The following is a 72,089-nucleotide window of genomic DNA, read 5'->3' as shown; positions in this document are numbered from 1 at the left end:
AAACAAAACAAACTTATGAAAAAATACTATAAAAGTGCAAGTAATGAACCAAATCGTTTTTGAAAAATGGCATTGACATTGATATTTCAAAGACAAGATGATCCTTAATGGTCAAAACAATGTCAGAAATCAATTATACATGTCAGAATTAGTTGATTTAGACCTATTGCACCTGTTTTTACTCCTAACAATGGCAAGTTATGGCCACGGTCTTCGGAATAGCAAAATGACCTTGACCATGACCTTTTCGAGGTCCAAATCACCCTAAATGGTCAAAACAATGTCAGAAATGAATTCCCCACACCCAAATTAGTCCAAATAGAGGTATTACATGTGCATATATACCCAGAAACAGAAAAGTTGGATTTTCATCATAGCCGATGGCAGCCATATTTGATATGGCCATTGCGCCATTCGTGCCACTATGGCGAACGAGCACCTCAGTGATTTTTCATGTCTAGGGACCCACTGACTCAGTTCAGGTGAGAAACTCCCCTAACACCAAATTGCGAGCAGGACTTTAAGCCAGGTACAGGAGTAACCAGTGTTTCTCAAATGTGGGTAAGCGTGCTGCAGGGAGTACTCGAGAAATGACATAGTACCAGGCAACTGAGATGTTTGAATGTTGTTTGAATGCAACTTATTGATATGAAAACTGGACTGAAATGTTTGGCCACAGTACCCAGGGGGCAAACCAGCCTTTTTTTAGGAAACCTGCATTTGCCCCGACATAAAAAGTTGTCCACCAGAAATATTATCTATGACCCAGTAGGATCACAACCTATATGGACAACCCGGTCAATTTGTACAACAAAGTCCAATATGGCCGCCTCAATATTAGTTTTAATGGGGGGTGAATAGGGCAACATTTTAAACTGAGGGATATTTCCACGAAACTTCACAGGTTGATCAATGGTATACATATGAAATTCTTTTGTATTGCAAGTTTCCATGAAATCCAATATGGCCTTCACAATATGGCCGCCATAATGTAAGGACCCAGAAAATAGGTTTTGCCTCTAACTTCTGAACCAGATGAGCTAGAAACGCAAACTTGGTGTCTATTTCATGGTGTCTGACCATGGGAGACTCAATGGAATAGCTCATTTTATTATTGGGTGTGTCTGGACCTTTATTGTGCATATTTGCAAGATGGTGGATTCCCAAAATAGAGCTTTAACATAATTTCTACCATGATTGTTGACTGCTTTTGCAAATACAAGCAATATGAATCCATTTGCTAAGATTTATGGCACAGAAGGGACTTATACCTGTATTATTCTTGAGTTTGCATGTTGTCAAAATGGCTGTAAACGAGATATTATATTTCCTATCCGATTCTACTGTAGTTGTAGCAATGACTTCAGATAAAATCAGAGACCAAAACAATGTATCTTAGAGATTATTTTTTTATTAAAAATAAATAAAAAAAGAGAGAGATTATCTCAATGAAATGAATGCAACTGCCTTTTTGGGTCTTTCACACATAGACATGCACATGCTTTCCAACAACTTCAGCTTCAGGGAAATTATAATGAACACATGATTAAAACAGGCTGCATTATAATGCAAATAATTGCTAGTCACTATCACTGTCATGTGTACCTATCCTGCTGCATCTTGTCTCCAGTCCTTGGCAACGACACCCAAAGCAGCATGCAATTCCCTTCTTCGCACATTAACAGTTTTTCTGGCAGCCTTTGATACAGCTACATGATATTGCCTTGTCCATTGATATAGGCCAGGCTGGCTCTGTAGATGGACAGGGGACTGCCTTCCCATGGCGGCAGCATGATATAGGCATCTATATCATGCTGCCACCCACCTCCTAGACCTTCCAGAGCTGTGGGTGAGAACAGAGCAGGATGCATATCTTCCTATCCATCACATGGTCTCAGCCCTTGGACTCGCACAGTGTCGTGCCCTGCCCTTTATTCACAGCCTGAGTGGCAGAGATACCACCAGCTATCCCCTTTTCACTGGAAAGAAGGCATGGTTCAAGACCAGCATGGGTCTAGATCTCCCTGCACTTCAGGAGTTTGGTGAAAATTCCTCTTATTCCCTCTCAGAGGATGTCAAGAATCAGGCTAGAGACCTCACAATAGCTGTATATGCATCAAAAGCTGACCATTCGGAGGACTTTGACCTGGCAAAGCTGAGTGTACAAGTTCCTAAATAACCGATCAACCCTGTTGAAGCTGCTGCCACCTACAGAAAATGCCTTTGGCCTGCACCTGAAAAGAGCTGCTCTTGCAGCCATAATAGATAAAACTGCACACATCGCGAAGCCAGACATCCCTTGCTTCACTGAATATGGATGGTCTCTCAGTGATGGGAAGGCAGTCCCCTGTACATCTACAGAGCCAGCCTGGCCTATATCAATGGACAAGGCAATATCATGTAGCTGTATCAAAGGCTGCCAGAAAAACTGTTCATGTGCCATCCATCCATCCATCCATCTTCAACCGCTTATCCGGAATCGGGTCGCAGGGGTAACAGTTCCAACTGAGACTTCCAGATTTCCTTATCCTGCGCAACTTCCTCCACTCCCTCTGGGAGTATACCGAGGCGTTCCCAGGCCAGTCTGGAGATATAATCCTTCCATCTGGTCTTAGGTCTGCCACGGGGTCTCCTCCCAGTGGGACGTGCATCGAGGACCTTCCTAGGAAGGCGCTCGGGGGGCATCCGTACTAGATGCCCGAACCACCTAAGCTGACTCCTTTCCAAGTGAAGGAGCAGCGGTTCTACTCCAAGTCTCTCTCGGGTGATTGACCTTCATGTGCGCCATTTTGACAACATGCAAACTCAAGAATAATACAGGTATAAGTCCCTTCTGTGCCATAAATCTTAGCAAATGGATTCATATTGCTTGTATTTGCAAAAGCAGTCAACAATCATGGTAGAAATTATGTTAAAGCTCTATTTTGGGAGTCCACCATCTTGCAAATGTGCACAATAAAGGTCCAGACACACCCAATAATAAAATGAGCTATTCCATTGAGTCTCCCATGGTCAGACACCATGAAATAGACACCAAGTTTGCGTTTCTAGCTCATCTGGTTCAGAAGTTAGAGGCAAAACCTATTTTCTGGGTCCTTACATTATGGTGGCCATATTGTGGCGGCCATATTGGATTTCATGGAAACTTGCAATACAAAAAATGTTCATATGTATACCATTGATCAACCTGTGAAGTTTCGTGGAAATATCCCTCAGTTTAAAATGTTGCCCTATTCACCCCCCATTAAAACTAATAGGGGCTAATATTGAGGCGGCCATATTGGACTTTGTTGTACAAATTGACCGGGTTGTCCATATAGGTTGTGATCCTACTGGGTCATAGATAATATTTCTGGTGGACAACTTTTTATGTCGGGGCAAATGCAGCACACCTTCCTTTGCCCCCTGGGTACAGTGTTGAAAATAAATCTGCTCAGGAGGAAATGTTTCAAAGTTTCAAACTCTCACTCCCTTTCTTATTTGTGATGTTATATTCTTGAAAAGGGGGTCATCGTGGCATCATATACCACTAGTTGTGGTTTTAGTTGCAGTTATAAGCTAAATGTTGTTGGGTAAAGGGGGTACTTGGATTACAACATCTGGGAAAGGGGACACTCAAGCCAAGAGAGATTGAGAAACACTGGGCTAAAGACCACTCTCTCACATGGCATGTCTGTAGTCAGGCCAGGGGGGCTCACTGCATTAACCAATGAATGACCACTGAAGTGACCCTCAAAGGACAACTTTGTTTTTTTACAACAAGGGTTCATATTTTAGAATGTAATAAAAGAATATAAAAGATGTGTTTAAATTGTTTCATTTACTTCTTTCTATTGTTATAGAGATTCTTATTTCAGTGGTTGGGGGCAAGTGGCTAAATGTCATTTTACACAGAATACGACCATTCCCAAGATACAACGCAACCTTTCATGGTTGGATGTGACTTATGGGGGCTAGAAGTGTTACTGTAAATAGCAGTAAAGAAACTGCTGGCTTATGTCTAAAAATACATATTTAGCCACTTGTACGCATGCCCCACATTTTAGCACGGTAAACGCAATAAAACAATAGAACGAAGCAAATGAAAACATTCTAACACTCACTTTTTCTTTTCTCCAATTACAATCTAAAATATGAACCCTTGTTGTAAAAAACAAAGTTGTCCTGATCTTAAAATATAAACTTTGAGCACAACATAGATGTTATGCTCCATATTAGAAATGTTGTCCCTGATTATTCAGACGTTTGTCTGGCAGTAAGCACAGCTGCAAAAAAAACAACTTTTGCACTTAAATGGCAAACTCCACACTCTGCCCTTTAACCACTGGAAATTGAAGTTGTACAAATGGAGCTTCTACAGCTACATTAAATGGTGCTAATAATCAGAATTTTAGTATTTCAGCATGTACTAGTGATGCGTTTTTATGCGTTAAAACACATCACTAGTTCATGCTGAAATGTTAAAATATCTCAAAACACAGATTGAACACAAAAAGTAACTCAGGATTGTGTGGATTGTCTCCCAAACAACAATAAAATAAGATTGGGTTGTCCCAGGGGTGAAATGGCCCTTTAAGATTCCTTTCACTTGTTAAGAATGGCATGTTTGGTAGGTCATATGGGTCATTTAAAGTAGGCTTATGAAAAAGAATCCAACACAATATAAGGGGCCAAAATGCTTGGGGTACCAATGTAAAGATTGTCACTGTACATGACTGGTGCACTGCACATTTAGTGCAAGGTCATTCTTTATGGACAAACTACTGACTGCACATTAAGCCTGAACACATTATGACGCAATATTTTATGCTTTAACTATTGAAAAATAGCAGATATACAAGCTCACAGCGCGGCACCGAGTGCCGCGCTGCGAGCTTGTAGATCTGCTATTTTTGAAAAATTTGTGAAAATTTGAATCTTGACCCGATTCTATAAGTGTCTTTTGAATCCTTCTAAGATTTTTTTAAAAACCTATGTTTCTATGTCAGCAATCTGGCCAGCCATCGTCAAAGAAAATGTCCTTTTCACTCAACTGGAGCTCAGTTAGTCTGTTCTTGAGAGACTGCTATTAGTAGGGCAGGAGAGAGGGGTCTACCAGCACCCCAATGACATGTTTTCGAAACCTGTTTTTTTTGGACCGTTATGATGTCTAGTTATGATTTCTGCTTGTTGCCGTCGCCAACTAAAACCCCATGGGGTTCATTTTTAGCCTTTTCTCACAACTATTCCCGATCTGAACCATACAATGGTCATAACAGAAAATGCCATAACGCTTGATGTAAACAACCTACAGGGACAAATGAACACACTTTTCTATATGATTTTGACCCAGGGAATTCATTAAAGTGGTTATTTTTAACATGTATGCACATCTTGACCCTATTTCAGGACAGAAACGGTGAAAAATAACCCAAAAATGTTCAAAACACGTCTATACTTCTCTTTGTACAGATAAATTAAGGTGTATTCTTTTGATACCACAGGATTTTTAGGACCCTTATGATGTCTAGTTATGATTTCTGCTTGTTGCCGTGGTCAACTAATGTCCCATGGGGTTCATTTTTAACCTTTTCTCACATATCCCCAATTAGTGTGGGGATTTAGGGGAGCAAATGCTAATTTCGTGCAATTTTGACTTAAAGCGCGAAATTTTGCACAGATGTAGCCCAGGGCTTGCTCTAATGATTTAGCTAGGGCGCCCGAGTCTGCGACCTTCGGGGTCGCCACAGCGGTCAAATCAAGTTGGGCTTCCATTGACTTTCTATACAGGAGGAAAATACCCAGAAAAAGATTTTTTTTCTGGGTATTTAAGGAGGATCTGAGGGGTCTAACTAGGGGTTTGTCATGATGCTGAATCCATTGCAGGCATTTGTTTTGCACAAAAAACATTCTGTGGGCTAGAAATGGCCTCAGAAAACAATACACGTATGGGTGAGTATTCATGTTAGTCGGAGGCCTTAGGGTTTTTTTTTCTTGTGCTAATCAGTCTAAAAGTTCAAAATTTTGCACAGATGTAGCTCAGGGCATGTTCTAATGATTTAGCTAGGGCGCCCGAGTCTGCGACCTTCGGGGTCGCCACAGCACCCACACAACTCTGAAAAGTGATGACTCATCACTTTATCACTAAAGTCGATGGGAGCCCAACTTGATTTGGCCGCTGTGGCAACCCCGAATGTCGCAGACTCGGGCGCCCTAGTTAAATCATTAGAGCATGCCCTGAGCTACATCTGTGCAAAATCTTGAACTTTTAGACTGATTAGCACGAGAAAAAAAAACCCTAAGGCCTCCGACTAACATGAATACTCACCCATACGTGTATTGTTTTCTAAGGCCAGTTCTAGCCCACTGAATGTTTTTTGTGCAAAACAAATGCCTGCAATGGATTCAGCATCATGACAAACCCCTAGTTAGTCCCCTCAGATCCTCCTTAAATACCCAGAAAAAAAATCTTTTTCTGGGTATTTTCCTCCTGTATAGAAAGTCAATGGAAGCCCAACTTGATTTGACCGCTGTGGAGACCCCGAAGGTCGCAGACTCGGGCGCCCTAGCTAAATCATTAGATCAAGCCCTGGGCTACATCTGTGCAAAATTTCGCGCTTTAAGTCAAAATTGCACGAATTTAGCATTTGCTCCCCTAAATCCCCACACTAATTGGGGATATGTGAGAAAAGGTTAAAAATTAACCCCATGGGACATTAGTTGACCACGGCAACAAGCAGAAATCATAACTAGACATCATAAGGGTCCTAAAAAACCTGTGGTATCAAAAGAATACACCTTAATTCATCTGTGCAAAGAGAAGTATAGACGTGTTTTGAACATTTTTGGGTTATTCTTCGCCGTTTCTGTCCTGAAATAGGGTCAAGATGTGCTTAAATGTAAAAAATAACCACTTTAATGAATTCCCTGGGTCAAAATCATATAGAAAAGTGTGTTCATTTGTCCCTGTAGGTTGTTTACATCAAGCGTTATGGCATTTTCTGTTATGACCATTGTATGGTTCAGATTGGGAATAGTTGTGAGAAAAGGTTAAAAATGAACCCCATGGGGTATTAGTTGGCGACGGCAACAAGCAGAAATCATAACTAGACATCATAACGGTCCAAAAAAAACAGGTTTCGAAAACATGTCATTGGGGTGCTGGTAGACCCCTCTCTCCTGCCCTACTATATGTTAGTGGTTCTCGAACCTTTTCATGTGAAGGACCCCCAAAATGACATGTATTTGGCCACGGACCCCCATCTCAAAATATTCAGTTCCAGGGACCCCCCCAGAAGCAAAATTTGAGTTACAAATGTTCGCTTTGAAAAATACACATACAAGATTTGCACACATTTTCATGACTTAAAAAAAAAATAGCAGATCTACAAGCTTGCAGCGCGCGCTGCGAGCTTGTATATCTGCTATTTTTCACTGGTTAAAGCATTCAATAATTCTAGGCCTGAATGGGTAAAAAAAAAAAGAGAACACAACAAAAATCACTTAAACACTTCTTTATTGTTCACATGTGTTTCTAGACTCCTCTGGGTGTTTTGAAGTTCATTCCAATAGTTGGCTGGGTGACTTGAAGGTTGGAAAGGCCACCAAAGTCCTAGGATTAAAAAAAAAGTATTCTAGAGTTAACTTGCATAATACAGTACATCATAAGCTGTGGACAATTGACTAGCATTTGGACAAACTGATATTTAATGGTCTCATTTGCACATGCCGTCATGTGCCTGAAAGGGGAGTGACAGCACAACTTTTGATCACACAAATTAAATAATTGTTCGACTGATTAAATATTAAAATGGACAGAAATTACCGCAATTAAATACTGACGGCCAGAGAGAAGGGAAAAAAGAGATATGTCCATGGGTATACTGTTACTCTAAAAGTGTGAAAACTATTTCAACACGTCTTTAAGACAATACTTGCAGAGTTTTAAATAATATCCAAGAAATGCCTTTTCAACTGCACACACACACACACACACAGTGGAAAAGTAAATGCTTACGTAATATAATTCGAAAGAAACGAAACTTTCATATATTCTAGATTCATTAAGTGAAATAGTTCAAACCCTTTGTTTTAATCTTGATGATTACGGAATTTACGGCACACAGCTCATGGAAATGAAAAATACATATTTAAAATATTCGAATATTACATAAAATCACAAAAAGGATTTATAATACAGAAATGTGTCGACCATCTGAAATTATGTTAAGACTAACAAAGCCCAGGTTTGCTTTGATAGCAACCATGAGCTCATCTGTATTGTTGGGTCTGGTTTCTCTCATCTTCCTCTTGACAATACAACATAGGTTCTCTATGGGGTTCAGGTCATTCGACTGGTCAGTCAAGCATAGTAATACCATGGGGTTCAGGTCATTTGACTGGTCAGTCAAGCATAGTAATACCATGGGGTTCAGGTCATTTGACTGGTCAGTCAAGCACAGTAATACCATGGGGTTCAGGTCATTTGACTGGTCAGTCAAGCATAGTAATACCATGGGGTTCAGGTCATTTGACTGGTCAGTCAAGCATAGTAATACCATGGTCAGTACACAAGTTACTAGTCGTGTTGGCACTGTGGGCACTGCACTGCTGCTGGAAAAGGAAATCAGCAACTCCATGAAGCTTGTGAACAAACGGAAGTGCTCTAAATTCTTATAGTAGATGGCTGCATTGACCATGGACATAAATTAACATACTTTTCAGATGGTCCGTATTTATATACGATAAATCCTTCTTTGAGTGGTATGGAACTTTGCTTTTCATGAGCAGTATGTAAGGTTTGAAATATTTCACTTTATTCCTTTTTTGATGGACCTGTGTGTTGTGTATGCAATATTTATTTTCCCTCACTTTTGGCAAGGTTGTGCTCTCAATGATGGGAATCAACAATTTAATAACATGTCCTTTAAATTCCAGCAGACTGGACATACTGTATTACTTTTAACCTCTAAACTACCAAACAAATCATTCAGACGCAAACAAGCTTTGCTTGTTAGCTTGGCTAACCAGGTTTGGAACTCTTCTCTGGTCTGTAAAAATTAATAGTTTCTATGCATGGTGCGGATCATTAGATCACAAATGTTACCAGTGATAAAGCCAATCAAAAATAGTTCCACACTTACCAGCAACTTCAACATCTCCTTGGTGTCCGGATCGACCTCAATGAGCTCCTGGTCTAGAGCAGACACCTGGCAAAACAAGATAAGTAGTTTAGCTTGTTTCATAGCCCTCCCAATCTGCTACGTACAAACATGCTTCTTAATTCAGCAGATCAAAAGATGAAGCTATAAAAGTCTTTCTCCCTGTTAAGTCTTACCACATCTTAGATTAAGCTGCTGGTGCTACAACAAAATCGAAACATGAAAATAATGTGGTTACCAACTTTATTTTGCAGCCGTTTACCATCCAGGCCTAAGAAAATGTAGCACCTCTTCCAACATGATCACTGTGGTAAGTGGAGATGAGCAGGGTGGGCTGACAGAGTATATTTCTACAGACAGGTTGTGTCGGTTCAGTTCAAGTCCCATCAGTGCATTTGTAATCAACACTGTACGTGTACGGACTCCAGCTCCGGTAAGGCGTGCCACTAATTCAACTTCCGGGCACTTCACAGTTCCATGGACTGTTATTATGGACCCCCTGGCCACAGCTGCAGATCAAGACTAGTGTGACTACAGACAGGGCCTCTTTATGGAGCACGACTGTGGGATTGCAACTATATTATATATATACTGTAGTACTGTATATTATCTTACCATTGTTATACTATACCACAGTATAAAACTATCTAACATATTGATACTAAACGTATCTCCCTCTCTATCTCCCTCTCTGTCTCTCCACTCTCCTTCCCCCACCGATACGATGGAGGCAGATGGCCGCCCACCCTAGACTAGCCTCAGTCTGCCTGACATTCCTTCCAGTTACGTTTTTAATTGCCACCATCGCAACATTTCTTGCTCAGGGTGGGACAATGTGTATGTATGCAAGTGTCTTGAGTTGAGACAACTAGTTATGATTTGACACTTTAATAAAATGTAACTGATACAGACCTCTGGGACATAGTTATCCCTCCTCTCTCGCTCATCCTCTTGGAGCTTGATGGAGATGCCTCGCACCGGGCCCCTCTGGATGCGCTTCATCAGATGGGTGACGTAACTGAGAGACACAAACTACTACTTATTACACGGACATGGACATTTCCCCCAGCATTCACCTCTCCATCCTTCTGGGTTAGTTCCTTTCTTAAGTAACCCGTCTTTTCAACACTATTGTACCGTGGAACATCTGACGATTCTCTCTATGTACTGCAACAATAGACAATATAATAGTAGACCTACACTAAGTGTTGACACAAACCTCTGGTTTAATCAGTGACAGCAAATCAAAAAGATCCTACAGCCATGCTGTATTCGAAAAAACAGACAAAGCACATATTTACCCGAAACAAAAAAAAAGCACATATTTACCCGGCAATCTTGTTGCGCAGAGGTTTGCTGGGGATGATGGCGATCTCCTCACACACCCTCTTGTTGGTGTGGAAGTCATTTCCCAGGCGGGTGTAGTACTTCTCTATGATGACCCTGGCAGCCTTCTTAATGGTCTTGGTCCTGACACGACCCTGAGGGCAACGGCAAATGCAACATTAGCCGATATCTAGGGCTGTCACAATTATTATTACATAATCGTCTAATCGTGATTATTTTTCATTATCGGCATAATCGTTTCCATGTTGAAAAATGTTCATATATATTTTAGTGGAAATAGCAGATCTACAAGCTCACAGACGCATTGTGAGCTTGTAGATCGGCTATTTCCACTATCGATGTTCTTTTTTAAGTGTTAAGTTGTCAAATATCAAATTTCTTTGTATATTTAGGTTATGTGTCATATCTACAATGTCCAACTTAAAAGCCTAAAAGCCAAACAGAAATATAATTGTCAACGACAAAAATACAATTAAATCGTTAATCGCAATTATTTGAGTGACAATTAATTAATCGTCACGTAAAATGTCATAATCGTGACAGCCCTACCGATATCATACCAGATTAATGCACTTGAAAAATGACACATTTGCTCAGATCTAATCTAAGGGGGTCTTTAGATCTAATCTAAGGGGGTCTTTCCAGGCCTTATTTCCTATGAACATTAACAAGCAGAGCATGCATAATACATACATACAACCCCAAAGTGGTTCTCAAATAATTTAATTTAAAATGACCCGCATAACTCTAAAGCAAGAGTCCTCCTCAGACGTACAGGGGGGCCTCCAAACCTACGTGAGTGATACGATACAGTATATGTTCTTACTTTAACCACTTGGAACCCTAGTATCCCTATTCTGAGGGTAACATTGGCCGAAGATAGCAAATGTACAAGCTCACAACGCCTCGCAGGCAAAGAGGTTTGACATAGAGGGAATAAGAGTAGACCAAATGTCTGAAAAAATACATTAACATGAATCCACCATGATAGTGCTGTCAACAAATCTATGAAGCTACTATGAAATCTATGAAATAGTTTAATCAGCAACACAATTCTATACAACATGTAGTGTGGGGTCCCTGCTTCATCTCACCCAGCTAAGGGGTCCTTGGGCTGAAAAATGTTTAAGCCCCCTACTCAAGATTTACAGTTATGTGAGGGTCCATTTGGAATCCCCTCGAGGAATCTTGAGGGTACCAGGACCCCACTTTGAGGACCACTGCTGGGGGAACCCTAGTACCAAACTGCAGTGCACAAGTGCAATAACTCAATTGGTTCTCCAAGTGTGGTCCAGGGACCTCCAGGAGTCCTTGAGGGCGTTCCAGGGGGTCCCCAGCTACCGGTAAATGATAATTAGGAACCAAATGGATCCTTAATGGTCTGTAACTCAAAGAGAGTACAAACGGAACCAAATGGACCCGGTCAATTTTCTTTTAGTCAAATACCTTCTGAATTCCAGAATTTCTACATTGCAGTAGGCCTATTGATATTTGTACTTTTAAAATGAGTTTTACACCACAGCATCAAGGACAAGCAGCCTCGGATCAAGACGGTCATTGCTCTATCACAGTCATGTTGTTGTATCAAGGCTACATGCTAACCAAGAGGCTAAGTAACGTTAGTGAACGTCTTGCAGACAGTTTACAAGGTACATAATTCATCAGACAGATCAATAACATATTCCATAAAGCCCACACAGGTTGGTGGTCATCTTGTTAAACACACACAGACAGTAAATCGTCAGTAGTACGGGTTCATGGCTTTTCGACGCTTGAATGTGTCGCGACGCCTCGGTGTTACCAGTGTTCACCGGTTCAAGTTAAATGTGAATAAATATGTACATTCGGCTCGCATAAAACGCGTGTTTAACAAAGCATTCGGATAAGCAACGCGTTCTGTGTGCACGCCGATGCTTGTAGACGTTGGATGAGCGGCCAGAACATGAAGATTGAGACGGATTGAGAGGTGATAATATTTCTGGGGTACCCACCATGTTGGCTTGGACTGGTGGAAGAGAGCACAGGAAGTTGTTCACGGAAGTTTATAGCGAACGAACCGACAGGCGACGAGGCGTCGCCGAATGTAACATCGCCCACTAGCGGTGGAGGTCGGCAACTGCCCTACAGCATTGATTGATTGATTGAAGACTTTATTAGAAGTTTGCATAGGAAAAGGTACAGTTTCATGACGGAACAGTTCACTGGTACAAGGTCTACTAAAAGGAGATCCATGAAAAGACTAAGCTTATTTCCACAGGAAACATTTTAAGTAGGCTATCTCATATAACATTGAATGACAGACAAATAGAATACAGTACTATGCAGTAGATATGTAAAGAAAAGAAAATTAAAGAACAAAAAAAAGAAAACAGTAATTCTAAACAAACAGTAGGCCTAAGTATATACAAAGAAGGGGCAGGGGAGGGTAGGGTTGGGCTAGGTTTGTTTTTTTACCAGTTGTGAACGGCAGCTGCCTAGTGTTTTTTCAGGGAAATTTTAAAGGATGCTTATGGCCTTCGGTAAGGCTTTCCACATTTTGGTGGTAGGCCTATAGCTGAAGAACAAGTTTGACCCTTTGTTGGTTTTGACTGGGTTGATCGTGATCTGTGGCGCTGCCTCTGGTGTTGTAATTATGGACATCCTTAACGTTTATAAAGTATTTTGCCAGGCACATGGGTATCTTGGTGGTGTAGTGTATCTTGTACACCAGGCCCATTGCAAGTTGCTGTACTCTGTCATCTACTCTGAGCCACCCTACTCTTAACTGGTGAGTAGCGGTGAGGTGAGTCTGATAGGGAAGGTTAAGCAGGACCCTAATTAGTTCAGTGGTTCTCAACCTGTGGGTCAGGACCCCCAGGGCCCAGGGGGGTCCCCAAATTATTTTGAGGGGTCTCCAGATGATTAACTTTGTGTGCAAACATTTTTTCCCCCTCACTCAACAGTAAACAAACCAACATAAAGTTTAAGTGTAGCTATAGAGGATATTTGCACATTTCTAAAGTGACAATTTAAGGACTTTTAAGACCCTTAATACCTGTAAAATGAAAAATTCAACATTGGCCAAATTGTCAAATATTAGAAGCAGAAATTGTGAAAATAGCAGATCTACATGCTCACAACGCCTCGCAATAGAACCAAGTTATACAAAATGTAATGCCTCAACTTTTAGTGCTTGTCAGGGTGGTGGGGTCCCCAGTTAGAATATGATTATTTTGGGGGTCACGGCCTGAAAAGGTTGAGAACCACTGGCCTAGAGAGCCTGCGGTGGTGGAAAAAAAAGTGCTCACATATTTTACTTAAAAAGTAAAAGTATCAATACTGCATTGTAGAACTACTTTTACAACTAAGTAAAAGTCCGGGAATTCAAAATGCACTTTTACAATATTGGCTTCAAAATGTACTTAAAGTACCAAGAGTAAAAGTGGGCTGCATTATACAGAATATCCCATTTCAAGTTTTCAAATGTAACAATCATTTGAAAATAGAAGATCTACGAGCTGTACATACTTTATTAGAAGTTTGCATAGGAAAAGGTACAGTTTCATGACGGAACAGTTCACTGGTACAAGGTCTACTAAAAGGAGATCCATGAAAAGACTAAGCTTATTTCCACAGGAAACATTTTAAGTAGGCTATCTCATATAACATTGAATGACAGACAAATAGAATACAGTACTATGCAGTAGATATGTAAAGAAAAGAAAATTAAAGAACAAAAAAAAGAAAACAGTAATTCTAAACAAACAGTAGGCCTAAGTATATACAAAGAAGGGGCAGGGGAGGGTAGGGTTGGGCTAGGTTTGTTTTTTTACCAGTTGTGAACGGCAGCTGCCTAGTGTTTTTTCAGGGAAATTTTAAAGGATGCTTATGGCCTTCGGTAAGGCTTTCCACATTTTGGTGGTAGGCCTATAGCTGAAGAACAAGTTTGACCCTTTGTTGGTTTTGACTGGGTTGATCGTGATCTGTGGCGCTGCCTCTGGTGTTGTAATTATGGACATCCTTAACGTTTATAAAGTATTTTGCCAGGCACATGGGTATCTTGGTGGTGTAGTGTATCTTGTACACCAGGCCCATTGCAAGTTGCTGTACTCTGTCATCTACTCTGAGCCACCCTACTCTTAACTGGTGAGTAGCGGTGAGGTGAGTCTGATAGGGAAGGTTAAGCAGGACCCTAATTAGTTCAGTGGTTCTCAACCTGTGGGTCAGGACCCCCAGGGCCCAGGGGGGTCCCCAAATTATTTTGAGGGGTCTCCAGATGATTAACTTTGTGTGCAAACATTTTTTCCCCCTCACTCAACAGTAAACAAACCAACATAAAGTTTAAGTGTAGCTATAGAGGATATTTGCACATTTCTAAAGTGACAATTTAAGGACTTTTAAGACCCTTAATACCTGTAAAATGAAAAATTCAACATTGGCCAAATTGTCAAATATTAGAAGCAGAAATTGTGAAAATAGCAGATCTACATGCTCACAACGCCTCGCAATAGAACCAAGTTATACAAAATGTAATGCCTCAACTTTTAGTGCTTGTCAGGGTGGTGGGGTCCCCAGTTAGAATATGATTATTTTGGGGGTCACGGCCTGAAAAGGTTGAGAACCACTGGCCTAGAGAGCCTGCGGTGGTGGAAAAAAAAGTGCTCACATATTTTACTTAAAAAGTAAAAGTATCAATACTGCATTGTAGAACTACTTTTACAACTAAGTAAAAGTCCGGGAATTCAAAATGCACTTTTACAATATTGGCTTCAAAATGTACTTAAAGTACCAAGAGTAAAAGTGGGCTGCATTATACAGAATATCCCATTTCAAGTTTTCAAATGTAACAATCATTTGAAAATAGAAGATCTACGAGCTGTACATAGGACTCAAGTGGTTAATGTATGTTTTGTAATACTAATCAAAATCTACAAAGTAACTAAGTATCGAATAATTGTAGCGGAGTAAAGTACAATATTCCCCGCTGAGATGTAGTGGAGTGGAAGTAAAAGTATTGTAAATTGGAAATACTCCAGGAAAGGTCAAACACCTCAAAATTGGTTCAGTCTGGGTCTCATAGGAGAGCTGTCAAATCCTTCCTACCGGTGACATCATCGTTTGACAAAACAAATATATATATATATTTTTGAAAGAAATGTTTTTATTATCACGAGAACAATGGCTTCCACTTTAACATTGCAACTTTTTCAGGAATAGAAAGCCTGCAGTTTCTATTAGCTTGCATTTCCCATTGATGATGTCACCGGTAGGAAGGATTTGACCCACCCACAGCTCTCCTATGAGACCCAAACTGAGTAGAATTTTTTTTTGATATTTTATCATGAACATTAGTGAAGACCTATTATATGAAGATAGGTTGAAAAGTGGTGGAGTGCCCCTTTAAGTACTTGAGTAAATGTACTTACTTGGCTACTTTACACCACTGAGCTCAGCCTGGTAACCGTATGGTTATGGCTCCAGACAGAGGTGGTCAATAATGGCCCCTGTGCTGTGAATTTAAAACCATCAAACCAAGTCATTGAGTGGAGTGAAATGAAGAGAGATAATTATTGCGACCGAAGGTCAGTTTAGTATGTGAAATGGCGCATCATGTCTCTGTCCGTCTGTCTGTCTGGACGTGTACACCTTTTTACGATCTATGAGTTTGCCGCTCTGACATCACTGTGATGTCATGGGAACCACTCTTACAGCATACCTTTTATGCCCATGTATGGAGATCCCTGATGCCATCAATATTAAGCCCATATCTAACAGGACTTCATATAGGAATGCCCATATATGGAGGCCACATACCACACAAACAGAATCCATATATGGCCAAGACAGCCCCTATCGGTGTGGCTGGTTCTACAGACAGGGCTCTCCATGTATGGGCATAAAGGGATTGTATGTATTGTGTCAGATGTCATAGACGTCATAGGACTTTCACATAACGAATAACTGAGTAACCATGTTTGGGCTCGCAGCATGTCCATACACCGTACATGGATCTCCATATACATGTATGGGTACCAGGGGTCTCCACATATGGGTAACTGGTCCGATATACATCACTGGCCAGATGGCCAAGACATGGCTTGTCGCCCTGAGGCGTCTTACTATATTATAGACTTAATAGCTGACATGAAGGGAAATCAGTATTGCCACAATTCAAAGATTGAATGCCTACATAATCAAAAGATATTTGTATTTGCACAATTAAAATGGCAGGATCCAAATGTATTCATCATTAAGAGTTCACACACTTGAAATAAAAGCGTTCACTTGAAATGGCAAGAATTGATATTCAGTTGTAAGAACATATGCAGCTACATAAAATATTGCGTTACAAATACACCAGTATAAGAGAAATCAGATTCTTCAATCTGTTACTTTAGGTGAATGACTATTTATTATCCCATAAAAAAAAGTGCTTTGCAAAAACGGATCCAACATTAGAAACACTGCCTGTTTCAATAACATTTCTATCAATACAAAATAATGTATCTAAAACACACACACTCAAGAGAAGGTGAAGAGATTTGTTTTTTTATTTTACATAAAAAAGGGTGCAAACTGGAGTTTCCCTTTAGGTGAGGAGGGAATAAAAAGTGAATTTGTTAAGGATCACATGTGACATTTTTCATATGAATCCAAAGAGGAAAAAATAGGCATCTCAGATAAAAGGACCTTTACCTTTCCACAACTTAAAAACAACCAAAAATTAAAAAAAGCAAAAAACAAAAATACTGGCTCCATCATACTCGAAGCCCTTGACTAAGTTAACTCATTCAAATACATTTTTGGAAGCAACATTCATATTTCAACACAATATTTATTTACAGTTTAAGGATTTGTCTTAATCATAGCTCTGAGAAATGCTGAGGGGGAGGGATAAACTCTTGTAGCTGTACAGTTCTGTTGGCCACAATTTGAATGACAGAAAGAAATAATAATCAAAGGATAAATCCTTTATATGGGAGAAAAAAGGACTACAATGGTGAACCTCTGTACAATTTTACAATTTCAAATAATTTCATCACAATATTGCAGTAAAGTCACCCTAAAACCTTTCCTTAAAAAAATTAAATAAAAACTAAAATACAGTAAATCTAAGACAGAAGTACAGTACAGCAATAAGGAAAAGTGCCAGAGAACCCAAAGAAGACCCAAGCCATTAATCTCCTCCTTGTTTAATCATTTTGCTTTGATTCAAGCTTAATTTACACTCCAGTGCAACACCGTGTCACCAGACAAAGATATCTGATTTTCATAAGGACATTTTGCAGTTGAGCGACTTGCGTTATTTGACAATAACTAATTTTAATTGGTTCTTTTCATCAAGTGACACATTGTGCATAAAAGTCTAAATTAGCCATTACACTCTTGGATAACACAGGAAACTGGATTACAAAAGACCAAAAGTCAAACAAAAACAATGAGCACAGAGAAGACAGAATGTTTGACTCAAGTCAACTATATGAGAAATAAGAAACTGAAATGGAATATGCTGTGGCGGTCACTCAAGATGGTAAACGTTTTATTCATTTTTTTACATGAGGACTGGAAGCCCTTGCACTTTATTGATCTAACAGTATTCGCCCCACAGGTGACTAAAGCCATAATATTCACTACGGAGACTACGGTCATCTCCAGACAGGCCATGCAGATACACACTATGCCAAGTAATGGTATATCAGTCTGGATGAGGTTTAAAGAGGAAAAAGGAAATACACATCCATCAATTTCAACAATAGGCTCAACCGTGACATAGCGGATAAAGCAGACCAATGGCTATAGGTAAATGGCAAAAATGGCCAGTCACATAAATGAATATATATATTACAAAACCGAGGGAAGCCATTAGACAACTATTACGTTGCAATGTTCCTGCAACACATTCAACACTTTTCCATTTAAGAGCACAAACACTTCCCAGCACTGGACTGAACCATCCTATTCTAGGACTTTCAAAAATGACAGTGGACACAATAAAATGAAGTACAAGTCAGAATGAGGTGGTGAAAAACATTCAACTTCAGACTTTCCTGGCACAGGTAAAGGCATGGGCTAGTAGTCTTGGGAATGGCATAAGGGAATTCAAGGGAACATTGAAGGCTATTGTCTGGTTATCCATCTTACCACGCAAGAACACTTATTCTTAAGAAGCTGGTATGCAGCAGTAGGATTGCAGCTGAAGCCTTGTTGGGGAGGACCAGTAGGCAGCAGATGGCACCGTTTTCTGTGCAGACAATTTCTTGAACTGAATAATATATCACACCCATCACTTGTGAGAATTAATTTAAGTAGACAAGATAGGCCGAGCTAGTTCAACAGCCATTCAAATGTTGTAAATCATGACTGCATGTTTGAGGTACAGCATCTCTTCCTTTATGTCAAGATAACATTGATTTCTTTCATGTTCACACTGGCTATGCCGAAGAACAATCCTGAACACAGCTTTCCGGTGTTCTTGTGAACACTGGCTATGTACAGTTCAAGGGAGTGCATCTCTCCACTCCGACATGTCTCCATTCCGACACTAACCCTATCTCTAACCCTAACCCTAAACCTTAGGCCCATGGGAGTGTCGCCACTCCGACAAGAAGTAGTCAATTTCAGAGAGGCGACATGTCGGAATGGAGAGAGCCTCCCAGTTCAAGGTAACCAATAACACATACATGGTCTCATCACAACAGAAATAGGTTTGGCATAGGAAATGGGGGCTTTCACTCGCTTAATCTATTCTAGCCTCTACTGTTTATCAATAATTTAAAGTCTCAAATCAACAAGTAGTCTACTCGCCACTCCACCGAGCAAGTAGGCCTACTGAAAAACCCCAGCTCTTCAGGGCAGTTGGTCATTCTCATCACCTATAGCACAAGCATCCTGAAGCACAATCCTTGTGTCCAATACAGTCGAGAGGCACTAAGGCATCTTAAAGAAATGAATACCGGTCATTCAAAAAGCCTATTTTCCTATTATTTCCCTAAAATGCCATCTCTGGAATCACCATACTGATAAAAGACAAAAGCAAACAAAAACAAAGAAATCCAATAAGATCTTCATATTCAAGTACTTTCAATAAAACAATAACTTAAGACCCCAGAGAAACAGACTTGAGTAACCAGGGGGTAGAAAAACCAAAAGCTATACAGTGTTAATACACATAACAAGCAGGTTTATTTACTGGTTCACAGAGCCAGTTGGCATACATCTACAACATAAGTTTCTCTACTATATAAAGGTGGCTGAGCAGGTGCACAACGCTCCACTGAGAGTTGATTCAGAGGTTGAGTGATGCATGTAAGGGGGCACATGGCACAAAAGCATAACAAAAAAGAAAACAATAAAATCCCCAATTCTTTTTAGAAAATCCCATCACCCAGCATGAAGGCCTAACATAATGAATGACGAGGGGCAGAGATAAAGTAATGAGCACTCAAGTATTTAAGTGAAATCAAATGTAGTGCAGTCACGGTTTCTAGCTGTTTGTCTGCCTCGCTTTCCCTGTACAACCATGGCTATTTGGAATGAAAAAAACAAACATATCATTTGTAACTTCACATTAGCAAGAAAACAAAAAAATTAAATTACAAAAAAAAAGAAAAGAAAAAACATTTGCTCAAAACATTCAAATAAAATTAAGCCACCATGCATGGAATTACTTCAGGGGAGGCGTCAAGAGGACAGGAAAGGTGACAGTATCAAGGGTAATTATTTCAAGGCAGTCCTCCATAACGCTAACGTAAAAAGAAAAAACAAGAAATCAAATGTAATAATACACATACTGTATTCGTCCAGCTTCTGTGACCCAGGTTCAGGGTTCAGCTGATTTTTTTGAAACCTGGTGGAATGCATTGCAGCACTGCATTAAGCGACATTAACATGATCCTAGATTATTCCACCCAATGTTTCATTTGGCATCATTCTCTGGGGCCATGGAACTTCAGTGTTGGAAGTTGAGTAACTTAACTGCTCCAGTCTACACCAATGGGGAGTACACAGTGCCAAACACTGGGTGTCACTATGCAGATACTCATCCTGCCACCATGTCCTACTTGGCTATGTGATGCTGTGGTTGTGGGTTAAGGCATTGGACAGTAGTGTGAAGAGACTGGATCTCCAAAGCACATTGCACCATTGTCTCGTTGCTCCAAGGTAATAATTATGCTCCAGCTTCGACTGGTGCAGAATGTATAAAGTCTGTTAGTTGCTGTCACACGATTAAGGTCAAAAAACATCTTTCAGAGGAGCTCCGAGTCCACCTACAAGTTTGGTCAGTTTTATATTCTTCTTGGTTTAAACTGGTCTCACTTTTGCTTTAGACAGCTTGATGTGGTTTCCTTCCCATGGGCTTGATAAGATTCTTTAAATGTCCCAATGTTCATTTGCTTTTCTGTCCATACATTCAGTGTGTATGTTTTAAGAATTGGCAAGAAAAACAAAAGGATGAAAATCAAGAGATAAATAGCATAAATAGCATTTCCTTTAGCCAATCTACAAATGTCAAAAGTTGTTTGCTCAATGAAAATCCGCCAGGAACAAAAACTCCATGAGAGCCACAGACATAAGTGTATTTTTGACACAGTTATGGTTATGGGGAGTGCTGGCAGCTTGGACACAGAATGCCATGGTCTCAGCCCATGTCCCAGTGCTATGTCTGACGACCCCTTTGGAGGAAAACAAAAGTGCAGGGGTCATAATAGTGACATAATGATACTGTTTGCAACCTGACATGCTGCTCCCTGGACGTATGTTCATCAGTGTGTTTAAATGGATCAGGCAGTTACACTCTTGGGCTCCGCACATGTTCAGGTTTACATTCACTTCAACACCAGAAACGAGGTGGGGAGCGTTGTTGCCAAAACAAGTCAGCAAAGTAGACCAGAGGCAAACTGCACTCCATTGGGGCTTGACACGGGGACAGAGAGATTGCGTTGCTGACTGTGATCAGAAGTTAAACGTGGTTTGCAACAGGTGTAGCTCAAGTTCTTTCCAGAGGGAAAAAATATATATTTTGTGATTCCAAGGATAATTGAAAATAAACAGAGAAGGCAAAGAAAAAGTGCAAATGCTTGGTTAAGTATGACAAAAATACAAATCTTCCTTTTCCTCAGCTAAAAGCCAAGATGTAGGATCCCGATCAGGCCTGTTTGCCTGCTAAATATTCCAAGCATCATGGAGGGAAGAAAAAAAGAAAAAAGAAGAAAAAAGATTTAATGAGACTCCCATGAAAACTCACAGGATTCTAATCAAACGACACATAATACCACATAATTATGCATCTTGTGTACATCCCAATAATCATTTCCATAGGTCCTCCCATCATCCAGGCATCTCCCTTTTCTTCTGGATTGGACCTTATTGATTTCTGTAATCACACAATTCAACTGAGCAAAGACACTTTTTAATGTTTCAGGCTGTGAAGGATCATTTGTGTCGCGGCGTGTTCTTCTTCCGTTTCCGCTTGAAGAAGCAGCAGCACCTGCAGAGAGTGAGAGAAAGGAGTGAGCTAGCATACAGACACCTGCAGAGAGTGAGAGAAAGAGGTGAGCTAGCATACAGACAGAAAAACTAATCAAAAGTAAGTTGCTATTATTAAACAGTTTTTTCTCACAGCCTTCCAAATTTAAGTTTGACAGATATCTGTAAGAATCACAGTAACCTCAGCTGCTGTTAGCAAAGCCACCATTCAGCACCAAGAACCCAGAGATGGCTCTCATCGCCATTCACCTGTACTTAATTGTGTTCCAATTTATCTGCTTCTATTTATGAGCCATCATCAGTTGTTCCAATTCTGGTTCCTTAATGATTCCCTCTTAATGAATGATTCCCTCATAACGGTCAGATTCCTAACGTTTTCCAATCACGATTCCTATGGACCCTTATAGGTTGGTACGGGTCCATTTTGTTCCATTTTTACACTCTCACGAGTTATGGTGCTCCTTGAAATTAAAAGGTTTTGAGCAACAGCAGCATTGTAATCGTCTAGCAGACGTGAAGTCCACATAAACAGCTCTGACAGTTTAATAGCACCACTTCCAGAAACGGGTCCAAATGTGGTGGAACCGATTACGGTTCCTCAGTGTTGGAACCGGATCCCAACCCTAATCATATGCACGTCCTAGTCAAAGCATGTGCCAGGTGCTTGGCACATCGGCGAAGAAAACTACCCTGTGCCCGTAGTACCCCGTACACTGGATAGTTGCTCTGCTCCGTTCCAAGTATTTCATTACAGATTTTCCGATAATAACTAGTAAGCCATTTCAATGTTGTAGCCGTTAAGGACTTTGAAAGCAGTTATGCTTGTATGGACAAAACCTGAGTGGAGCAGACAAAAGAGCACAGGACATGGTGAGCCTAATTAGTCACTCTAAACATACAGGATAAAACAGGGAAACAGCTATAGACCAAGACATAGGACAGTGATTGGCTATGTTTAAATTACATTATTAATAGAGACTAATGGTGAACCATGCAACAGAACACATACACAATTGTAAGTCACTGACTGAATCAAAATGTCCATATTGCTGCTTAAAAAAAATCACATAGAAAAAAGGTTCCCCCCCTTCTGTGTTGCCTAGAACTGGAGGATTGATTTGGGGGTTTGTATTGTAAAGTACAACGGTGTGATGTCATCAAGTTGTACTTTACAATACAATCCTCCAGTTCTAGGCAACACAGAAGGGGGGGAAACTTTTTTTTCTATTTCCACACAACTCCTCTAAGGTATATTAATGACATAGTTCAATATTGAAAATGGGTGGTCGTCCCCCTTAAGTCTGCTGGTTTTAAGTGGGCACTATGGTACTATAGTGAGTGTCCGTTGTTTAATACTGTATTTAAGTGCACTAGTCTGGCGCCCAGCCTAGGCCTGTCCAGGGGCGTCAATTGGGTATGCAGCTGCCATACCCTGGGTCCAGTGGTGAAAATAAAAGTTCTGGTTCTGGCTATTATGTTGTTAAATTACAGTCAAATTACTACAAATGCAAAATTTAACAAAATGGTCACTTTAACAAGGTATATAGGGCCAATTATAATTATATTCTCCACACTTGTATTCTCCCCATCTTGACAAAATGGTATATTCCCAGGTTCCGCAGGTCAGCTGCACAGGTGCAATTCATTATTGTTAATTGTGGCACGTTTACTAACATGCCAAGTTTAGCTGCACTTGTTCCAGGCCATATCCAGCCCAAGAAACCGTAGAAACGTGGGGAAAAATAGAATGTACTTCTTAAAATAAATGTAGGCCTATCATGCCTGTTGCTAAGGTATGGCAACATGACTGGTGTCTTGCATGCGCGCGAAGGCGCGCATGCAAGACACCAGTCATGTTGCCATACCTTAGCTTTTTCTGAACTGACGCCACTGCCCCATGAGTCTGATGTGGACCAGCAGAGAGGGACTCACCAAAGGTTGAGCATTTTCACGCAGCTACAGAAAAGAGAGGGGAAAGAGCGTGAAAGAGAAAAGATAGATTAATACAGCAAGACCAAGACGATGGGACTGAGCTCATGCCACACATACATGCAAACATCATGGACACACTAGAGGGCATTCACCCAATATTAGAATATCAAAGTCACTATTCGACGTTGTTCACTGAAGTCGAATATTCGCTTATTTTTATTATTTTATTGTTTTCTCTTTAAAAAAAAAATATATAGTTTATAAAGCTTGGCGAGATAGGAAGTTATAAGAATGAGTTGTCAATGCCCCTTGTGGATGAATTTGTTAATGCTCTATACCAGGGCTTCTCAAACCTTTTTAGGCTGTGACCCCCAAAATAAACATATATGAACTGGGGACCCCCACCCTGACAAGCACTTGGAATTGTAGGTAATCCATTTAATGTGACTCGGTTGCGCGGCGTTGTGAGCATGTAGATCTGCTATGTTCACAATGACCGCCTCTTTGCTTACTTAATATTTGACAGTCCTGTCCAATATTCGACTAGTCGAATACTTTGAGGTTGAATAATGAGAATACTAAAAATCACTATTCATGAATGCCCTAGGACACACACACACACACACACACACACACACACACACACACACACACACACACACACACACACACACACACACACACACACACACACACACACACACACACACACACACACACACACACACACACACACACACACACACACACACACACACACAGGGAAACAGGTGACAGAGAAGGTCTGCTAAAAGGAAAGACTGGATCAACAGTGGTGTAGGTATTTGTACTTTCCTGGAGTATTTCCTATTTCCAATACTTTCATTTCTATTCGCTACAAATATTATATTACTCCACTTCATGTATTTGACAACTTTATTTACTAGTTACTTTGTAGATTTAGATTACTAAACATCCGTTAGCCACTTCAGCCCTAAATATGTTTTGGCCAGCTTGTAGATCTGCTATTTTCAAAGATTTTTATACATTTGAAAACTTGTGAAATGGGGCATTCTGCATAATGAGTACTTTCTACTTTTGTACTTTAAGTACATTTTGATACCTATACTTTAGTACTTTTACTCAAGTAAATGTTGAATTCTGGACGTATTTGTAACAGTACTTCCATATTGCAGTATTGATACTTTTACTTAAGTAAAAAACACGAGTACTTTTTCTACCACTGTGGAAAGCTAGTTAAAGTAGCTACTCTACTTCCTGACTCCATACATAGGATCCATTCACAGTTCATGGAGGTCAAAGTCAAGATAACCAATACCTCAAATAAATCAGAGAGAATATAATACATAGGGCTAATGTGCAATGTGCTTAAAGCTTACGTTGTTTAATGGTTTATCTAGATGCAAAGTAGCTTCACAGTAGATCTAGATTCAGCCCAATGTCTTAAAAATAATTGACACAAATAATTTAAAGGGAATATTTTTTTTTTATCTGCGAATGTAGATAGAAGATAAGATGAATGAAAAACACTTTCTCCATAGAAACCTTTCCCCTCTCTATAATATCCAAAACATTAATTTAAAAGGTTTTGGTAACAAGATTAGCATTTTCTGTTACATGCACTTATTTCAACCATGAACTTGTTTGACAAGGTATCAAAGAGCCTGGCAGACAGACAGTACAGGCACCAATCATCATATCAAACGCCCGTATGAATGGAGATAAATGGAAGCTTTTCTGTTATCTAAGCAGGACAAGAAATGGGAATAAATTAAAGTGAATTAATCTCATGATGGACAAGCAATGAGGCAGAAAATATACTGTATGATATATACTCGCAAATACATTACCAAGGACATTGGGGTAGGTCCAAACAGATCTGTCAGTTATATAGATTAAATGTGCAGTATTTTGACCAAAAAAAAAAAGAAAAAAAAAGAAAAGAAAAGAAAAGGAAAAAAAGCTCTATTCAAGCTCTAACAATTTCATGGCTACTCTATCCTGATTGGGTGAAATTGACAACCCACCTGCACATTCAAACTCTGTAGCACTCACTTGCACTACCTTCAAACATTTCTGTGAAAAATTACGTTGCATTACCAAACTATTTTCCACTAGAACTGCCTTAAGAAAGAACCAAGCCAAAGTGTTCAAATGTAACACTGAATAAATATACAGGAAGATGAAACAATTTACTGAAACATTTAAAAAACTCAATCGATGGTTTAGTTTCTAAAATAACATCTGATAAGACAAAGACAGACACTGGTTAGTCCTAATTGTGTGGCAGCAAACAGCCTCTATAAGCAAGTATTAGAACTACATGCTATTATCATTTAACCACTTGAACCCCAGCATACATACAGTATACTGGGGGAACATTAGCCACAATGTGATGCGTTGTGAGCTTATTTTTGTCTAAGAGGTGTAGACTGTAGAGCAGGGTTCCCCGATTAGTTTTCCCCAAGGCAAGGGCCGAATCATGTCTAGGGTACCAAGCTGAGGGTCACAGCATTTCAGGGGGCGACAGTGGCGTTCCCGCTACTCCAGCGACAGTTCAGATATCGTTGTTGTCGGGTGAAAATCTTGTATGTCCAAAACAAATGTATCATTTTAAAAATGATTTAAACTAGTGAAAACAGCCAATCTACAAGCACACAACGCCTCGCGGTACGAGGCGTTGTGTGCTTGTAGATCTGCTGTTTTCACTAGTTTTGTGCGACGGCCTTGTACGATGAAGCAGGGCTTTACTTTGCGAAAGAACTTACAAATTTGGAGATAACGAGGTTTCCACCAGACAACGACGATATACTAGTGTTTTTGCTGCTCTTATACCACCATTATTACTGGGGTTGGTGGGGGCCAGACAGTAGCCCCCCGCGGGCCGCAAATAGCCCGCGGGCCGCCTATTGGGGAACCCTGCTGTAGAGGGTAAAAAGCGAGTACAGCAAGAAGTACAGAGCCAAGCTTACTAAGTCTAAAGGGTTTAAGAGGTTAATCAACCTTACAATTCAGTTAAGACATTGCTGCAGGAACAGATTCCAGTCTTGATCAAAGGGCATAGCTCTATCAGAGGGTAGAAAGTGGGCTTAGAGTTGAGGGAAAGGGAAAAAGCACCATGTAGACCGAGAGTGTGACTTACTTTGCTTCATCAACCACTTCAACTTCTGCCTGAGCTGTGATTGGTGCGTTGGAATGGGCAGCCAATGGATCGTCTGCATTCAGCTCCCCATTCGTGGAGCTGACCACCTTGGTGTGACACAGTAAAACATTCTGTAAGACAGTCCTGCCCAGTATCTAAACAGTTTATTTATTGGACATTTAAGGTTGGCCCATCACCTTTCAACACAAGTTACTAATTCAGTGTCTATAATCAAAACAACAAATTTTACACAATAATATAAAATTGGTGGCATATAAATAAAAGGATTGCCGCTTTGTTCCAACTCCAGAATGTACCAATTTAATGCTGAAGTTCCATGGACATTCTACATGGCTTCAGATGGAGTTTCTCTGGCCATTTATTAGCAAGTGCTTATTGAATTGCATCAAATCTCTCTCAAAACCAGAGATTATGTGCAGTGAAGTATGTGTCAATGAAGCATCCTTTTAGAGGTTATGGGCCCCAAATGATTTCCTGAATGAAATATCCAGGATCCTAAAAGGTCACAGTGCCCAGATGTCTCTGTTTGAGTGTCTATATCTGCGGTGGTTTGTGTTATTGTGTACGGAACTGCATATGCTTTTTATATACCTTTCTTGTTTTATTGTATTGTATTACTGATGATGAACTGGAAATAGAGTTTGGAGGGTGGAGGACCTAGTCTTTTCTTTCAGCCTGAATGAGATGAGAGAATCATCCGTGCTTTAGTTATGGTCCGTAGAAAAAGGCTTGTTTTGACCAAGAAACGCAATCTGTGAGGAGAATCCCGTACTGCTGTAATGAATCTGAAATAAGGAACTGACGTAACCAGTTAATCTTTTCCTACAGAATGCTTTATAAGACTTTGCAACGAGAGGCAGCCAACACAACTCAGTACTAGACCACCTGGGAGGGAAGTATGTAGAGTAGAGGAGGGCTGTCAAAAAAAGCTGACTTGATGAGGGCCAGACCAGGCGCGGAGAGCCGGACACGCGCGGAGATCCGGACACGCGCGGAGATCCGGACACGCGCGGAGAGCCGGACACGCGCGGAGAGCCGGACACGCGCGGAGAGCCGGACATAGGGGTGGGCGATACTGGAGAAAATCATTATCACGATACTCTTCATGCAGTATCACGATACACGATATTATCACGATACTGTTTTATGCGAGTTTTTAGATTTATTATGATTATTAATAACACTTATACAAACACACAGATATTCTATTGATAATCTATTCATTTTTATGCTGCAGATAGAAAGATAGATATAGCCTAATCTAGGATTTTCATAGCATATTTTGATCAAACAATTAACATTTTTTTACCTCAAAATATTTACTAGTTGTGATGATGGTTCAGGTCATTCAAATGGGTCCAAGAAATGTTTTATGGGTTCCCATAAAATGTTTTTGAGTGTTGTGAGCTTGTAGATCGGCTATTTTCAAAACAATTTGGCTAATGTTTTCATTGTCTAGTTTGATGATTATTTTGATGCAGTAATGGGATTTTCTTCTTTCTTGAGGTAGGCTATTAAAAAGGTCTTCAAGAAGTCCTTATAAGGTTCAGGACACCTCACCTCTATTTATTTTATTTATCAGATATGAAAAGAAATCTTGTGATGCCTTACCAACAGAAACTGGGGGGAAAACAAATTACCTTATGACCACAGCAGTCAGGAAGTGTGTTATGATACAAGTTAAAGGGATATTCCACTTTCAAAAAAACTTTTGGTCATTGTATGGTCTAATCAGGCTTGTATGAACACCCTGAACAGTTTTTAATTTGCTTCATTCAGTATTTAGATATTTGATGTAAATGTTACCAGCTCCAACACGCCCAGGCCCTTTCCACATACACACCCATTGTAACTTCAAACTCCATTTTAACCATGATAGATTCATTAAAAACACCCATTATTTTTTCTGGTGACTCATTTTACCTTCCTAATACGTGAGTTTTTTCAATAACCTTTTTCTTTTATTTTTAATAATTCTTTGGGAAAATGGAAAACATTAAATACAATAATATTTTATTGAAAATAAATGAAAAAAGTTATTGAAAAAACACGGTCTGCTCACGTATTAGGAGGGTATTGTGAGTCACCAGAAAAAATAATGTGTGTTTTTAATGAATCTATCATGGTTAAAATGGAGTTTGAAGTTACAATGGGTGTGTATGTGGAGAGGGCCTGGGCGTGTTGGAGCTGGTAACATTTACATCAAATATCTAAATACTGAATGAAGCAAATTAAAAACTGTTCAGGGTGTTCATACAAGCCTGATTAGACCATACAATGACCAAAAGTTTTTTGAAAGTGTAATATCCCTTTAAGCTTTCTTTTTACAGAAGTATACTCTGTATTTTACAATGCAGATATCATCCTATTCGATATTTTAGCTTAACAAAAATATCATAGTTTTATAACTAAGCCAATTATGAAATAGACGCGAAATAGACGTGACGATTTCACCGCGATTCGCGACGACACACGCATGCATCAGCGGTGAAAACATAACAAACAAAGGACTTTACAAATAGCTACTTGTTTGTAGTTAATAAAAAAGCTCGGATTTACAAGGCGATCTCATCTAAATCACCTCTGTGGAGTGGAGACGGCCAGCACAGTGAGCACAGCTTTGCAGTGAGTGAAATGACTGATAACGGGATGGATAAAGTAGTTTGTTTGCGTCCTGTTAGTTCAATGCAATCCATTATTAAAAAATATGCTTCACTGAAAGCAGGGCAAGCTGCTGCATCACTGCTTTACAAAGTCCTCCTGTGAAAGTGAAACTAAAATCGCGGGCCAGTGGTGCAGCTTGTTCTTGTGTGCGTGTAGTGCATGCGTGCTACCCAGGGGAGGAGGGGCCGCAAGGGGACAGATCCGCCGCGACACGTTGTAGATCTGTTCTTTTTGGCGAATTACACCACCATACTATAGAAGTATAAATTAAGCAATCAAGCTGCGACTCATGGAACGTGCACTCGCTGTATATCCAGAGCCTTTTCTAAATGACTGTATCACGAGAGAAACGATATTCTGAAATGGCCTATCGTGGCAAAGCTGTATCGTCGAGACGATAATTATCGTCATATCGCACACCCCTAGCCGGACACGCGCGGAGAGCCGGACACGCGCGCGTGCTTGCGCTTGTTCACTTGCACACACCTGTGACTGGCCTGGTTTTTCTGTCACAACTACTCAGCACAGATGTACAGTATGTGACTTTACAAATTGTTTATGTATTAAGAAGAAAAGCTGCTCCAATTATTGACTTTATTTGCATTACAGTCGAAGGCTACAAGAACTTTGGTATGAGGTGAAAAAAAAAAAAACAATGCAATTTGCCCTACACTGTAGAATGCAGAGCAAAGTCATTCAAAAACATCTGAGTGTCACCAGTTCGATTCCCGAACCGGACGACCTTTGCTGCATGTCACTCCCCCCATTTCCTGTCAGTCTACTGTCCTATCAATAAAGGCATAAAAAAAAAGAAAAGAAAAATCTTTAAAAACATCTCATCTAATAGAATCCAAGGTGTTGAACTAGATTATACTGATGTGTGGAGGCCACTGTTATATTGCAGCAGTGCTCCAATCACATTATTTGATGCAATTCAATGATATTTATTTAGTAAAGCACTTGCCAATACGGTGAGAGAAAACCCATCTGAAGCCATGTAGAATGTCCAAGGAACTTCAGCATTAAATTGGTAAATTCTTGAGTTGGAACAAAGCGGCAAACCTTGATATATTTTATTTATTTGCCAATAATCTTATATCATCAAGCACAATTTTAGTAGTGCACACAGGGAGGTGAGAGCAGTCCAAGACAAGGTTTATTGAGTCATCAGAGTTCCACAGCAGATTATACTAAAGTAGAATTAGTAAACTGTTTCATAATAACTTTATCAGCTGATTCATGGTATATATTTAGATCGATGTACGGTTCTGTGAATCAATGTAGTAGAAATGTTAAAGTTGAAACTGGTTTGCAGTTTACACTCCACAAATGTATATCCACAACACAACGTTCTAATCTATCACCCTTCAGTGTGTTTTGTTATGGCTTTCACCATTTACTGTAGGTTTTCTAATTAAAGACATGTTATATTCAATTGCTTCATAGCTTTTAAGCATTACATTGAATTTTAAAAGCTCAGGACCAGTTTAACCTTACTAGTATGCAAACAAACTTTGACTGAAGACTTCAGAAGAGCATGCATTATGCCAGCGAAGCAAGGCCACCCTCCCATGCAAAGTGCTTTTTTGTTCAAAATCTTGCGTGCATTTAAAAAAAAATTATTAGGTTGAACTGGTCTTTAAGCTCTTAATCGTTGCAATAGTCTAAAAAGCAAAAAAAAGTGCCATGAAAAGTGGAACCTGTGATTATGACACCAAAAACAGTTCAACTGTACAGGTTATTAACCCATTTAGGCCTAGAATTATTGACTGCTTTAACCAGTGAAAAATAGCAGATATACAAGCTCACAGCGCTGCACCGAGTGCCGCGCTGCGAGCTTGTAGATCTGCTATTTTTGAAAAATCGTGAAAATCTTAATTTTGACCCGATTCTATAAGTGTCTTTTGAATCCTTCTAAATCTTTTTGAAAAACCCATGTTTCAATGTCAGCAATCCGGCCAGCCATCGTCAAAGAAAACGTCCTTTTCACATAACTGGAGCTCAGTTAGTCTGTTCTTGAGAGACCGCTATTCTCAAACCTTTTCATGTGAAGGACCCCCAAAATCATATGGACCCCCATCTCAAAATATTTTGTTCCAGGGACCACCCAGAAGCAAAATTTGAGTTACAAACGTTCGCTTTGAAAATACATACATTCAAAGATTTGCACACATTTTCACAACTTTTTCAAAAATAGCAGATTGGGTCACATATTCAGCATCTGGGAAGTGTGAACAACATGACATGCATGTGATGATGGCACCTTGTTGCCCAGAGAGAACCCCTATCCTTGCTGTTGGGAAACGGGTGGGTGTGGGGGACGATGGAGTCAGATCTGTCTCATGCACCACAAAAGCTCTAAAGATCCTGTAAATATCCAATCTAAACAACATGTAGAGCATGTTTTGAGTGTTCTTCTATACATATTTCATGATGCAAACTATATTTTTAAAGGCTGCCCACCCTGGAGCCTGGGTCTGCCTGACGTTAAGGGGAAGTCTTTTGTCGCCGCCGTCGTACGATTGCTTGCTCAGGGTGGGAGACGTGGAGTCTCTGCTCTACACGTTAAGTGTCTTGAGACAACGTGTTGTGATTTGACACTTTAATAAAATGCAATTGAATATACTGCAGAAAGATACCGTGGTAAACTTGTCTTTTCTGTGAACTGGAGTATTATTTAGATGTGTTGATAGAACAGGAGTGACTCCATGGAGAAGGGGGTAGCAGTGGATCAGATGAGTGGTGGCTGTATACCTGCACTGAGCCCCCATGCCTGTCCGCTGCCAGGTGGGAGGTCAGATAGGAGGAGTTTGCCTGGCGACTCGGCTGCACCTCCCATGCTCCCCGTCGGTCGGAGGCTGCCGTCTGTTCAGGGGATGTAGATGAGGGGGGTGGGGGGGTTTGGAAGTGGTGAGGGAGGTAGGTGGGGGGGTGGGTGGGGGGGGGGGGGGGGGGGTGCAATTGGGACAGGGAGGGTGGGTGATGGAATTGGAGGGAGGTGATGAGATGGGCGCTTGGGTGAGCAAGCCAAGATGTCATGCAAAGCCGTCGCACGTGAATAAATAAATAAAAATGTGTCCAAAAGTAAAGCAAGGCCCAAGCCGAGAAGATGGACGAATAACTACTGAGCCTGAGTCCAACTGAATGTTATGTTTATCGTTTTAGCCTTTAGCTTTAATGGACCTTTCACCACCATTACTTCACAATGGTGTGAGGTCACATTCTCTTCTACGTTTAGATATCAAATTTAAACATGTAGAGCATGTTTGAGTGTTTTTCTATCCATATTATTTGTTGAGGGTTTTTTGACCGCACCCCCTTTTCTGAAACATGGTGAGCCTTAATGATCGCACCTGATTTCTCATTGGCTGGTGCTGTGAGGGGCGGTCTCTGTGAGGATTGCTCTCTCTGGTGATGGCGGATGCTCCTGAGTCTATATGGACAGAGCCTACTGGCGTGGGCTGTGGACAGAGAACACAGTCTATATGGACAGACCCTACTGGTGTGGGCTGTGGACAGAGAACACAGTCTATATGGACAGAGAACACAGTCTATATGGACAGAGAACACAGTCTATATGGACAGACCCTACTGGTGTGGGCTGTGGACAGAGAACACAGTCTATATGGACAGAGCCTACTGGGCTGTGGACAGAGAACACAGTCTATATGGACAGAGCCTACTGGTGTGGGCTGTGGATGGAAAACGGTACCAACTGATCATTGAAAACTGACACGTTTCTGCTAAAAACATTACTCCTATTCGTTAATGTCTCAATAACTGTGGGCTCACTAAGGCAAGCCCGAAAATTTCACTTTGCTAGAGTGGAGCCAGACGTAGACATGCGATTGTTGACACACATCCATAAACTCACTACGCCCACAACGGTTTAGACTACAGATGTATGTTTACAATATAACGTTGACACAGGTCTCCACTGATCCTCTTATGTCATTCTATACTTTTCAAGTTGTGACCATCTGTTCAGAACCACGTTCTTCAACACTGATCAATTCCCACTATCTAACTGTGTAAGATTAGGTAACTCTTTATGCAGAGTACTGTACATTAAAAAAGTATTTCTCGTGTTATACAACAGCAACCAGTGTTACCTTAGTAAAACTACCTATTAGACCCTAGCAATCACTTTTTTACCTCAGCATCCAAATTTTAACACCAACGATACGTAAAACTATCAACACCAAGAATACTTAGTACTAGAACAGATAACAGTGTTGGTACATAACACTACGAATACTCAACATTATCAATACTTAACACTGCCAACATTCTAAAACTTCTACATAATGCCTTCCAAGACAGCGAGCAAACACTGTTTCACCAGGAACAGTATTTTATAGTTAATATATAACAATCTGTTATGCATCTTACTATTTGCCTGCCGACCCAGTCGTAAGTGTAATCAAACGTATATCCTTTCCGCTCAAACAGCTCGGTGAACAGAGTCCTCAGGTATTCGTAGTCTGGCTTCTCAAAGAAATCCAACCGCCTGACGTAGCGCAGGTACGTGGCCATCTCCTCTGAAACGGCAAGAGAATAATGTTCAAAGTATATTCTCAACTCTGGACAACATTTATGAAGTGTATTAACCCATTTAGGCCTAGAATTATTGAACGCTTTAACCAGTGAAAAATAGCAGATATACAAGCTCACAGCGTGGCACCGAGTGCCGCGCTGCAAGCTTGTAGATCTGCTATTTTTTGAAAAAGTTGTGAAAATGTGTGCAAATCTTTTAATATATGTTTTTTCAAAGCGAACGTTTGTAACTCAAATTTTGCTTCTGGGGGCAGCAAGAGCCGCTGATACAAACGACCTACGGCCTGGTCGCGACTTAGGCCACGACTTGGAGGTCGTAGGTCCCGGTTCTGGAGGTTTTGCGCGATCTCGGTCGTAATTCAGCGACCTGGGAAGTCCGCGATCGAAACTCTACGCTTGCTAAGGGAAGGGACGCGAGTTTAGAAACTCTACGCTTGCTAAGGGAAGGGACGCGAGTTTAGAAACTCTACGCTTGCTAAGGGAAGGGACGCGAGTTTAGAAACTCTACGCTTGCTAAGGGAAGGGACGCGAGTTTAGAAACTCTACGCTTGCTAAGGGAAGGAGCGCCGCGATCGAAACTCTACGCTTGCTAAGGGAAGGGACGCGAGTTTAGAAACTCTACGCTTGCTAAGGGAAGGAGCGCTCGTTTTCAACAGCGTCGGCAGGTTAGCTACTCAGTGTCGGCAGGTTAGGGTTAGGGTTAGGGTTAGGGTTAGGGTTAGGGTTAGAGTTGGGGTTAGGGTTAAGGTTAGGGTTAGAGTTAGAGTTGGGGTTAGGGTTAAGGATAGGTTTTGGTGCACCTCGCGCGGTCCAAGTGACTACAATGGAGCGCTTCCTACCTCCGGTTCAGCCAATCACAAGCTTCAAAAGGTTGAATAGCGCTGCTGCTCTAGAATATTCTGCAAAAAGACGGCCCGGGGACGACCGAGGTGGCGCAACCACGGCCGGGGGTCGCGAAACTAGACCGGCCGCGACCTAACAAGTATGTACCGCGAACTACGACCTCCAGAACCGGGACCTACGACCTCCAGGTCGTGGCCTAGGTCGCGACCAGGCCGTAGGTCGTTCGTATCAGCGGCTGTCTCTCTCTGGGGGGTCCCGGGAACTAGATATTTTGAGATGCGGGTCCGTAGTTATGGTACCTGGGAAGTTCTCACAAAGGACCTCAACAGGAGTGTTTCTTTTTGTGTCTCCTATTTTCTGGTATCGTTCTTTCAACGTGTCGGCCTGGAGAGGAAGATAGAAATAATGATGTAACGAGACTTAGAAATACAATAGATATATTTACATCAAAATGACATGGTGCTGTTCTTCTAAGACTTAGAAATACAATAGATATATTTACATCAAAATGACATGGTGCTGTTCTTCTAAGACTTAGAAATACAATAGATATATTTACATCAAAATGACATGGTGCTGTTCTTCTAAGACTTAGAAATACAATAGATATATTTACATCAAAATGACATGGTGCTGTTCTTCTAAGACTTAGAAATACAATAGATATATTTACATCAAAATGACATGGTGCTGTTCTTCTAAGACTTAGAAATACAATAGATATATTTACATCAAAATGACATGGTGCTGTTCTTCTAAGACTTAGAAATACAATAGATATATTTACATCAAAATGACATGGTGCTGTTCTTCTAAGACTTAGAAATACAATAGATATATTTACATCAAAATGACATGGTGCTGTTCTTCTAAGACTTAGAAATACAATAGATATATTTACATCAAAATGACATGGTGCTGTTCTTCTAAGACTTAGAAATACAATAGATATATTTACATCAAAATGACAGGTGCTGTTCTTCTAAGTGATACATTTTAGGCATCCAGCAGACGCTCTAATCTACAGCGATTTACAATAAGCAAAGACAACACAAGGCAATACATCAAATAGTGATCTAGGCTTATAGGTAAACCAGGAACCCATCACCACCAGTCTACAGTAGAATAACCAAAACAATCTAGAATCTGTACAGTGAAACTATGGGGCTTTTAAGCCGTGACATCATTTTGTAGTCAGACCTCCAAGCAGATTTATTGTCAATGTGTGTCCCTCGCTATTTCAACAGATCCGAGACAAAAATAACAATTCTACCACTTTCCTGTCAACAAGTAAGAGAAGACAAATTAGTTAATAGTAAAAATAGTCAAAAAGATTCACAGGCGCTGGGGCCTTTTGGCCCCAAAAGTTCTCCTCTGCCTACAAAATGATGTCAGACGTACTGTAAGAGCCCCATACACACTATAAGATGATGCCTGTATACATACAGTAACATGCTACCGGTATCTAAATGACATTCTAGCCTTTTGCATATGCCTGCAAGGTTGTGGAGGCCAGGGCAAGTTCTACGGGCTATGGTGGAGTCTGAAGAAGATTGGGAGTGAGTCTGCAGTTCTAATTTCAATGGGGAGTTTATTCCACAGTTTGGGACACAGAAGGGAGAAATGTCTGGGCCGTATGGAGCGTTGTCCCGGATGTTTTAGGGAAGGTTCAGACAGCTTCCCTGTGTTAGTTGATCTTAGTGAGCGGGAGGGGAGGGGTGGTAGGGTTGGATCTGGCTTTGAAGATATGGGGGTGCAATACCTTTAGTTGCTTTGTAGGCCAACATCAGTGTTTTGAACTCTGTGTGGGCATTAACTGGGAGGGAGCGGAGAAGGAGGGAGACATGTGATTTTTTTTGGCTGGCTGAAGACCAAGCATGCTGCGGCATTCTGGAATCATTTGGAGAGGCTTAAGTGCACATGCTGGGAGGCCAGTAAGGAGAATTATAGTAGTCAGGTTTTGCTATGACTGCTATCTGGATGAGGAGCTGGGCTGACTCCTGGGTGAGGAAGGGTCTGATCCCTCCAATGTTAGAGTGTGAAAGTACAGTACAGGATTGAGTGACAACTGCAATGTGTGCCTTGCAAACAATACAATAACATTTTCATGTAGACATCGACCCTTCCAAGCCTTGCAGCTCAGTGGCCTTGTGGTTAGTGTCCGCACTGGGAGGTTGGGGTTCGATCCCCAACCCAGTGCCTCCCTGCTTGGCACTCAGCATCAAGAGTCCCTGCGACCCCAGGGAGTGTACAACAAGCAGCCTCAGCTACAGAAACAGGAGACAGGCTCCTGCCCTATGGCCTTCATGGCTTGGCAAGGCTTACTTAAGCCCCACCCCATAACAGAGATTGTCCAATGCCAAGTTGCCAACTTAGTAACCGTTGCTACTTGCTAACAGCCATTGACTAGGACAAGCTCCCCATCATGCCATATAAGTCTAGTTAGTCTACGTCCATAATCTACATGATAATCAGCAGCATTACTAAAAGAAATGTGAATACCATAATAACACTATAGTGCAGGGGTCTTCAACGTGTTCAGGCCAAGGACCCCTTAGTTGAGAGAGAGATGAAGCAGGGACCCCCACAACCTGTTCATAGATTCCATATAGTTTCATCGTTTGACAGCACAATCATTAGTGTATTTTGGATTCATGTCAATTTGTGTTTTCAAATATTTAACCAATTGACCCGTCAATACTTAATAAACTTGACCTTTCACTCTGTACTTAGTCTGCTCTTTTTCCCCTCTACACCAAAGCTCTTAGCCAAAAATAGCCGATCTACAAGCTCACAGTAGATCTGCTATTTTTGGCTAAAGTTCTCAGAATATGGACACTACAGTTCAAGTGGTTAATATAAAAAAGAAGAAAGGAAAAGTTTCTATCACAAAAAGATTTGGACCCCCTGCAGTAACTCTGGGGACCCCTGTTGAAGACCCCTGTTATAGTGAAATGCTGCTGCACAATCTGCATGTTTGTGTAAGATTGCTTAACATTTATGATTCATTGCACTTCTACATAACTGTAATCAATATCTAAACAGAATGCATACCTTTAGTCCTTGCCAAGGCAGACTACCACGGAGGAAATACATGAACATGTGACCTAAGGCCTCGAGGTCATCTCGCCTGCTTTGCTCTATAAAAGAGAGAAAAGATTACAATAACATTAAAAAACTAAAAGAAAGTGCTGTATGGATTACATTAAAAAAAAACAATTTTCTTTCATGACTGTTATCATTAAACAGGTAGCCTGGCCTATGTATGGTTGTATAGTCCAACTCTATAGTTGAACTTATTTTAAGACAGTGAACATTAAATGTTCCACAAATAGCTCAAATATGGTCACATCTGCTCAAGTAAGCTAGCCCGTTAACTGTTGGGTGTCTGACTGGTCTCAATAATGCCTCCCCCTGGCCAGCCGGGGCGCCTGATGGAGGGGAAAGGAACAGGTTGGAATAACGTGTTCCTTCCACGCGCTACGCCCAAACCAGGGAAATATCCACTGTCAGGTGAAAAGAAGCAACTTGGACTCCTCATGCATAGAAGGAAGCATGAGGTCAGTCCGTTGTCTCCCCAGGCGCGGCAGAGGGAGAGCAGAGCCCAGGATTACATAGGCAATTGGCACTGGGTGGAAAAAATGGGTTACAAAATTATGGGATAAAAATGTATAGTTAAAAAACTGTTGGGTGTCTGCTATAAAGTTTCTTGAGACTACTTGTTGCGATTTGACAATTTAATAAAATGTAATGGGCATTAGGAATTTCCCTAATGCCCATAATATGGTCTCCAGCCATGGTAAAGATGGTGGTAAAGATTGATTGATTGATTGATTGAAGACTTTATTAGAAGTTTGCATAGGAAAAGGTACAGTTTCATGACGGTACAGTTCACTGGTACAAGGTCTACTAAAAGGAGATCCATGAAAAGACTAAGCTTATTTCCACAGGAAACCATTTAAGTATCTCATATAACATTGAATGACAGACAAATAGAACACAGTACTATGCAGTAGATATGTAAAGAAAAAACAAAAAAGAAAACAGTAATTAAAAACAAACAGTAAGTATATACAAAGAAGGGGCAGGGGAGGGTAGGGTTGGGCTACTGTAGGTTAGTTTTTTTACCAGTTGCGTCCATTTTACCAGATGCCAGTCAGTGTTATGAGTTATGACGCTACAGTCTCAGAGGCACTAGCATGGTAAAGGGCTTTGGATACATGGTGCATGTAAATGCATGTAAATGCACCATGTACCAATGCACCAATTCTTTTACCTCTACTCCACTATATCTCAAAGGCAAATATTGCACTTTGCTCAACTACAATTTTTTTGAAAACTTCAGTTACTAGTTACTTTGTAGATTTTGATTATTATTACAAACCATACATTACCCACTTCAGCCAATTCGTTTCGGCCATTTGAACATATCTGATCTACAAGCTCACAATGAGTCTCGAATCTCGATACATGAGCTGGTAGATCTGCTATTTTCAAAAGATCTTTTGTACGTTTTCTGTATTTGAATACTTGTGAAACAGGGTTTTTTGAGTAATGAGCGCTCCATTTTGATAATACTTTTGTACTTTTACTCATGTAAATGTTTACTACAAGACTTTTAACAGAGAATTTCTACATTGCAGCACTGGTCATTTTTTTGGTTTTTGTCACATTCCTAAGCCTATAATTTGATGTGATTTGTGTCTCCATAGGGAACAAAGCAGGCTCTTTCTAACTTAAAGGGGTTAACCATCCCTTTAAGTTAGAAATATGAGTACTTTTTTCCACCACTGCAATTTAGGCAAGGAGAACAATCCTGGTGTGGAGCTTAAATGCACATTGCCTTTAGTTCTTACCTTTGCCCAGATGTGTATTGATGGACATGTATCAGGCCTTTAGTTCTTACCTTTGCTAGGGCTGTCACAATTATTACATAATCGTCAAATTGTGATTATTTGACATAATCGCGATTCTTTTTCATAATCGTCATAATCATTTCCATGTTGAAAAACGTTCATGTATTTAAAAAAAAGAGAGTCAAAAATAGATCGCGACGCGTTGTGAGCTTGTAGATCGGCTATTTCCACTATTTTTGACTCTTTTTTAAGTGTAAAGTTGTCAAATATGTCAGTAATTTCTTTGGATATTTAGGCTATGTGTCATATCTACCATGTGCAACTTAAAAGCCTAAAAGCCAAACAGAAACGTAATTGTCATTGACAAAAACACAATTAAATCGTTAATCGCAATTATTTGAGGGACAAATAATCGTCATGTAAAATGTCATAATTGTGACAGCCCCAACCTTTGCCCAGGTGTGTATTGATGGACGTGTACCTTACCTTTGCCCAGATGTGTATTCAGGGGCGTCACACCAAATTCTGGGCCCTGGGTACAAGGATTCACTGTGGGCCCCCCATGAATGTTAACTATTGAAAAATAGCAGATATACAAGCTCACAGCTTGTAGATCTGCTATTTTTGAAAATTGTGAAAATGTGTGCAAGAAAACTGTTTCCATGTCAGTGATGCTCAAACCTTTTCATGTGAAGGACCCCCCAAAATGATATGAATTTGGCCACGGATCCCATCTCAAAATATTTGGTTCCAGGGACCCCCCCGGAAGCAAAATTTGAGTTACAAATGTTCGCTTAAAAAAATACATATTCAAAGATTTGCACACATTTTCACGACTTTTCAAAAATAGCAGATCTACAAGCTCACAGCGCGGTGTGAGCTTGTATATCTGCTATTTTTCAATAGATAAAGTTATTAGGGCCCCTCCACCTTGGGCCCTGGTAACTCAGTCCCACTTTCCTACCCCTTGTGACGCCCCTGTGCGTATTGATAGACATGTATCTTACCTTTGCCCAGATGTGTATTGATGGACATGTCTTTAGTTCTTACCTTTGCCCAGGTGTGTATTGATGGACATGTACCGGGCGGTGCCGGTCAGACTCTTGTGTTCGCGGTATGGAATGTGTTTCTTGGTCTCCGGGTCGATGTACTCCTTGGCCAGGCCAAAGTCAATGATGTGGATAATGTGTTCCTTTTTGTTCCCTTGCCGTCCAATGAGAAAGTTCTCAGGTTTTACGTCTCTATAAATGAGGTTTTTAGAGTGCACATATTCCATCCTGGAGATCTGCAGTGGGACAAACGATACAGGAAGAGTCAGCAAATGGAAAGTAGTATATATGCTGCAGCACAAAGCACATAATACTAGAAATTAGGCTTTTTAGACAAGAAATCTATAAGTAATTAAACCCATAAATTAAACATTTGTGCAACGGTTGCTTTCAATATTCAACCAGTAAGACTCCCTAATCGGGAGATAAGCGACCATCAGGTCACAGCGTGATTTTAGGGCAAAATCTAGGAGCAGTGTGCAAAAATGTGCCTGAAGGTGGCGCTATATGGGACAGATCCATGTTGATGACATGAGTGTAGACATACTGTGTAGCGATTTGCGTGATTTTAGGGCAAAATCTGTAGGAGCAGTGTCCAAAAATGCGTTTTAAAAAATCGGCCTGAAGGTGGCGCTAAATGGGAGAGATCCATGTTGATGACATGAGTGTAGAGCAAGTGTGTACCGATTTGCGTGATTTTAGGTCAAAATTTGTAGGAGCAGTGCAAAAAATGTGTTTTGCAAGAATGGGCCTCGCGGTGGCGCTAGAAGAGGGATATGTGAGAAATGATGGAGGTTGTGGTTGTGGTTTGGCAGGCAAGGAGTATGTGTGCAAGGCCAACGTGTGACAGACAGACTGACTGACTGACTGACGGACGGACGGACGGACTCACACAGCTGGTCGAGGTTTTGACAGTAACTGCGACCTGGCGGTCGCAATAAAAAACATACATCACACATTTCATATACGTCACTACATTATATTCGGGGATCGCTTGAACAGAATGATACAGTAGTAGAATCTTGATACCCTGCAGAAGCTGTTCTAACTTTTTGCATACCAGTTAACAAGCATGTGGTCAACATCTGTTTGTTTCTCTGGTTGTAAAAAAAGAGAGAAAAAAGAAAAGAAATCCAGTGACTGATTTACTCAGCTAATGGAGATGTGTACACAATACACATACGGGATGGGACGATAATAGTCAATTCGTTTTACGCGATAAAAAAAAAAAGCTCACAATAATCGTATTTAATTTATCATGAAATTGTCCTTAGTCATACACAAGGACGAATTAGCTTATGTTCAGCTGTAAATTCAGTACCACTTAAACCCTCCTAGACCTGATAAAACAGACCTACTGTATAAAGAGCGCAATTTGTTGCGATCTTATTTCGCTCTACACAAATTGTTTTGCCATAAATAAAGCAGATCTAGTTCACAACGTGTTGCTTGTAGATCACGTTGCAACACGTTGTCAGCTTGTAGATCTGCTATTTTTGGCAAACGTCCCTCCCCCAGGATAGGGTTGCTGGGGGTTCAAGTGTTAAAAAAAATTTGTCATTTTAGATTTTAAGCATTTTTGTTTATCGCTCTAATATCTGAATTGCGGGAATGCCACAATAATCGAGACGTGCAAGTTTCATGTGGACCCATCCTCTAAACGTGTCCTGCTGGGTGGAACCTCTTTGCTGTGAACTCACCAACTGAATGGCTATCATAAGGACAGTGTGAACTCACCAACTGAATGGCTATCATGAGGACAGTGTGAACTCACCAACTGAATGGCTATCATAAGGACAGTGTGAACTCACCAACTAAATGGCTATCATGAGGACAGTGTGAACTCACCAACTGAATGGCTATCATAAGGACAGTGTGAACTCACCAACTGAATGGCTATCATGAGGACAGTGTGAACTCACCAACTGAATGGCTATCATGAGGACAGTGTGAACTCACCAACTGAATGGCTATCATAAGGACAGTGTGAACTTACCAACTGAATGGCTATCATGAGGACAGTGTGAACTCACCAACTAAATGGCTATCATAAGGACAGTGTGAACTCACCAACTAAATGGCTATCATGAGGACAGTGTGAACTCACCAACTGAATGGCTATCATGAGGACAGTGTGAACTCACCAACTGAATGGCTATCATAAGGACAGTGTGAACTTACCAACTGAATGGCTATCATGAGGACAGTGTGAACTCACCAACTAAATGGCTATCATGAGGACAGTGTGAACTCACCAACTAAATGGCTATCATAAGGACAGTGTGAACTCACCAACTAAATGGCTATCATGAGGACAGTGTGAACTCACCAACTGAATGGCTATCATAAGGACAGTGTGAACTCACCAACTAAATGGCTATCATAAGGACAGTGTGAACTCACCAACTAAATGGCTATCATAAGGACAGTGTGAACTCACCAACTAAATGGCTATCATAAGGACAGTGTGAACTCACCAACTAAATGGCTATCATGAGGACAGTGTGAACTCACCAACTGAATGGCTATCATGAGGACAGTGTGAACTCACCAACTGAATGGCTATCATAAGGACAGTGTGAACTTACCAACTGAATGGCTATCATGAGGACAGTGTGAACTCACCAACTAAATGGCTATCATGAGGACAGTGTGAACTCACCAACTAAATGGCTATCATAAGGACAGTGTGAACTCACCAACTAAATGGCTATCATGAGGACAGTGTGAACTCACCAACTGAATGGCTATCATGAGGACAGTGTGAACTCACCAACTGAATGGCTATCATAAGGACAGTGTGAACTCACCAACTGAATGGCTATCATAAGGACAGTGTGAACTCACCAACTGAATGGCTATCATAAGGACAGTGTGAACTCACCAACTGAATGGCTATCATGAGGACAGTGTGAACTCACCAACTGAATGGCTATCATGAGGACAGTGTGAACTCACCAACTGAATGGCTATCATGAGGACAGTGTGAACTCACCAACTGAATGGCTATCATGAGGACAGTGTGAACTCACCAACTAAATGGCTATCATAAGGACAGTGTGAACTCACCAACTGAATGGCTATCATAAGGACAGTGTGAACTCACCAACTGAATGGCTATCATAAGGACAGTGTGAACTCACCAACTAAATGGCTATCATAAGGACAGTGTGAACTCACCAACTGAATGGCTATCATAAGGACAGTGTGAACTCACCAACTGAATGGCTATCATAAGGACAGTGTGAACTCACCAACTGAATGGCTATCATGAGGACAGTGTGAACTCACCAACTAAATGGCTATCATAAGGACAGTGTGAACTCACCAACTAAATGGCTATCATAAGGACAGTGTGAACTCACCAACTGAATGGCTATCATGAGGACAGTGTGAACTCACCAACTAAATGGCTATCATAAGGACAGTGTGAACTCACCAACTGAATGGCTATCATAAGGACAGTGTGAACTCACCAACTAAATGGCTATCATAAGGACAGTGTGAACTCACCAACTGAATGGCTATCATAAGGACAGTGTGAACTCACCAACTGAATGGCTATCATGAGGACAGTGTGAACTTACCAACTGAATGGCTATCATGAGGACAGTGTGAACTCACCAACTGAATGGCTATCATAAGGACAGTGTGAACTCACCAACTAAATGGCTATCATGAGGACAGTGTGAACTCACCAACTGAATGGCTATCATAAGGACAGTGTGAACTCACCAACTAAATGGCTATCATGAGGACAGTGTGAACTCACCAACTGAATGGCTATCATAAGGACAGTGTGAACTCACCAACTGAATGGCTATCATGAGGACAGTGTGAACTCACCAACTAAATGGCTATCATGAGGACAGTGTGAACTTACCAACTGAATGGCTATCATGAGGACAGTGTGAACTCACCAACTGAATGGCTATCATGAGGACAGTGTGAACTCACCAACTGAATGGCTATCATGAGGACAGTGTGAACTCACCAACTGAATGGCTATCATGAGGACAGTGTGAACTCACCAACTAAATGGCTATCATGAGGACAGTGTGAACTCACCAACTGAATGGCTATCATGAGGACAGTGTGAACTCACCAACTAAATGGCTATCATAAGGACAGTGTGAACTCACCAACTAAATGGCTATCATGAGGACAGTGTGAACTCACCAACTAAATGGCTATCATAAGGACAGTGTGAACTCACCAACTGAATGGCTATCATGAGGACAGTGTGAACTCACCAACTAAATGGCTATCATGAGGACAGTGTGAACTCACCAACTGAATGGCTATCATAAGGACAGTGTGAACTTACCAACTGAATGGCTATCATAAGGACAGTGTGAACTCACCAACTGAATGGCTATCATAAGGACAGTGTGAACTCACCAACTGAATGGCTATCATAAGGACAGTGTGAACTCACCAACTGAATGGCTATCATGAGGACAGTGTGAACTCACCAACTAAATGGCTATCATGAGGACAGTGTGAACTCACCAACTGAATGGCTATCATAAGGACAGTGTGAACTCACCAACTGAATGGCTATCATAAGGACAGTGTGAACTCACCAACTAAATGGCTATCATGAGGACAGTGTGAACTCACCAACTAAATGGCTATCATAAGGACAGTGTGAACTCACCAACTGAATGGCTATCATGAGGACAGTGTGAACTCACCAACTGAATGGCTATCATGAGGACAGTGTGAACTCACCAACTGAATGGCTATCATGAGGACAGTGTGAACTCACCAACTAAATGGCTATCATGAGGACAGTCTTGTGAACTCACCAACTGAATGGCTATCATGAGGACAGTCTTGTGAACTCACCAACTGAATGGCTATCATAAGGACAGTGTGAACTCACCAACTGAATGGCTATCATGAGGACAGTGTGAACTCACCAACTGAATGGCTATCATAAGGACAGTGTGAACTCACCAACTAAATGGCTATCATAAGGACAGTGTGAACTCACCAACTAAATGGCTATCATAAGGACAGTGTGAACTTACCAACTGAATGGCTATCATAAGGACAGTGTGAACTCACCAACTAAATGGCTATCATAAGGACAGTGTGAACTTACCAACTGAATGGCTATCATAAGGACAGTGTGAACTCACCAACTAAATGGCTATCATGAGGACAGTGTGAACTTACCAACTGAATGGCTATCATAAGGACAGTGTGAACTCACCAACTGAATGGCTATCATAAGGACAGTGTGAACTCACCAACTAAATGGCTATCATAAGGACAGTGTGAACTCACCAACTGAATGGCTATCATGAGGACAGTGTGAACTCACCAACTGAATGGCTATCATGAGGACAGTGTGAACTCGCCAACTAAATGGCTATCATAAGGACAGTGTGAACTCACCAACTGAATGGCTATCATAAGGACAGTGTGAACTCACCAACTGAATGGCTATCATGAGGACAGTGTGAACTCACCAACTGAATGGCTATCATGAGGACAGTGTGAACTCACCAACTAAATGGCTATCATGAGGACAGTGTGAACTTACCAACTGAATGGCTATCATGAGGACAGTGTGAACTCACCAACTGAATGGCTATCATGAGGACAGTGTGAACTCACCAACTGAATGGCTATCATGAGGACAGTGTGAACTCACCAACTGAATGGCTATCATGAGGACAGTGTGAACTCACCAACTAAATGGCTATCATGAGGACAGTGTGAACTCACCAACTGAATGGCTATCATGAGGACAGTGTGAACTCACCAACTAAATGGCTATCATAAGGACAGTGTGAACTCACCAACTAAATGGCTATCATGAGGACAGTGTGAACTCACCAACTAAATGGCTATCATAAGGACAGTGTGAACTCACCAACTGAATGGCTATCATGAGGACAGTGTGAACTCACCAACTAAATGGCTATCATGAGGACAGTGTGAACTCACCAACTGAATGGCTATCATAAGGACAGTGTGAACTTACCAACTGAATGGCTATCATAAGGACAGTGTGAACTCACCAACTGAATGGCTATCATAAGGACAGTGTGAACTCACCAACTGAATGGCTATCATAAGGACAGTGTGAACTCACCAACTAAATGGCTATCATGAGGACAGTGTGAACTCACCAACTAAATGGCTATCATAAGGACAGTGTGAACTCACCAACTGAATGGCTATCATGAGGACAGTGTGAACTCACCAACTGAATGGCTATCATGAGGACAGTGTGAACTCACCAACTAAATGGCTATCATGAGGACAGTCTTGTGAACTCACCAACTGAATGGCTATCATGAGGACAGTCTTGTGAACTCACCAACTGAATGGCTATCATAAGGACAGTGTGAACTCACCAACTAAATGGCTATCATAAGGACAGTGTGAACTCACCAACTGAATGGCTATCATAAGGACAGTGTGAACTCACCAACTGAATGGCTATCATGAGGACAGTGTGAACTCACCAACTGAATGGCTATCATGAGGACAGTGTGAACTCACCAACTAAATGGCTATCATAAGGACAGTGTGAACTCACCAACTGAATGGCTATCATAAGGACAGTGTGAACTCACCAACTAAATGGCTATCATAAGGACAGTGTGAACTCACCAACTGAATGGCTATCATAAGGACAGTGTGAACTTACCAACTGAATGGCTATCATAAGGACAGTGTGAACTCACCAACTAAATGGCTATCATGAGGACAGTGTGAACTTACCAACTGAATGGCTATCATAAGGACAGTGTGAACTCACCAACTGAATGGCTATCATAAGGACAGTGTGAACTCACCAACTAAATGGCTATCATAAGGACAGTGTGAACTCACCAACTGAATGGCTATCATGAGGACAGTGTGAACTCACCAACTGAATGGCTATCATGAGGACAGTGTGAACTCACCAACTAAATGGCTATCATAAGGACAGTGTGAACTCACCAACTGAATGGCTATCATAAGGACAGTGTGAACTCACCAACTGAATGGCTATCATAAGGACAGTGTGAACTCACCAACTAAATGGCTATCATAAGGACAGTGTGAACTCACCAACTGAATGGCTATCATGAGGACAGTGTGAACTTACCAACTGAATGGCTATCATAAGGACAGTGTGAACTCACCAACTGAATGGCTATCATAAGGACAGTGTGAACTCACCAACTGAATGGCTATCATGAGGACAGTGTGAACTCACCAACTGAATGGCTATCATGAGGACAGTGTGAACTCACCAACTAAATGGCTATCATAAGGACAGTGTGAACTCACCAACTGAATGGCTATCATAAGGACAGTGTGAACTCACCAACTAAATGGCTATCATAAGGACAGTGTGAACTCACCAACTGAATGGCTATCATGAGGACAGTGTGAACTTACCAACTGAATGGCTATCATAAGGACAGTGTGAACTCACCAACTGAATGGCTATCATAAGGACAGTGTGAACTCACCAACTAAATGGCTATCATGAGGACAGTGTGAACTCACCAACTAAATGGCTATCATAAGGACAGTGTGAACTCACCAACTGAATGGCTATCATAAGGACAGTGTGAACTTACCAACTGAATGGCTATCATAAGGACAGTGTGAACTCACCAACTGAATGGCTATCATGAGGACAGTGTGAACTTACCAACTAAATGGCTATCATGAGGACAGTGTGAACTCACCAACTGAATGGCTATCATAAGGACAGTGTGAACTCACCAACTGAATGGCTATCATGAGGACAGTGTGAACTTACCAACTAAATGGCTATCATGAGGACAGTGTGAACTCACCAACTAAATGGCTATCATAAGGACAGTGTGAACTCACCAACTAAATGGCTATCATAAGGACAGTGTGAACTTACCAACTAAATGGCTATCATGAGGACAGTGTGAACTCACCAACTAAATGGCTATCATAAGGACAGTGTGAACTTACCAACTAAATGGCTATCATGAGGACAGTGTGAACTTACCAACTAAATGGCTATCATAAGGACAGTGTGAACTCACCAACTAAATGGCTATCATAAGGACAGTGTGAACTCACCAACTAAATGGCTATCATAAGGACAGTGTGAACTTACCAACTAAATGGCTATCATGAGGACAGTGTGAACTCACCAACTGAATGGCTATCATGAGGACAGTGTGAACTCACCAACTAAATGGCTATCATAAGGACAGTGTGAACTTACCAACTAAATGGCTATCATGAGGACAGTGTGAACTTACCAACTAAATGGCTATCATGAGGACAGTGTGAACTCACCAACTAAATGGCTATCATAAGGACAGTGTGAACTCACCAACTGAATGGCTATCATAAGGACAGTGTGAACTCACCAACTGAATGGCTATCATAAGGACAGTGTGAACTCACCAACTGAATGGCTATCATGAGGACAGTGTGAACTCACCAACTAAATGGCTATCATGAGGACAGTGTGAACTTACCAACTAAATGGCTATCATGAGGACAGTGTGAACTCACCAACTAAATGGCTATCATAAGGACAGTGTGAACTCACCAACTGAATGGCTATCATAAGGACAGTGTGAACTCACCAACTGAATGGCTATCATGAGGACAGTGTGAACTCACCAACTGAATGGCTATCATGAGGACAGTGTGAACTCACCAACTAAATGGCTATCATAAGGACAGTGTGAACTCACCAACTGAATGGCTATCATGAGGACAGTGTGAACTCACCAACTGAATGGCTATCATGAGGACAGTGTGAACTCACCAACTAAATGGCTATCATGAGGACAGTCTTGTGAACTCACCAACTAAATGGCTATCATAAGGACAGTGTGAACTCACCAACTGAATGGCTATCATGAGGACAGTGTGAACTCACCAACTAAATGGCTATCATGAGGACAGTGTGAACTCACCAACTGAATGGCTATCATAAGGACAGTGTGAACTTACCAACTGAATGGCTATCATAAGGACAGTGTGAACTCACCAACTGAATGGCTATCATAAGGACAGTGTGAACTCACCAACTGAATGGCTATCATAAGGACAGTGTGAACTCACCAACTGAATGGCTATCATGAGGACAGTGTGAACTCACCAACTAAATGGCTATCATGAGGACAGTGTGAACTCACCAACTGAATGGCTATCATAAGGACAGTGTGAACTCACCAACTGAATGGCTATCATAAGGACAGTGTGAACTCACCAACTAAATGGCTATCATGAGGACAGTGTGAACTCACCAACTAAATGGCTATCATAAGGACAGTGTGAACTCACCAACTGAATGGCTATCATGAGGACAGTGTGAACTCACCAACTGAATGGCTATCATGAGGACAGTGTGAACTCACCAACTGAATGGCTATCATGAGGACAGTGTGAACTCACCAACTAAATGGCTATCATGAGGACAGTCTTGTGAACTCACCAACTGAATGGCTATCATGAGGACAGTCTTGTGAACTCACCAACTGAATGGCTATCATAAGGACAGTGTGAACTCACCAACTGAATGGCTATCATGAGGACAGTGTGAACTCACCAACTGAATGGCTATCATAAGGACAGTGTGAACTCACCAACTGAATGGCTATCATGAGGACAGTGTGAACTCACCAACTAAATGGCTATCATAAGGACAGTGTGAACTCACCAACTGAATGGCTATCATAAGGACAGTGTGAACTTACCAACTGAATGGCTATCATAAGGACAGTGTGAACTCACCAACTAAATGGCTATCATGAGGACAGTGTGAACTTACCAACTGAATGGCTATCATAAGGACAGTGTGAACTCACCAACTGAATGGCTATCATAAGGACAGTGTGAACTCACCAACTAAATGGCTATCATAAGGACAGTGTGAACTCACCAACTGAATGGCTATCATGAGGACAGTGTGAACTCACCAACTGAATGGCTATCATGAGGACAGTGTGAACTCGCCAACTAAATGGCTATCATAAGGACAGTGTGAACTCACCAACTGAATGGCTATCATAAGGACAGTGTGAACTCACCAACTGAATGGCTATCATGAGGACAGTGTGAACTCACCAACTGAATGGCTATCATGAGGACAGTGTGAACTCACCAACTAAATGGCTATCATGAGGACAGTGTGAACTTACCAACTGAATGGCTATCATGAGGACAGTGTGAACTCACCAACTGAATGGCTATCATGAGGACAGTGTGAACTCACCAACTGAATGGCTATCATGAGGACAGTGTGAACTCACCAACTGAATGGCTATCATGAGGACAGTGTGAACTCACCAACTGAATGGCTATCATGAGGACAGTGTGAACTCACCAACTGAATGGCTATCATGAGGACAGTGTGAACTCACCAACTAAATGGCTATCATAAGGACAGTGTGAACTCACCAACTAAATGGCTATCATGAGGACAGTGTGAACTCACCAACTAAATGGCTATCATAAGGACAGTGTGAACTCACCAACTGAATGGCTATCATGAGGACAGTGTGAACTCACCAACTAAATGGCTATCATGAGGACAGTGTGAACTCACCAACTGAATGGCTATCATAAGGACAGTGTGAACTTACCAACTGAATGGCTATCATAAGGACAGTGTGAACTCACCAACTGAATGGCTATCATAAGGACAGTGTGAACTCACCAACTGAATGGCTATCATAAGGACAGTGTGAACTCACCAACTAAATGGCTATCATGAGGACAGTGTGAACTCACCAACTAAATGGCTATCATAAGGACAGTGTGAACTCACCAACTGAATGGCTATCATGAGGACAGTGTGAACTCACCAACTGAATGGCTATCATGAGGACAGTGTGAACTCACCAACTAAATGGCTATCATGAGGACAGTCTTGTGAACTCACCAACTGAATGGCTATCATGAGGACAGTCTTGTGAACTCACCAACTGAATGGCTATCATAAGGACAGTGTGAACTCACCAACTAAATGGCTATCATAAGGACAGTGTGAACTCACCAACTGAATGGCTATCATAAGGACAGTGTGAACTCACCAACTGAATGGCTATCATGAGGACAGTGTGAACTCACCAACTGAATGGCTATCATGAGGACAGTGTGAACTCACCAACTAAATGGCTATCATAAGGACAGTGTGAACTCACCAACTGAATGGCTATCATAAGGACAGTGTGAACTCACCAACTAAATGGCTATCATAAGGACAGTGTGAACTCACCAACTGAATGGCTATCATAAGGACAGTGTGAACTTACCAACTGAATGGCTATCATAAGGACAGTGTGAACTCACCAACTAAATGGCTATCATGAGGACAGTGTGAACTCACCAACTGAATGGCTATCATAAGGACAGTGTGAACTCACCAACTGAATGGCTATCATAAGGACAGTGTGAACTCACCAACTAAATGGCTATCATAAGGACAGTGTGAACTCACCAACTGAATGGCTATCATGAGGACAGTGTGAACTCACCAACTGAATGGCTATCATGAGGACAGTGTGAACTCACCAACTAAATGGCTATCATAAGGACAGTGTGAACTCACCAACTGAATGGCTATCATAAGGACAGTGTGAACTCACCAACTGAATGGCTATCATAAGGACAGTGTGAACTCACCAACTAAATGGCTATCATAAGGACAGTGTGAACTCACCAACTGAATGGCTATCATGAGGACAGTGTGAACTTACCAACTGAATGGCTATCATAAGGACAGTGTGAACTCACCAACTGAATGGCTATCATAAGGACAGTGTGAACTCACCAACTGAATGGCTATCATGAGGACAGTGTGAACTCACCAACTGAATGGCTATCATGAGGACAGTGTGAACTCACCAACTAAATGGCTATCATAAGGACAGTGTGAACTCACCAACTGAATGGCTATCATAAGGACAGTGTGAACTCACCAACTAAATGGCTATCATAAGGACAGTGTGAACTCACCAACTGAATGGCTATCATGAGGACAGTGTGAACTTACCAACTGAATGGCTATCATAAGGACAGTGTGAACTCACCAACTGAATGGCTATCATAAGGACAGTGTGAACTCACCAACTAAATGGCTATCATGAGGACAGTGTGAACTCACCAACTAAATGGCTATCATAAGGACAGTGTGAACTCACCAACTGAATGGCTATCATAAGGACAGTGTGAACTTACCAACTGAATGGCTATCATAAGGACAGTGTGAACTCACCAACTGAATGGCTATCATGAGGACAGTGTGAACTTACCAACTAAATGGCTATCATGAGGACAGTGTGAACTCACCAACTGAATGGCTATCATAAGGACAGTGTGAACTCACCAACTGAATGGCTATCATGAGGACAGTGTGAACTTACCAACTAAATGGCTATCATGAGGACAGTGTGAACTCACCAACTAAATGGCTATCATAAGGACAGTGTGAACTCACCAACTAAATGGCTATCATAAGGACAGTGTGAACTTACCAACTAAATGGCTATCATGAGGACAGTGTGAACTCACCAACTAAATGGCTATCATAAGGACAGTGTGAACTTACCAACTAAATGGCTATCATGAGGACAGTGTGAACTTACCAACTAAATGGCTATCATAAGGACAGTGTGAACTCACCAACTAAATGGCTATCATAAGGACAGTGTGAACTCACCAACTAAATGGCTATCATAAGGACAGTGTGAACTTACCAACTAAATGGCTATCATGAGGACAGTGTGAACTCACCAACTGAATGGCTATCATGAGGACAGTGTGAACTCACCAACTAAATGGCTATCATAAGGACAGTGTGAACTTACCAACTAAATGGCTATCATGAGGACAGTGTGAACTTACCAACTAAATGGCTATCATGAGGACAGTGTGAACTCACCAACTAAATGGCTATCATAAGGACAGTGTGAACTCACCAACTGAATGGCTATCATAAGGACAGTGTGAACTCACCAACTGAATGGCTATCATAAGGACAGTGTGAACTCACCAACTGAATGGCTATCATGAGGACAGTGTGAACTCACCAACTAAATGGCTATCATGAGGACAGTGTGAACTTACCAACTAAATGGCTATCATGAGGACAGTGTGAACTCACCAACTAAATGGCTATCATAAGGACAGTGTGAACTCACCAACTGAATGGCTATCATAAGGACAGTGTGAACTCACCAACTGAATGGCTATCATAAGGACAGTGTGAACTTACCAACTGAATGGCTATCATGAGGACAGTGTGAACTCACCAACTAAATGGCTATCATAAGGACAGTGTGAACTCACCAACTGAATGGCTATCATAAGGACAGTGTGAACTCACCAACTGAATGGCTATCATAAGGACAGTGTGAACTCACCAACTGAATGGCTATCATGAGGACAGTGTGAACTTACCAACTGAATGGCTATCATAAGGACAGTCTTGAGTGAGAAGGTTCTGTCACAAAGGTCAAAGAGGTCCTCTAGGCTGGGGCCCAGCAGCTCCAGAACCATGGCATTGTACTTCCCACAAGGCCCGAAGTAGAAGACCTGGGGCAGGCCTTCAGCTGGAACAAAACAAAGTAATAAGGCATGCATGAGACACAAGCATAGCTTCGATGATAATACTCCTTAGTCCAGGGGTCTTCAACGTTTTCAGGCCAGGGTCCCCCAAACTGATGGGGAGATTGAGCATGGACCCCAGGGGTTGACACTAAGGTCTCAGACGCACTTGCCCGTCGGGCAAGTACAGGTCATGTTCTACTTGCCCAAAGGTCATGCCCACTTGCCCGAAAAGTAAATCATTCATTATAAAATGATATGTAAGATTTTAATTACAGCTTAATTTAACACTTATTTTGTTAAGTTCTGGGGCTGTGCGATAATACCTCCAAATCTAAATACCAAATACCTAGATAGCTATGATTGAATAAGTCTGTTTTTACACTTATAAGAGTGTGAAACCTAACTCTTATTTTACATTCCACAGACCACAAGACAGAGCGCGTTGGCCACATTCAAGTGTTTAGACAGATATCTGTAGACGGTTGTGTCCCCTCTCAAATGAGCACTTGCCCAGTCGGGCAACCTGAAAGCCAACTTCACCTGCCCGAAAGTTTTATTTACCTGCCGGGGGCAGGTGGGCAAGCCTTAGTGTCAATGCCTGGACCCCCTTCCACCTCGTAGGGTTGGGAGGCTACAACATGAGCAGGGACCCCCTTCCACCTCGTAGGGTTGGGAGGCTACAACATATTTTTATTTTAAACATACATGTAAGGTCGGCCTACAGCGAGCAGGGTGGCACTACCATTTCTAAACATACTACTTATTAACTGAGAACCAATGTCAACAATCTGTCATTTGCACAGTAATCATGTATAGGCCTACAAGCTATTCATAATGGACAGAATCGTGATTCATTTTTTAAACATTTTGAAAGAAAAAAAAAAGTTTTAATTTGTAATCAAGCAACAATTTCACGGACCCCCTGCAGTGCCTCTGCGGACCTCCTAGTGGTCGCGGACCCCCTGTTGAAGACCCCTGCCCTAGTCCATGATCAAAATGTTTAATTGGTTCATTTCCTTTGTGTTTTCTTTCCATGTGCATCATCATCATCATCATCATCATCATCATCATAACTGTTGTTAGCTTTGGATTGTAAACTGTAACTTGAGACACAGCTAATATTCTAAGCTTTAATGGTAAGAGATTCTTTCAGCTGCACGTGGCAATGTGTCTGATGAAACCCTGTGGGCTGCGAGACACCGTTTATTATTCTTGCCTCCCATGCTTCAAATTGGACCTGGAGCCCAACTCAGTCACAGGCAGGCCTGAAACTAGACAGGAGGAGTGATCACATGGTTTGTTATGGAGGGTAGAGATCAGATCCAGCTGCTAGTTACACATTAACCACAAACTAAAAATGCACCGACTGTTAAAACTGCTCCATGAATTGTCTTGAATTTTCTTGGTGTGCCTGGGAGAGAGAGAGAGAGCGCTTTAAGGTCAAGACCTAGAAGATTACATTGGATAGCAAAAAGGTCTGTGCTGATTATTAGGCCCAAGGAGAATTAACCTACATAGGATATGGATAGGAAAAGAAGCATGAGTGGCATGTGTATTGTGTATGCATAGGGGTTGTGTATGCACAACAGTCGAAGTGTAAGGCAATCCATGATTTGGATCAGCGTGTCAGTCATTGAGTTGTAGAGGTTGTCCAACTCCAGACTGACACACAAAATGTGTCCAATTCTAGTACTGGGCAGCTGTCCTGACGGCGACACCTCTTCAGTCCAGACAAAAGCAGTATTCTCTTTCAAAAATCAATACTCAGGCAATTTAATCAATCAAGTAAAATATTGTGTTGCTCAAAGCAGCTCCTAATCAGAGCCACAAATGGTCAACTTAAAGAGACTGGGTCATTAAAGGGATATTACACTTTCAAACAAACTTTTAGGTCTAATCAGGCTTGTATGAACACCCTGAACAGTTTTTAATTTGCTTCATTCAGTATTTAGATATTTGATGTAAATGTTACCAGCTCCAACACGCCCAGGCCCTCTCCACATACACACCCATTGTAACTTCAAACTCCATTTTAACCATGATAGATTCATTAAAAACACACATTATTTTTTCTGGTGACTCATAATACCCTCCTAATACGTGAGCAGACCGTGTTTTTTCAATAACTTTTTTCATTTATTTTCAATAAAATATTATTGTATTTAATGTTTTCCATTTTCCCAAAGAATTATTAAAAATAAATGAAAAAAGTTATTGAAAAAACACGGTCTGCTCACGTATTAGGAGGGTATTATGAGTCACCAGAAAAAATAATGTGTGTTTTTAATGAATCTATCATGGTTAAAATGGAGTTTGAAGTTACAATGGGTGTGTATGTGGAGAGGGCCTGGGCGTGTTGGAGCTGGTAACATTTACATCAAATATCTAAATACTGAATGAAGCAAATTAAAAACTGTTCAGGGTGTTCATACAAGCCTGATTAGACGTAAAAGTTTGTTTGAAAGTGTAATATCCCTTTAAGACAGATATTGACGGGGTGCCCGCTGGACTACTGGTCCAGGTGCATACCACATAGGCATTGCCACAGGTTCGATTCCTGATCCGGATGACCTTTGCCAAATCATAATAAAAAAAAAAAGATGATGAGTATTTTACTAAACCCAACCTTTAGAACATGGGTCTTCAACAGGGGGTCCTCAGAGTTACTACAGGGGGTCCTCCAAATATTTGAGTGATAGAAACTTTCTTTTCTCCTATTATATAATAACCACTTGAACCCTAGCGTCCATATTCTGAGCACTTTAGCCAAAAATAGCAGATCTACAAGCTCACAACGCCTCGCAGCTTGTAGATCGGCTATTTTCGGCAAAGAGTTTTGGTGTAGAGGAGAAAAAGAGCAGACTAAGTACAGAGTGAAAGGTCAACTTTATTAAGTATTGACGGTTCAAGTGCTTAAATATCTGAAAACATAAATTGACATGAATCCAAAATACACTGATGATTGTGCTGTCAAACAATGAAACTACCGGTATATGGAATCTATGATAAGGTTGTGGGGGTCCCTGCTTCATTTCTCTCTCAACTAAGGGGTCCCTGGCCTGAAAACGTTGAAAACCCCTGCTTTAGAACATTGTGAGCAGATATTCCTGAGGCTTCAACACATCTACAGTGAGAGAAGTGGCACTACGTCCACATCATGCTGGGTTCCATCCTGTGTTTTAGGAGCCAATTATCCTATTCTCTGGGTTGCCAACTGTACCATAGGAATTAGGAATGATACCCTGAGGCATCTGGAGACTGGGGAAAGGGACCACACTGGAGACCCACTGGTGTAGCACAGTGTTTCCAATGAGCCAACATGCACAATATCAACACCCTGACTCTGTTTGAGCAGAATGGAACAGAGCCTTCATTAGTATCATTGGTAACACTGACTCTGTTTGAGCAGAATGGAACAGAGCCTTCATTAGTATCATTGGTAACACTGACTCTGTTTGAGCAGAATGGAACAGAGCCTTCATTAGTATCATTGGTAACACTGACTCTGCTCAAGCAGAATGGAACAGAGCCTTCATTAAGTTCATTAGTATCATTGGTAACATCTGAAGGAAGTGAGGACCGACCCAACTTCTCTCCAAAATGGCTGCTGTGCATATAGCCTATTGGCTCATAACAGTCAACATGAATACAGCACAGACATCCTTCATCTGACAGCCAGACTGGCTGACATGGAATGATGGCATATTAGCAACACAGCTAAGATGAAATGGTGTCACATCATCCAATCTGGAGTAGAGGACAGAGACAGGTTGGTGCTAAGAGAGATGAAATGGTGTCACATCATCCAGTCTGGAGTAGAGGACAGAGACAGGTTAGTGCTAAGAGAGATGAAATGGTGTCACATCATCCAGTCTGGAGTAGAGGACAGAGACAGGTTAGTGCTAAGAGAGATGAAATGGTGTCACATCATCCAGTCTGGAGTAGAGGACAGAGACAGGTTAGTGCTAAGAGAGATGAAATGGTGTCACATCATCCAGTCTGGAGTAGAGGACAGAGGCAGGTTGGTGCTAAGAGAGGCAGCCTCACTCTAAATATTTAATGAGTTTCCGCACAGTTGGCCTTTTCCATCCCTTGGAAAACCGTAGACATCGTAGACATCATGTTCTTTGTATATAATAAACCGTAGACATCATGTTCTTTGTATATAATAAACCGTAGACATCATGTTCTTTGTATATAATAAACCGTAGACATCATGTTCTTTGTATATAATAAACCGTAGACATCATGTTCTTTGTATATAATAAACCGTAGACATCATGTTCTTTGTATATAATAAACCGTAGACATCATGTTCTTTGTATATAATAAACCGTAGACATCATGTTCTTTGTATATAATAGAGGCACCTTGAGTTCCACAAAGCTTGCCAAGGAACATGCCTAGCAAAACTTACACTTCCATATTATTTATAAAAAGAATGCTACTGAGCAATCTGGGTGTTATTTATTTTCTTCAACTGTCTTAGACTCTTGGTAATTGTTATCATAGTTTCTGATGACCACCACCTGAAGTGAAGCGATGAATATTTTAAGATCTGGACACAGAATATTACATTAAAGCCACCTGCTTTGTAAACCGTACTGTTACAGAACATTTCTTTAATCTAGTATCCAATATGATGAAATATATCCAGGATCAGATACATTTTGAGTTTTAAAGACACTGAAATCATCATCGTGCTTGTAGAGAGTGTGCAGACAGGAAACCAAGGACAGAATGGAGTCATATTCGAACAATTTTTTGACAGTACTCTTACAGATTGTCCAAATATCACGAAATCGGTCTTTCCGATTTTTCATATTCCATCCTGATTGGCTAAGATGGACTTCCAAAGTTCTCAGGAGTGCTCCGTTTTGTACAAAATGCCTCAAATCATGAACATACTGTGCGATTTCGATTTCCCTGAAATTCTGCACGCACAGTCCGACTAGGCAGAGAGAGAGAAATGCCACTTTTTATTCAAATCAGACGCATGGTGGCGCTATAACAGGCCCCAGACGCATGGTGGCGCTATAACAGGCCGATTCATGATTATGCCAATTAATTCCTCCTCACACTGCTGTGGGGATCCTACGGACTGGTGAGGAGTCCCCACCAGGAGGACGTAGAGCCTTCGTCCTCCTCCTCCCGCACAACACTCCCCACTGACAGATGCCACCCCAGGGCCGTATGCAGTGATCGATATCATCCTCCCCCGACCACGGGCCAATTGTGTTTGCATAGACGCCCGACAAAGCCGATTGGTTGCACCACAGTGGATTTGAACCCACGACTCCCATGGTGGTGGCGGGCAGAGACTTGGCCACTGCACCGCCCCAAACGCCTTAGGATTACTTTTAAAGGCACTTCATAGCCTGGATATACAAGCTCACAGCACGGCACCGAGTGCCGCGCTGCGAGCTTGGAGATCTGCTATTTTTGAAAAAGTCGTGAAAATGTGTGCAAATCTTTGAATATATGTATTTTCAAAGTGAACGTTTGTAACAAAACTTTGCTTCTGGGTGGTCCCTGGAACTAGATATTTTGAAATGGGGGTCCGTGGCCAAATAAATATAATTTTGGGGGACCTTCACATGAAAAGGTTTGAGCACCACTGACATGGTAGTCTCTCAAGAACAGACTAACTGAGCTCCAGTTAAGTGAAAAGGACCTTTTCTTTGACGATGGCTGGCCAGATTGCTGACACAGAAACCTTAGGTTTTTTCCCAAAATCTTAGAAGGATTCAAAAGACACTTATAGAATCGGGTCAAAATTCTAATTTTCACGATTTTTCAAAAATAGCAGATCTACAAGCTCGCAGCACGGCACTCGGTGCCGCGCTGTGAGCTTGTATATCTGCTATTTTATATTTAAAGCATAAAATATTGCGTCATAATGTGTTCAGGCCTAAATGGGTTAACCCTTTAAAAGCTTGTGAGCAGCCTGAGCTCCTCAGGCAGAAACCTGCTGGTTGCTCCTACAATAAGTACGGTAGAAGACGTTGTGTCACTTGAAATTACCTGCCTGAGGTCAAATAAGGACTTTAAAAAGGAGCCCATCGGATGTGGGGATAAGACATTATTGTTTGATATCACAATTCTGATGGCTGTAATAAAGTTAACGCTTCCTGCATCTCCCTGTTAGATATCAACGTCTTTTCAGGGCAACAGGAAGGAAGGTAGCAGTAGGCTTCTGGTAATGATGTTTCCACGTGAATCTGCAAAGTCACCTTTGAAAGATATCCGTCTACAAACACTGACTCCCGGAGATTAAAACCGATTCCATCGCACAGATTCTATTGTGGGTCTATGACTGTAACGGCAAAGGCATAATTGCTTGTTGTGGAAATGAGACAATCTTTTTGACTCATCTACATCAACTGTAAAATCCGTCATGTGGCGACACAAAAACAATGGGCTGAATAATAGTTGGTAATCTTGCCAAAGACCTTACCTGTACTTCCCAGGGTTTTGTAAAACCGGTACTCCAAATGTAACTGTGGCGCCCTCGATTTCACTGGTTCCTACGTGACACAAGAACCAAAACGAAGTGTGTTATCAAATGCATCTGAGCAGAAACACAGTCATTTCTACGATATAAAGAACACGTTGCGGTGGGCGATGTCTTTGTCTCTGGCGGACGCGCACATATACCCATATAATTATACGGACTGGACACATCGTCAATGCAATGACCCCTGCAACGCGCTATACAGCTCTGTCTAAAAAGAAATTAATATTGTGGAAAAGTTCATTGTTTTCTGTAATACCGTAAAGACGCCTGGGATTCGAACCCGGGTCACCCACATTGAAGTCTAACATCTTAACCACCAGACCAAAGGGATATCCCTGTGGACCTGGGAGATACTAAGACTTTGGGCAGTGAGTTACTCTGCTACACATATCCTCCCTCCAGTCCAGGGGTTTTCAAAGTGGGTGACTGACGGGGCACCCTGGGGTGCCGTGACAGCAGTCCAGGGGTGCCGCGACATAATTTGATAATATTTGGAATTTATTTGGACATTTGAAACAATATTTAGTATCATTTTAAACTTGAAATAAAAAGTTATTTTCAGTCTGTTCCAACCAAAATGGCTATTATCTCAACGTTTTCCTCACAACATAATCACTAAAATATCATTACTGTCAGGCAGAGACCTCTGTCGCACAAAACTAGTGAAAACAGCAGATCTACAAGCACACAACGCCTCTCGATGCGAGGCGTTGTGTGCTTGTAGATCTGCTGTTTTCATTAGTTTAGTACATTTTATTGATGATAAATACAAAATGAAAGGTTTTGGACATACAAGGTTTCCACCCGACAACGATGATATGCTACAAATATAAGGTGCTGGGAATGAAAATTATAATGTCGGGGTGCCTCGGATTAAAAACATATTTATGGGGTGCCCTGAGACAAAACAGTTTGGGAACCCCTGCTCTAGATACAGTACATTGCACATGCAATATTAAAATCTTTTTGTTATAATTTAGATTGTTATGGCATACAGATCAAAAATCCACAACTATTACAATATTACACAAGACCACTCAAAACAAGGATGTATTTGTCAACCTTCTCAAGTCAGAGTTGCTTGAAGTGTGAAATTTCCGCAGTGAGTGATGATTTGAGATGCTATGGCTCTGCTGCAATGCTTTTTCACACCAAATTCTAATTGTTTTTGAGACAGAGCTGTACACTGCAACCACAAATGGGTCCTAGCTGATCAGGCATTGCCTCCTCTCTCTGTCTGTCTGCTGAACCAACGGCCAGACCAACCGGTAGGCATCGTTAGTGCAGCAACAAAGAACACAATCCACCTGCCGGCTTGGCATGTGCAAACACGGCCAATCGTGTCCGTTGGAGCGCCCGGCCAAGCTGGACTGACACACCGTGGAGGTATCCTTCATACCATGGTGGTGTGAGAGCCCTGTGCCAGGAGGAGTCAGGACACACCATCTTGACACCAGGATTCATTTTGCAAGCACATTTTGATTTAGTTTAATCAGTCTTTTGAATACATTTGTATTTAGTTTTAGTCATATTTTAGTCATCTGCAAAGTTGTAATCTAAATATCGCATGATTTTAGTCGACTACTGTAAATCTACAGTTGCTTTTGTCGACAAAAGAATATTTTCCCGGGGTTCTGATGGTGTTGTCGTAATGCCTAATTTTACATGCGGAAAATAGCAGATCCACAAGCTCGTCACAGGGAGCTTTTAATCTGCTATTTTCAGAGCACAACCAAACATAAGATGACTTGTCTTGGTTCTTCTACTCTTTTCCTCTAGTCCCTCCCTAACATGTTAGTCGAGTTTTAGTCAACACATTTAACACAGCTTGACACTACCCTTGGACATTCACTGTTGCATGACAATCATGTAAATCATTGACAACTGACAAATACCCATTAATGCAGTGTGTAAACTATGTTTCACTAAATATCGTAATATGTACTTATACGGTTATGTTTACAATCATAATTATGTCTATTTTGTCCAAGGGCAAAAAGGTTTGACTTACCAGTTTAATAGCTACATACTCATTGGTGTAGAGATTTTTACCTGAAAGAAGGGAGTAAAATTACACAGAAGTAAGGAACAATGGCACCTAAAGACAAATATTAAAATATTAAAAAAACAATGTTGTGATCATCACTTTTTGCAAATTCCCAGCAAAAGAATCCTGCAAAAATAAGTATAGTGTTGAGACCTGCAGATACAAAAAAATGTGCATGATGGCATGTTAGTGTCCATGATCAGGACTATGGGGATGGGGTGGGGTGACAAGACACTGTGGAAGTGTGTATGGGACAAAAAGAGTAAATATAGCGGTTCTTCCATCCTGAGAGGTTAGGTCAGATTCACAATAGGCTCAAGTCTATTAAGGAAATCCTGCCAATAGCCATTTGCATTTCCACACTCCATCGGCATTAAAATAGTTGAATTGAATATATTTGACTTCTCTATGGACGTCTAAATAGGCCACATCCTCAAATAGGTTTAACTTTCTGAAGATGAAAAGTGTGCAGTGTCTCTGTGAACTGTTTTGATAAATGTCAAATATAAGACATGTGGCATGTAAGGGAATGAACAAGTAAAGACAGCGGAGATACCAGCACGGTAGAAACATTCTGAGAATAGATTATGAAGGGATAATAAACATGAAACCGTCATAGATTCTAAGATGTGCTGAAAGTGCTGGGACTTGGCGACGTCGTACCAATGGTGTCCCAGCACGGCTGACGGCTAGTCATTGAATTTTTTTCATTTTCATTTTTATTCATTTGAAAGCTGGGAATCATAGCTACAAAATGATATATTGGTTGTGGAGATTGACCCAACAGTTTTGAAGATATGGCTTATAGAATGATGTCATGCTGAAATACTACTTTTGAGATATTAAAGTTCTAAATACATTTCTAACCTGCAATGACCTGCATGATCTCTCACATTAATAAAAAAAAAAAGTCTTATTTACATGCAGAGTTAAGCTCTGGCGTTTAAGTGAAATGTAGCCTGATCTTTATGAAATGCTTTTGTGGCTTTATCACATTTTGGTGAAAAAAAAAAAAAGTAATTTCAGCTGTGTGTCACACTCAGTCTGTGAGCAAATTATTATGGCCGTGCCGATACAAAGCACCTTTTCCTACATAAAGAGAGCCTATAGTCGCCAACTGTCAGCTCACAAGGCACATACCGAGTGTACTAGTGTACAAGGCACATACCGAGTGTACTAGTGTACAAGCAAAAGCACAGTGAAAGCAGTGTTCGACTGTGGTTAGATGAAAAAAGTCACACCACAGCCATTATCTGCCCTCGCACAAATGCTTCCAATTATATTTCAAGGTCACACAGATTACATTTTGGGAGCAATTTCGAGCCATGCCATAATGACACATTTATATGTTTTCAGCTCAGTCTCTGTTATTGGTAAAACAAAAACACACAGCAATGTATACTGTAACTCTTATCTGCTTATAGGGCTGTCACGATATGACATTTTACATGACGATTAATTGTCACTCAAATAATTGGCGATTAACGATTTAATTGTGTTTTTGTCATTGACAATTACATTTCTGTTTGGCTTTTAGGCTTTGAAATTGCACATGGCAGATATGACACGTAACCTAAATATACAAAGAAATGAAGGACATTTCACAACTTTACACTTTAAAAAGAACATTGATAGTGGAAATAGCCGATCTACAAGCTCACAACGCGTCGCGATGCGACGCGTTGTGAGCTTGTAGATCTGCTATTTCCACTATTTTTTAAATGTTTGAACACATAAACATCTTTCAACATGTAAACCATTATGACGATTATCACAAAATAATTGCGATAATGTCAAATAATCACGATTAGACGATTATGTAATAATTGTGACAGCCCTAACTGCAACTCTTATCTGCTTACCAAGTTTCAGCTCGCCAAAATTGCCACAGCCGATCTTCTTGCCCACACGAAAGTTTGGTCCCACCATGAGGACCCCGGAGGACGCGGAGGACCCCGACGGCCGCGACGAGTGTCCACTGCGGCTTCCTTGTGAAACCTTGGTACTTCTGGCCGGCCGGTCGGCATATTTGTCTCGCTGTTGATCCATTGTACACGTTTAGCGGGCGCCAGAGCAGATCCCAGAAAGATGCCCCCGTGCTGGGCCTACCACAGGCCTAGTCACTGGCAGTGCAGCGATGGCACACTGACTTTCATGGGTCAGGGTGGCTTTCCTTCTCTCTCAGGGAATTCTAAAAGTTGAACGGGGCTTCTGGCCTCAACATTTGGCAGGCACACGAGGGCATAGGCAGAATACCTGCAATGATAAAGATGCAAAGAATTGTCAAGTATGTAAAAAAAAAAAAAAAAAAAAAAAAAAAAAAAAATATATATATATATATATATATATATATATATATATATATATATATATATATATATATATATATATACTGTATATATATATATATATATATATATATATATATATATATATATATATACTGTATATATATATATATATATATATATATATAGAAAAACACATTGTTAAAAGCAAAGGCACATTCACGGGGAAGTACAAAATTGTACACAAGGGGTGAACTTGTTTTTTAAACTAAATGCTTCTTGTATGATTGCACCTTTACTTCAAAACACGAACCTTCAAACTTCACTCGGTTAAAGTGTTAGTTCACCTATTGTTGACATAAAGCTGTGTGAAATACTTGCCATTAAAATAGTGGTTACAAATGTATGATATACCAGAGTCCCGTGGTCAGAGTTCTGGTCAGTTTTAGATGAATATAAAGTAGTTCCGGTGATTTGGCAGGGGCTCATGGCCCAATCATTAAAAATAGATGAATCCACAAAACTAGCGACATTTGTATTGTTGACCTATTACCAAATAGGCCAACAATACAAATGACGCTAGTTTTGTGGATTAATCTATTTTCAATGATTGGGCCATGCCAAATGGCCCCCACCCCATTGGAACTACTTAATATTCATTAGAAACTGACCAGAACTCTGACCACAGGACTCTGGTAATCAATTAATACATTTTAACCACTGTTTTAATGGCAAGTATTTCACACAGCTTTATGTAAAAAATAGGTGAACTAACACTTTAAGATGAATCACAACATTTAGCAGAGAATGTGTTATCATAGTTTACAGATAGGGGATGAAAAGCAAGGGCATTGCTAGGCTTAAAAGATAACACTCAAAATTACATCAAAACGAAGTCATCATAAAACCCCTGGATTAAGAGCGCCTGTTAAATGCCTAAATCGTAAATTGTAAAACCCCACTAACCAGTTTGGATTTTGAGATAAAGCCAAGGCGGTCATCAAAAATAATTGAGATTTGTTTTGTGCACCATGACATTAACTGGGCATTTTTAAAGACAAAAAATAAATAATAATAAAGTAGCATGGATAAAGTAGTCTGACAACCTTTGCTGCATATCACTCCCCATCTCTCTCCCCACGTTCCTCCTATCAACCCAACTATACGATCAATAAACAGTGCATCTCTCCATTCCGATTTCCGACAGACACTAACCCTATCTCTTACCCTAACCTTAACCTCTATGGAAGTGTTGCCACTCCGACATTAAGAAGTCACTGTCGGAGTGGCGACATGTCGGAATGGAGAGAGCCCCCCCCCCCCTCAATAAATGTATATAAACAAAAGGCCAAAAATAAATCTTATAAACAAAAACCTAGTTGCATAATAATGGTAAAGAAAAGTAGTATGGGAGGCTGCTTAATCTGTTATAACATCTTGATGTGTGGGCCTCCTGATGACTCATGCTCAGTTTCACAGCATCTAAAATACACATTTAGTTTCTCTCAGGGGAAACCGTACCGTGTTGCTGCTGCAGTACACAAGAACCATGACTACAAAACACTGATCTCACAGCTCAATCACCAGGACTACAAAACACAGATCTCACAGCTCAATCACCAGGACTACAAAACACTGATCTCACAGCTCAATCACCAGGACTACAAAACACTGATCTCACAGCTCAATCACCAGGACTACAAAACACAGATCTCACAGCTCAATCACCAGGACTACAAAACACTGATCTCACAGCTCAATCACCCGGACTACAAAACACAGATCTCACAGCTCAATCACCAGGACTACAAAACACTGATCTCACAGCTCAATCACCAGGACTACAAAACACAGATCTCACAGCTCAATCACCAGGACTACAAAACACTGATCTCACAGCTCAATCACCAGGACTACAAAACACTGATCTCACAGCTCAATCACCAGGACTACAAAACACAGATCTCACAGCTCAATCACCAGGACTACAAAACACTGATCTCACAGCTCAATCACCCGGACTACAAAACACAGATCTCACAGCTCAATCACCAGGACTACAAAACACAGATCTCACAGCTCAATCACCAGGACTACAAAACACTGATCTCACAGCTCAATCACCCGGACTACAAAACACAGATCTCACAGCTCAATCACCAGGACTACAAAACACAGATCTCACAGCTCAATCACCAGGACTACAAAACACAGATCTCACAGCTCAATCACCCGGACTACAAAACACAGATCTCACAGCTCAATCACCAGGACTACAAAACACAGATCTTACAGCTCAATCACCAGGACTACAAAACACAGATCTCACAGCTCAATCACCAGGACTACAAAACACAGATCTCACAGCTCAATCACCAGGACTACAAAACACAGATCTCACAGCTCAATCACCAGGACTACAAAACACAGATCTTACAGCTCAATCACCAGGACTACAAAACACTGATCTCACAGCTCAATCACCAGGACTACAAAACACAGATCTTACAGCTCAATCACCAGGACTACAAAACACAGATCTCACAGCTCAATCACCAGGACTACAAAACACAGATCTTACAGCTCAATCACCAGGACTACAAAACACAGATCTTACAGCTCAATCACCAGGACTACAAAACACAGATCTTACAGCTCAATCACCAGGACTACAAAACACTGATCTTACAGCTCAATCACCATGACTACAAAACACTGATCTCACAGCTCAGACCAGTGGGATTGGCAACAATTCCTGTTGTGCAAATAAGTATCATATCTTCTAGGCCAGGAGTTTTCAAAGTGGGTGAGGGCCTGACGGGGCACCCTGGGGTGCCGCGAGATCATTTGATAATATTTGAAATTTGATAATATTTGAAATGTATTTTGGACAATTAAAAATATATTTAGTATCATTTTAAACTTGAAGTACAAAGTTAATTTCAGTCAGTTCTAACCAAAATGGCTGTTATCTCAACGTTTTCTTCGCAACATAATCACTAAAATATCGTCACTCTCGGGCAGAAACCTTGTATTTCCAAGTTACAGGACCGTCGCACAAAAACTAGTGAAAACAGCCGATCTACAAGCACACAACGCCTCGCATGAGGGAATCCTTAAAATCCTAAAGCTAAAAGGTTCCCAAGTTCTAACCCTGTTATATTGAAGTCATGTGTCATTGGCTCATTTACACAGCACAATGCCTGAGTAGGTGGATATTTAGTCTTCATCACATGGGGTTCTTAAATCAGAACAATTGTCACCAAGGCCGGCTTTACACTGCCACTGAAATCTAGCCTGAATCAGATCTGAGTCACTTCAAAAGTGGAATCCGATTTTTTTTAAATAGTCTAAATCCAAACATGTCACATTCAGGTCACATGAAATCCGATTTTGAAAAACCACATCCAGAGGTAGTTTCAAATCCGGATCTGAGGACATCTGACACAGTCTGAAAGCAGCAACCACATCCACCCCATTGAGTTATATGCAGGTCACATTCAAGTCACATCAAACTGGCCAACTTGGCCAAGCGTCACTTCAAGCTGCGCGAGCAGCGAGACCCGAGCGCGGCTGTAAATTACATCATTACAGAGCGCGAGTATTTACTATTTGATTACAGCCCACTGAGCACATGAGAAAAACAAAAGAGAAGAGAGAAAACACGTGAGCTAAACAGTGAAAACGAGAGAGAAGAGCGAAACACAAGAGTAAAGAAAAGAAGAGAGAAAAACAATATTAACGTGTGTTTACAAAGGTCTATTATGTCGCATTTCCTGAACGTAATCAGAACGTAATCAGCCAGCGTCGACGTAGTGACGTAACGTCATGACGCCTACGTCGTTACCACGGTAACCAAAGCATACATGTCGCCACAGGGCAGCTTTGGGCTGACGCTGTCTGAATGCACAGATCAGATCTGTGTCACTTGCAAATGCAGTGTGAAAAGTCGGGCCAAAAGATCAGATTTGAGAACAAATCGGATTTGGTCTGGATTTGACTGCAGTGTAAAGCCGGCCCAATAGCTAGGCTTGATGCGGTTTCCCGTGTTATACCAGTTCGTTTTTTTTGTTGTGTAATCAAATTAAGTTTCAATTCCAATAGGAAATTACATTTCTACAGGAGCCGTTTCCCCACATCTTGGAGAAGTTTAACTCCAATAAATGAAGCAGAGATTAACCTTCAGAGGAAAGATCAGCCTGGGAGGGGGGCCTGCTGATATGTAGGGACCCCCACTGTGGGAGGGGGGCCTGCTGATATGTAGGGACCCCCACTGTGGGAGGGGGTCCTGCTGATATGTAGGGACCCCCACTGTGCCAGTGGCAGCAAGCAGCTGCTTTCCCCAGCGCCATTCTGTTCTTGTCGGTTGTAGTTAAAGAGGAAATTTCTCCTACTTCATTATTTTGGTTGGTAGTTATTAAGGCTGTCACAATTATTACATAATCGTCTAATCGCAATTATTTGACATAATCGCAATTATTTGACATAATCGTCATAATCGTTTCCATGATGAAAAATGTTCATATACATGATATGATATGATAGTTACCTACTCCTCCCGCGAGGGAAATTCAGATATCGCAGCCCAACCCAGCTGCTTTTTTCAGCTTAACCCAGCTGAACCCGGTGCTGCCCACAAGGAGCGCGAGGGGGAGGGGAGCAGTGATAGCTGGAGCGGGGAATCGTACCCGCGACCTCTGGGGCCTCCGGAGTCCTAGGTATGGACACTAACCACTCAGCCATCACTGCTCAATTTTTAAAGTATTTTTTAAGTAAAAGATGCGTCGCGATGCGACGCGTTGTGAGCTTGTGGATCTGCTATTTCCACTATCAATGATCTTTTTTAAGTATAAAGTTGTCAAATATGTTAGTAATTTCTTTGTATATTTAGGTTATTATGTGTCATATCTACCATGTGCAACATCAAAGCCTACAAGCCAAACAGAAATATAATTGTCAACGACAAAAACACAATTAAATCGTTAATCGCAATTATTTGAGTGACAATTAATCGTCATGTAAAATGTCATAATCGTGACAGCCCTAGTATAGACCGGCATGTAGTAGACACGCACCACAACCAAGGATGGAAAGCCTATGGGTCAATTATAATCCATAGTCAATAATAATCCTCACTCACCGTCTAGAGAAATCATTAAAAAAAATAAAAAAAATAAAGAGAGAAAAAAAATCATGAAAATGGAATTTTCCCATGTCGGGGCATGTAAACAATGATTGTTTGGGATATCTGTTCTGGCAGCATTACATTCCAAACCAAATTCCTGAATAAACATGAAAAATATCTTTAACCTGCCTGCCACTCCCTCAAGAGCACTGTGTTCAGGTGAAAGACAACTAATAGTCGTGATTCGTGCAATTTAAATGTCACATTAAACTGTCCTCCAATAGGTCCAGCTAGATTACATTTACAACTTCTTCTAAAGCCGTTTTATATTGCTTGCCATTTAATTGCATCGTCTTTCATTGAAAAACATTAAGGGACGTAGACAGGGTGCACTGGGAAAATATTGTATTTGTGTTTAACATACTTGTTGGCAAAGTAACATTAAATAAACTGTCGGCAATAAATGGTGGTTCCTACTTAAAGGGCAAGTTCACCTCTGGGACACACCTGATCTTATTTTATTGTTGTTTTGAGATATTTTAGAATTTCAGCATGAATGATGATGCATTTTGCATAATATGATGCAGCATGATGACTCATATGATGCAAAATGCATCATCATTCATGCTGAAATACTAAAATATCTAAAAACACAGATTGAACACAAAAAATAACTCAGGATTGTGTTGATCGTGTCCCACACAACAATAAAATAAGATCAGGTTGTCCCAGAGGTGAACTTGCCATTTAAAGCTGGGCTAATAACGCCCCCATATAAGCTATAATGTGAACTGTCATCATGTAGGGCAGGGTTCCCCAATTAGTTTTCCCCAAGGGCCGAATTATGTCTAGGGTACCAAGCCGAGGGCCACAACATTGAATTATATCTAGGGTACCAAGCCGAGGGCCACAACATTGAATTATATCTAGGGTACCAAGCCGAGGGCCACAACATTGAATTATGTCTAGGGTACCAAGCCGAGGGCCACAACATTGAATTATATCTAGGGTACCAAGCCGAGGGCCACAACATTGAATTATGTCTAGGGTACCAAGCCGAGGGCCACAACATTGAATTATGTCTAGGGTACCAAGCCGAGGGCCACAACATTGAATTATGTCTAGGGTACCAAGCCGAGGGCCACAACATTGAATTATATCTAGGGTACCAAGCCGAGGCCCACAACATTGAATTATATCTAGGGTACCAAGCCGAGGGCCACAACATTGAATTATGTCTAGGGTACCAAGCCGAGGGCCACAACATTGCAGGGGGCGACGGCGGCGTTCCCGCTACTCCAGCGACAGTTTTTGTCGTTGTCGGGTGAAAATATTGTATGTCCAAAACCGTTCGTTTTGAATTTAACATTTTAAAAATGATTTCAACTAGTGAAAACAGCCGATCTACAAGCACACAACGCCTCGCGGTTGCGAGGCGTTGTGTGCTTGTAGATCGGCTGTTCACTACTTTTGTGCGAGGGCCTTGTACGATTTGCAAAAGAACGTACAAATTTGGAACTTTTACT

At 41.1% G+C, this 72,089-nt stretch overlaps 2 protein-coding genes across 4 annotated transcripts in view; both read right to left on the bottom strand.

Annotated features, from left to right (window-relative positions):
* Positions 1 to 12,512, bottom strand: part of LOC308288209 (small ribosomal subunit protein eS17-like) — a 19,157-nt gene extending 6,645 nt beyond the window's left edge. The window contains exons 1-5 of one of the 2 annotated variants that reach the window (XM_080729580.1): positions 12,479 to 12,512; positions 10,470 to 10,621; positions 10,053 to 10,158; positions 9,123 to 9,188; positions 7,478 to 7,591 (exon numbers count right to left, since the gene is read on the bottom strand). In XM_080729580.1, the coding sequence (XP_080585706.1) occupies positions 7,514 to 7,591; positions 9,123 to 9,188; positions 10,053 to 10,158; positions 10,470 to 10,621; positions 12,479 to 12,481 (405 nt within the window). In that variant the 5' untranslated portion in view covers positions 12,482 to 12,512 and the 3' untranslated portion in view covers positions 7,478 to 7,513. Of the gene's footprint in view, positions 1 to 7,477; positions 7,592 to 9,122; positions 9,189 to 10,052; positions 10,159 to 10,469; positions 10,622 to 12,478 lie in introns of those variants that run through there. The other variant, XM_080729581.1, reaches the window with a different exon arrangement.
* A 4,529-nt stretch (positions 12,513 to 17,041) lies between these two features.
* On the bottom strand, positions 17,042 to 65,299 carry csnk1g1 (casein kinase 1, gamma 1). 2 transcript variants are annotated; one of them, XM_080729711.1, is made up of 12 exons: positions 65,013 to 65,299; positions 63,115 to 63,155; positions 61,044 to 61,113; positions 54,437 to 54,588; positions 41,019 to 41,253; positions 38,167 to 38,252; positions 35,412 to 35,496; positions 34,105 to 34,253; positions 33,066 to 33,173; positions 32,467 to 32,577; positions 27,028 to 27,158; positions 17,042 to 21,954 (listed from the first exon to the last, which is right to left on the bottom strand). In XM_080729711.1, exons 1-12 carry the CDS (start codon positions 65,197 to 65,199, stop codon positions 21,900 to 21,902), a joined length of 1,410 nt encoding a protein of 469 aa, XP_080585837.1. In that variant the 5' UTR covers positions 65,200 to 65,299; the 3' UTR covers positions 17,042 to 21,899. The 2 variants fall into 2 exon arrangements, with proteins under 2 accessions (XP_080585837.1, XP_080585838.1); XM_080729712.1 differs by having other exon boundaries at positions 27,028 to 27,134.
* Between the last annotated feature and the right edge of the window lie 6,790 nt (positions 65,300 to 72,089).

The sequence above is a fragment of the Nannobrachium achirus genome (assembly GCF_963921795.1).
Source record: "Nannobrachium achirus genome assembly, chromosome: 7".
NCBI lineage: Eukaryota > Metazoa > Chordata > Actinopteri > Myctophiformes > Myctophidae > Nannobrachium > Nannobrachium achirus.
This window is presented reverse-complemented; position numbering and strand designations above follow the sequence as displayed.

What these genes read in the sequence shown, in the direction of transcription:
- csnk1g1 (XM_080729711.1), bottom strand. Translation starts at nt 65,199, where the DNA reads ATGGATCAACAGCGAGACAAATATGCCGACCGGCCGGCCAGAAGTACC. An exon ending in TTTTGGCGAGCTGAAACTTG is followed by an intron (nt 63,156 to 65,012) that starts GTAAGCAGATAA and finishes CCCTTCTTTCAG; the next exon opens with GTAAAAATCTCTACACCAAT. An exon ending in CCTTTGTGAGAACTTCCCAG is followed by an intron (nt 34,254 to 35,411) that starts GTACCATAACTA and finishes TTGCCGTTTCAG; the next exon opens with AGGAGATGGCCACGTACCTG.